General features: G+C 42.4%; 1 protein-coding gene across 1 annotated transcript; it reads right to left on the bottom strand.

Moving 5' to 3' along the window:
- Positions 1–8279: 8279 nt before the first annotated feature.
- On the bottom strand, positions 8280–41425 carry SLC36A2 (solute carrier family 36 member 2). The gene is made up of 10 exons (XM_008015049.3): positions 41165–41425; positions 38033–38123; positions 37366–37454; positions 36744–36839; positions 32626–32710; positions 28842–29060; positions 26703–26801; positions 18372–18538; positions 15136–15305; positions 8280–10358 (listed from the first exon to the last, which is right to left on the bottom strand). The coding sequence occupies exons 1-10, from the start codon at positions 41317–41319 to the stop codon at positions 10087–10089; spliced, it is 1443 nt and encodes a 480-aa protein (XP_008013240.3). The 5' UTR covers positions 41320–41425; the 3' UTR covers positions 8280–10086.
- Between the last annotated feature and the right edge of the window lie 24035 nt (positions 41426–65460).

The following is a 65460-nucleotide window of genomic DNA, read 5'->3' as shown; positions in this document are numbered from 1 at the left end:
CAGGAGGCTATTACAATAATCCAGGAGGGTGTCGCAATGACCCAGGTGTTAGTCTGTGATGGCTTAAACCAGGGAGGTAGTGAAAGAGATGGTGAGAAGTGACTGAATTCTGGATACTTTTAAAGATAAAGCCAAGAGGATGTGCTGATGAACTTGAGGTGGGATGTAAAAGAGAGAGGAATCAAGGAAGACTCCAATATTTTTGACGTGAGTAACAGAATGGGACTGGCATTAAAAAAATTGTGTCCGGAAGCTGCTTTTGCAGAGCACGCACCAGCACTGAACTTTGATTGCGTGTGTGTTTGGGATGACTGCACAGGTTGCTTATGAAGCTCATGGGGGCCAAGGTACTCCCCACACCACCACTTAGTGCTGCTGCAAAATCAGCACTGGGAGCTTCTCTCTTCCTCTGAATATCAAATGAAATACCTCTCTCCTCTGATGTCCAAATACTTTTTCTCAAGTTGAAAATAACTTCCCCTCCCCTGTTGCACTTATTCATTTATTATTTTATTTTATTTTATTTTTTGAGACAGAGTCTCACTGTCGCCCAGGCTGAAGTGTAGTGGCACAATCACAGCTCACTGTAAACTCCTCCTCCCAGGCTCAAGCGATCCTCCCACCTCAGCCTCCTGAGTAAGCAACTATATGCCAATAAATTGGAAAATCTACAAGAAATGGACAAATTCCTAGACATATACAATCTACCAAGAGAGAACCAGGAAGACATCCAAAACCTGAAGAGACCAATAACAAGCAATGAGATCAAAGCCATAATAAAAAGTGTCCAGGTAAAGGAAAGCCTTGGACCCTCTGGCTTAACTGCTGACTTCTACTAAACATTTAAAGAAGAACTAATATCAATCCTACTCAAACTATTTCAAAAAATAGAAGAAGAGGGAATACTTCCAAACTCATTGAATATTACAGAAGTTCAGTATTACTCCGATACCAAAACAAGACAAAGATACATTTAAAAAAAAAAAGAAAAAGAAAAGAAAAGGAAACCACAGGCCAACATCCTTTTGTATGCTTGCTCTGGGTGGTGGTGATTTCCACAGTCTCTGTTTTGTAGTTGTGAGTTTTGCTTTGCCTTGTTTTAAAACAAGCATAGCATTTATTATAATTGATCACTCTCGTGTTTACTTGTTTACTGTCTGTCTTCCTACTAAAGTGCAGACTCCTTGAAAATGGAACCACGTTCCATCCTATTCATTGTTAAATCTGCAGCACCTTATACAGAATAGGCATGCTTTAGGTAAATATTAAAACAATGAATAAATGACATGGCAAAACCTCATCTCTCTTTATTTTTATTTTTTTCTCCAGACGGAGTCTTGCTCTGTTGCCCAGGCTGGAGTGCAATGGCGTGACCTTGGCTCACTACAACCTTGGCCTCCTGCGTTCAAGCAATTCTCCTGCCTCAACCTCCTGAGTAGCTGGGATTAGAGGCACATGCCACCAAGCCTGGCTAATTTTTTGTATTTTTAGTAGAGATGGAGTTTCACCATGTTGACCAGGCTGGTCTTTAACTCCTGACCTCAGATGATCCTCCTGCCTTGGCCTCCCAAAGTGCCGGGATTACAGGTGTGAGTCACTGCGCCTGGCCACAAAACCCCATCTCTACAGAAAGTACAAAAATTAGCTGGGCATGGTGGCATATGCCTGTAGTCATTAATGATCTTTTGTATTTCTGCAGTATCGGTTGTAATGTCTCTTTTTTCATTTCTTGTTTTATTTACTTGGATCTTCTCTCTTTTTTTCTTAGTCTGGCTAATGGTTTGTCAATTTTGTTTAACTTTTCAAAAAAACCAACATTTTATTATTGATCTTTTATATTGTTTTCTACATTTCAATTTCATTTATTTCTGCTCTGATCTTTATTATTTCTTTTCTTCTACTAATTTTGGGTTTGATTTGCTCTTGCTTTTCTAGTTATTTAATATGCATTTTGTTTGTTTGTTTTTTGAAATGGAGCGTTGCTCTGTTGCCCCAGCTGGAGTGCAGTGGCATGATCTTGGCTCACTGAAACTTTGCCTCCTGAGTTTAAGTGATCTCGTGCCTCAGCCTCCCGAGTAGCTGGCATTATAGGCACCCACCACCACACTCGGCTAATTTTTTTTTTGTACTTTTACTAGAGACGGGGTTTCACCATGTTGGCCAGGCTGATTTTGAACTCCTGACCTCAAGTGATCCACCCACCTTGGCCTCCCAAAGTTCTAGAATTATAGGCATGAGCCACGATTCATGACTGGATGCATCATTAGATTGTTTATTTGAAGTTTCCCTATTTTTGATGTAGGCACTTATAGCTATAAACCTCCCTTTTAGTACTGCTTTTGCTGTATCCCATAGGTTGTGGTATGTTGTGTTTCCATTATCATTTGTCTCAAGGATTTTCAAATTTTCTTCTTAATTTCTTCACCGACCCACTGGTCATTAAGGAGCATACTGTTTAATTTCCATGTGTTTGTATAGTTTCCAAACTTCCTCTTCTTGCTGATTTCAAGTTTTATTCCATTGTGGTCAGAGAAGATGCTTGGTATTATTTCAGTTTTTTGGAAGTTTTAAGACTTGTTTTGTGACCTAACATATGGTCTATCCTTGAAAATGATCCATGTGCTGAGAAAAATGATGTGTATTATTAAGCCATTGGATGAAATATTCCATAAATATCAGTTAGATCTACTTGGTCTATAGTGCAGGTTAAGTCCTATGTTTCTTTATTAATTTTCTGTCTGGAAGATCTGTCCAATGCAGAAAGTTGGGTATTGAAGTCTTTAACTATTGGTGTCTATCTCTCTCTTTAGCTCTAATAATATTGGCTTTATTCATCTGGGTGCTCCAGTGTTTGCTGCATATATAATTACAATTGTTATATCCTCTTATATCCTGAATTGACCTTTTGATCATTATATAGTGACCTTCTTTGTCTCTTCTTATAGTTTTTGTCTTAAAATCTATTTTGTCTGATATAAGTATAGCCACTCCTGCTCTTTTTTGATTTTTGTTGGCATGGAATATATTTTTTCACGCCTTTGTTTTCAGCCTATGTATACCTTTATAGGTGAAGTGGGTTTCTTGTAGGCAACAGATCAATGGATCTTTTTTTTATTCATTCAGCCAGTTTATGTCTTTTGATTGAAGAGTTTAGACCATTTACATTCAATGTTATTATTGATAAGTAAGGATTTACTCTTGCCATTTTGTTACTTGTTTTCTGGTTGTTGTGGTTTTCTCTTCCTTCTTTTTTTTCTTGTCTTCCTTTAGTGAAAGTGATTTTTATCTCTTGATATGCTTTAGTTTCTTGCTTTTGTGTGTGTTTGTATCCATTATATGGTTTTTGGTTTGAGGTTACCATAAGGCTTGTAAATACTACCTTATAACCCATTATTTTAACCTGATAACACATTAACATTGCATAAACAAACAAACAAACAAACAAAAAGAAAGAAAACTAATAAAAAATCTATGCCTTAACTTCATCCCCCTGCTTTTTAATTTTTTGTTGTTTCTGTTTATATTTTATTGTACTAAGTCTTGAAAAGTTGTTGTTATTATTTTTGATTGGTTCATTGTTTAGTCTTTCTACTTATGATAAAAGTAGGTCACACACCACAGTTACAGAGTTATAATTGTCTGTGTTTTTCTGTGTATTTACTATTACCAGTCAGTTTTGTACCTTCTGGTGATTATGTATTGCTCATTAATGTTCTTTTCTTTCTGATTGAAGTACTCCCTTTAGCATTTCTGGTAGGACAGAAATGCTGGTGTTGATAAAATCCTTCAACTTTTGTTTGTCTGGGAAAGTCTTTATTGCTCATTCATGTTTGAAGTATATTTTCACCAGATATACTATTCTAGGGTAAAAGTTTTTTTTTTTTTTTCCTTCAGCACTTTAAATATGTCATGCCACTCTCTCCTTGCCTATAAGGTTTCCACTGAAAAGTCTGCTGCCTGACATGTTGGAGCTCCATCGTGCTTTTTTTTTTTTTTTTTCTCTCTCTCTTGTTGCTTTTAGGATCCTTTATCCTAGATCTTTGGGAGTTTGATTATTAAATGCCTTAAGGTAGTCTTGTTTAGGTTAAATCTGCTTGGTGTCCTATAAACTTCTTGTACTTGAATACTGATAACTTTCTCTAGGTTTAGGAAGTTCTCTATTATCCTTTTGAATAAACTTTCTACCCCTATCTCTTTGTCTACTTCCTCTTTAAGGTCAATAACTTAGATTTGCCTTTTTGAGGCTATTTTCTAGATCCTGTAGGTGTGCTTCATTATTTTTTATTCTTTTTTTTTGGTCTCCTCTGACTGTATATTTTCAAACAGCCTGTCTTTAAGCTCACTAATTCTTTCTTCAGGTTGATCAATTTTATTATTAAAAGACTCTGATGCATTCTTCAGTATGGCAATTGCATTTTTCAGCTCCAGAATTTCTGACTGATTCTTTTTCATGATTTCAATATCTTTGTTAAATTTATCTGATGAATTCCTTCTCTCTGTTATCTTGAATTTCTATGAGTTTCCTCAAAACAACTATTTTCAATTCTCTGACTGAAAGATCACATATCTCTGTATCTCCAGGATTGGTCCCTGGTGCCTTATTTAGTTCATTTGGTGAGGCCATGTTTTCACGGATGGTGTTGATGCTAGTAAATGCTCTTCAGTTTCTGGGCATTGAAGAGTTAGGTATTTATTGTAGTCTTCACTGTCTGGGCTTGTTTGTATCCATCCTTCTTGGGAAGGCTTTCCAGATATTTGAAAGGGCTTGGGTTATGATCTAAGCTGTATCTGCTTTAGGGCACAACCCAAGCCCAGCAACACTGTGGTTGGTGCAGACTGACAGAGGTACCACCTTGATTGTCTTGGAGACAATTGATCTGGGAGAATTCTCTCTGGATTACCAGATAGAGACTCTTGTTCTCTTCCCTTACTTTCTCCCAAACAGAGTCTCTCTCTTTGTCTGTTCTGAGCCACATGAAACTGGGGCTGGAGTGATACAAGCACCCTTGTGGCCACCATCACTATGACTGCACTGGGTCAGACTTGAAGCCAGCATAGCACTGGGTCTTGCTCGAGGCCTCCTGTAACCACTCCCTGGCTACTGCCTGTGTTCGCTCAAGGCCCTGGGGCTCTGTAACCAGCAGGTGGCAAAGCCATTCAGGTCTGTATTTTTCCCTTTAATGTGGAGAGATCCCCCAGGCGCTGTGCGGGTCCAGAGGTGCCATCTGTCTGAGAGCCAGGGACTAGAGTAAAAAACTTAAGAAGTCTACCTAGTGTTCTATTGTACTATAGCTGAGCTGGCACTCGAACCACAAGACATAGTCCTTTTCACTCTTCCTTTCCCTTTCCAAAGGCAGAGGAGCCTCACCCTATGGCCACTGCCACCTCAGGCCCGCACTGAGTAATGCCAGATTACTGCCGATGTTCCCTTAAGTCCTGAGGGCTCTTCAGTCAGCTTGTGGTGCATGCTGCCTGGCTTGGGACTCACCCGTCAGGGCAGTGGGCTACCCTTTGGCCCAGGACAGGTCCAGAAATGCCATCCAAGAGCCAAGTCCTGGAATCAGGGACCCCAAGAGTGCTCTTGGTGCTCTACCCTTGTGGCTGAGCTGGTAACTAAAGTCAGCAGGTCTCAGAGTCTCACCTAAGGCCCTTGATGTAGCATCTGGGTATCACTGGTGTTTATTCAGGGCCCAAGGGCTCTTCAGTGAGCAGGTGATGAATGCTGCCAGGACTGGGTCCTTTCCTTCAAGGCAGTGGTTTCCCTTCTGGCCCAGGGTATGTCTAGAAATGCCCAGGAGCTAGGGCCTAGAAAGGCAGCATCATAATTCTGACCCATGCCCTGTTCTTCTGTGGCTGAGTTGGTATCTAAGATGTTAGACAAAGTCCTCCCCACTATTCCCTCTTCTCACCTCAAGCAAAAGGAAGGGATCTCTTCTGGAGCCACAAGCTGTGTATCTTGGGGTTAGGAGAGGGATGATGCCAAGTACTCCCTTAGCCACCCCACCTGGTGTCTCAGTATGTCTCCTGCTCCCCCAGTCCACTGTCTCTGGGTCCAATTCAGTACTAGGAGTCTCCTAGGAGTTGTAGTCCTTGTGGCCTAGACTGCCTTTCAAGTTTATTTAAAGCCCCAGAGCACTTTAGCCCATGGTGGCAAGGCTTGTGGGAACTAGAGTTCTGACCTCTGGGATTGGTGATTCACCTCTGGCTAGGGCTGGTTTAAATCCTCCCTCTGTGGTCGGGTGCCAACTTAGTTTGATCTGGTTTTCCTTTCTGCTATAACAAAAGCAGCACTTAGTCAATGCCTCACAATTACTTGGTTCTCCCTTCCCCAGAGCCCAGAGATACTCTGGGCACCATGGGCCCCTGCTGGGGGTGGGGGAGGGGTGGCGTGGGTTTCAAGACTGTTTTTTCTTTTACCTCTTTGGTGCCTCTTTCAGCCATACGAAGTTAAAATCAGGTACTGTGAGTGCCCACGTTTTTTGGTTCTTAGGAAGGTGCTTTTTTTCCTGTACATAATTGTTAATTTGGTGTCCTTGGAGTGGGGGTTGGGGGACAGGACAGATCAGTGGAGCTTTCTACCATCTTGCTCTACCTTCTCCCTATTTTACATTTTGATAACCACCATTCGATAGCCTCTCTTGGGCCCTACAATGCAGTGAGGAGCTTTGATGCGCAAATGTTTGCATCCTGGATCCATCCTTTACTACGTGTTTGATCTTTAACAAGTTATTTAATGTCTCTGAGCCTGTTTCCTTATCTGAAAATGGAGACAATGACAGTGTAAACATCACAGGGTCATTGTAAGGATTAAATGAGATAATCTCATGTAAAATCCTTAGTAAGCACTCAAAGAAGGAAAGGAGGAAGGATTTTCTATGTTCCTTGACTCATTAGCAAGCCCCAGAAGTTAAATAAACAGTCAGTTAAATGGGGGGAAGAAAGTTGTGTGTGTGTGCATATGTGTGTATTAAATAATCAGTTCCAAACCACTTAAAAAATTTTTAATATCACCACCACTCAGACTTAAAACTAACATGTAGTAGTCTTTAGTGTTGTCAATAATTACTAATGAGTCTCCCTAACTTGGTTTTGTTGGTTACATCAATGTTGCTAAATTTAGTTTTTCCTTCCAAGATTTAACTTTAGCCAGATTGGTCTAAGTAATAAAATTAACCCTATCATCTTACACAGTAGGGACATATCTTTAGAGAATGAGTGTAAACTTTTCTTAATAACAGAGAAGATAACCTTAAACTTCAAGGATGGGTGGAGTGATTGATAGCAGAGCAGGGTGGGAGAGAAGTGTTTCCAGAGAGGATGCTCACATTGCCAACACTCGAACGGATCAGTGGAAGTCCTTTGGCTTGCTGATGAAACAGAGAGCTCAGGGTGGAAATGACAACCCATCCTCTGGCAAAGTAGACTGTGGACCCCTGCACAGGCTATGAGTGTCCTATTGCCCAACAGGGACTCTGTAGGCTATGGGATCTGGGTGTGGACCACCAGCCTTTCCTCCATCTGAGTGGACTTGTGTTCATGAAGTATCTTCTGGAAGTCCAGCAGATAGAAAGGAACATACAGAAAGAGCAGACCAGGACTTGAGAATTGGGGGGCACAGGGAAGATGAAGGATGAAAATAAGCAGGACAGGGCTTTTTCAAATATTCTCTTAACACCGAGGCTGAAACAGGCATAGATCATTCCCATAAACCACAGAGAGTTTCATGAGAAACTCTCCTCTCCCCACCTTTTGGGACTATATATCTTCAACATCTATTTAGTTATCTAGGTGCATTTTCTCAATGTTAGTAATTCTGCGGGGAGGGGAGAGAGCAGTCACCACCAGAAAGATAGAGGCGATGTCTCAGGTTGGCTTGCCCCTGGCTGCCGGCCAAGGTCAGACACGAGCATAAGTGCTATCATGTCCAGGCAGCAGGACAGAATGGAAGGAGGTTCAGACTCAGTCTTTCAAGTTCTACTCAAAGCCCAACTCAAGTGATACCACCTGTGGAAAGTCTTCCTTTGTGCTCCAGAGCAGGTAGTGTCCTTTGCCCTTAGATGGACGTATGATGGTATTTACTTAGTTGATTACCTGTTACTCTTCCCCAATGGACAGTAGACTGGCTGCTTGACAGCGGGAATTCTTTTCTCATTAATCAGTGTATCCTTTTTAGAATGATGTATCAGGTATCTTTTGCTGCATAAAACTTCCCACTCTTTATGTATTAAAATTACAAACATCTTTATTATTTATCACAGTTCTGTGGATTATCTGCACAATTCTTATGGTCTGTGTCAGCCTGACTGGGGTTGGATATAGTCTAGGATGGCTTTACTCATGTGTCTGGAAGTTGGCAGGCTAGTTGATCTGCGAACAGGGCTCAACTGGGATGATTCATTTATGTTCCACGTGGTCTCTGATCTTCCGGTAGGCTAGCCCAGGATGCTTTACTTGGTGGTCTCAACTCTACAGAGCATGCATGTAAGTTCTGATGCATAGGTTATTAACAAACCTCTGACTGCATCACATTTACTAATGTTCCATTGGTCAAAGCAAGTTACAAGGCCAAGATCAAATTTAAAGGGGAGAGGCCAGGCACGGTGGCTCACACTTGTTATCTCAGCACTTTGGGAGGCTGAGGCGGGTGGATCACCTGAGGTCAGGAGTTCGAGACCAGCCTGCCCAACATGGTAAAACCCCACCTCTGTGAAAAATACAAACATTAGCCGGGTATAGTGGCAGGTGCCTGTAATCCCAGCTACTCGGGAGGCTGAGGCAGAAGAATTGCTTGAACCCGGGAGGTGGAGATTGCAGTGAGCCGAGATTGTGCCACTGCACTCCAGCCTGGGCAACAGAGCGAGACTCCATCTCAGAAAAACAAACAAACAAAAACAAAACAAAACAAAACAAACCCACAGATAAACAAACAAAAAAATTTAAGGGATACAGATATAGACTTCATCTTTTCATAGGAGCAGCTGCAAAGTCACATTGTCAACAGGAATTTATGGTCATTTTTACAATATTCTACAAAATCTTGTTTGGTACACAGTAGGTAATCAAGAATGCATGTTGCAAGAATTAGGAGGTAAAGTCTATTCAAATAATTTTCATGTTCACCCCTCATCCCTCCCCATTGGCACATCTACTTCCATGCCTCCTATTCATTGTTGGGATCTTTGAGTTGGGAGGAAATGTTATCTAATGGTTTGAAATGTTTGTTGCCCCTGATTTAATACGCATGGCTCCTTTCTATCTGAGAGTTTCACACTGGTCATCTTGGCCCTACCCATCTCAACACTGGAGCCGTGCACAACTTTCTGACTTGTGGATTATGTACCCACCCTTAGTGTTTGCTTTTTGAATAGACCCAGAAAAGGGAAAACTGGTTGTCTGCCAAAGCGTGGACAGTATCAGCTGGTTGCACCTCCTTCGGCCAGTTGCTGCCACTTGGGGCCCTCTGGTGGCTTCTTCTTGCATAGCTCCAGGTTAGGTATGAAATTCACTGTCTGAATTGTCATAAGCTTGGCTAGAGTCCAGAGCCTTCCAAGGTAAAGCTCACAATGTGGTGGAATGCCAGAGATATGAAAAGAAGAAGTAATAAACAAAACAAAATTTAAAAAACCAACACCATTTAGAGCTTGTAGCTTTCTTGTTTCACCATGACTTTGCCCAGAGAAAAGGCAAAGCAGTGACATAAAGATAATGCATATAAAAGAGATCCGGCTGGGCGAGGAGGCTCACGCTTGTAATTCCAGCATTTTTGGAGGCCAAGGCGGGTGGATCACCTGAGGTCGAGAGTTCGAGACCAGCCTGACCAATATGGAGAAACCCCATCTCTACTAAAAATACAAAATTAGCCAGGCGTGCTGGCCCATGCCTGTAATCCCAGCTACTCGGGAGGCTGAGGCAGGAGAATTGCTTGAACCCAGGAGGTGGAAGTTGCGGTGAGCTGAGATTGCGCCATTGCACTCCAGCCTGGGAAACAAGAGTGAAACTCCGTCTCAAAAAAACAAAACAAAACAAAAAAACAGAGATCCATATCACTAAAAATTGGGTGCTGGTGGGCAAGGAGCAGTGCCAGGCTCACCGAAGAAAAGTGGTGGAGTTGGAAAATAGGGGAGAGTCTCCTGACTTGAGCAGCTCATCCAGGGCCTGGTAGGTCCCCACCACAAAGCCCACGAAGCCCAGGATGCTGATCAGGGCATCCTTGAAGATGGTGAGGGGGCTCATGCCCTCTGAGTAGAAGGTGCTGACCTCCAGGAGCGGTGGGATGATGAGGGCCAGGGCGCTGCTGCTCACGGAGCCCACCAGGGAGATGACCAGGTCCAGGCGGGGGATGAGGACAGCCAGGAGGCCTGCAGGGAGGGAATAGGGGACAGACAGAGAATTCCAGGCTTAGCCAAGCTCTGAAGGTTTGTTCTTAAAGTCCTCTTCTTGGCCGGGCACAGTGGCTCGCACCTGTAATCCCAGCACTTTGGGAGGCCGAGATGGGTCGATCACTGAAGGCTGGGAGTTCAAGACCAGTCTGTCGCACATAGTGAAATCCTGTCTCTACTAAAAATATAAAAATTAGTCGGGTGTGGTAGTAGGAGCCTATAATCTTAGCTACTCAGGAGGCTGAGGCAGGAGAATCGCTTGAACCTGGGAGGTAGAGGTTGCAGTGAGCCAAGATTGCACCACTGCACTCTAGCCTGGGTGACAAAGTGAGGTCCTGTCTCATTGAAGAAAAAAAAAAGAAAAAAAAAATCCTCTTCTTAAAAAATAAACCAGTTGTTTCGCAGAAATTCAATTACAGAAAGAAAAGTTGAAAGTCCTCCAATATCCCTAATTATATTCCCTAGAAGTTACGCATTAAAAATTCAGCCAGGCAGAGTGGCACATTCCTATAGCCCCAGCTATTTGAGAGGCTGAGGCAAGAGGATCCAAAAGTTCAAGGACAGTCCTGGTAACATAGTGAGACCCCATCTCAAAACAACAACAACCACCACAACAAAATTTGGAGTGTCTCTAATTGTATTCATTCATATTCTTCATTCATATTGTTGGGAGGAAATGTACTCATTCAAAAACTTTTCCCCTACCAACTTAGAGTCAGTGGTTGGGGGCCTGTGAATGTAACTGACAGTAGGTAAGATTAACGAGAGAAAAGACAAAGTGTGTTTATAAGCTCCAGAGCCTTGAGATGAATTGGCTTCCAGAACAGCCAAAGATACTCCCTTAATACGGGGAAAAGGAGGGAGGAGGAGGGGCTTTTATGGAAGAACAAATGGAAGATATGACGGTTTCAGATAAAATGTGTTAAACAGTTAGTAATTCCAATGATAATGCTAAGTTTCTTTTCTGGCTCTAAACTTCCCAAAGAAGGGATTTATGGCAGCTGTATTTTTCAGGAGGTCCTGCTTACATCAGTAAAAGAAGATTAGATAAAGTTTCTTTCTGCAGCTTCTTTTTGTTCAGATGTTTTTAGCTTAAAATAATCTTTATGCTACCGAGGTGCATTTTGGATCTTACATATCCAATAAAACTTAAGCTCTTATTTAATAAATAACACTAAATAACAGTGCTGGGAACCATTCAAGCTGTTTGGAATATATCAATGTACAAACTATCAAGGTTTGTACTATGAAAATTTATATCAATGTACAAATTTTTTTAGAAGTCTTGTCTTTTTTTAAATGCCTAGCATTTTAGTGAATAAAAAATAATATAAATAAATAAAATAAATAAATAATTTTTTAAATGCCGAGTATTTTAATAAATAATTAACATGAGTATGAAAACCCCTTACTTGCAAACAATTAGAATATGAAATCATTTATATACAAAGAGATCTTCAGTTGGAAGAAAATCCACAAGGTGTCTTTAAAGAAGTGTCTTCTCCAGGTTTTACACACATGTCAGATAACACCTAACAAAGAAACATGAAGAGCTAAAAATTTTGAAACTGTGTTTTTTTAGCAGGATGTTTTACAGACATGGGTTTTTACATTTTTTATTATATATGATGAAAAATGTTCCTGGTCATCAAGAAGTCCCAGGAGCCGTGAGCAGGCCTCCTTTGGAGGAGGACTGTGGTAGAACAGAACAGGTCTGGAAGGCAGGAGTCGGATTCTTTCTTGTATGGCCTAGCCCAAGTCCCACCCCTTCCTCAGCTTGTTTCCTCAGCTGCAAAATGGAGATGAAGGCTACTATCCTTTTAGGTATTGTGATTCATTCTGCATAGGACATAAAAGTCTTCAATGAGATTTTTCATGTAAAGCATTCAGAAAAGTTATCTTTGCTATTACTTCAAGTTATTTACTCATACATGCTAATTGATAATGCATGAAGTGTAGCGTAGGCTTAAGGGATTGTTATCTTTATACTGTGGGGCAAATTCTTTGATCTATCTGGAATCTCTAAGATACTGAATGGTTCCTGCCTTCAAGGTCAAACTGAGAATGAATCACTTCAAAAGAAGAAAATCAGTGTCGAATAAATGCTGTGGGCTGGCCTAGAAAAGCAAGAATCAAGAGCCACCTCAGCCAGGCAGTCTCAGGGGATCCAGCAGCTGCTGCAGGCCAAGACACAGCCACTGAGAAGGTGTCCAAGTCTGAGCAAAGGACATAGAGGCTGAAGCAGGCCAAGGGGGCAGCTGAGGCTGAAACTGAACAGCACCGCCTGAAGAGGGAGAAAGAGTTCAAGACCAAGGAAGCCGCAGCCCTGGAATCTCACAGTGGCTGTGGCACTCAAGTGGCACAAGAGGCTCAGAAGAAGAGGACCAGCCTCCAGAACTACTTCCAGCAGAACGGGGGTGAAGGCTTGGCTAGCCTCTTGGCTTTTGTCTGTGACACTTGGACAGAAATCCATGAAAACTACTGCATAAATGAAGAAGAGTGGGAGAAAGAAGCGCCTGTACCATGGATTGGCATTTTAGATGCCCTTGAAGAATATGAAGCTCGAGTTATATTCTTATGAAAAGGTATTACATGATTTCTGTATATTATGTAGCAAGTCCCTTCACTTCTCAGAGAATATAAAATCTAGCTTCTTTGTACAGACTTAGAACTTATCTATAGATTTTCTTTTTACATCGTATTTCCTAGAAATTTAATGGATATATGTCATCTGTTTTCCCATGCTTTTTAGCTCACATAACAAATATATCAATGTATCAATGTTGACTTTTTCTTTCTTTTATCTAATAAAAAAAAGTTATTTGAAGAAAGAAAGAGATTAATCATTTTTTTCCCTGTAGCGTTTTCTTGAATGTCAGGATTCTATGAAAAAGTAGTAAATAGTTATTTGTAATCTGTGTGAAGCAGCAGCTACCCTTAAATTAGTCCATTCCTGCTAATGGTTAGAATAATGAATACTAGTATAACTGTTTGGGCTGCTTTTAGTTTCTCTTAATTAAAATTACTAGATGGTAGAATTCAAGAACTTGTTACATGTTATTACTCGGTGTACTGATAATCATCTAAAAGTAACACTTTGTCATGCAAAAAAAAAAAAAGAAAGAAAGAATTTCCTAAATGTCCATGGACAGATGAATGGATACAGAAAATGTGGTTTGTACATACAGTGGAATACAATTCGGCTTTAAAAAAGAAGACACTTTTGCAATTACAATCAAAAGGCATCTTAGGGACAGCTGGGCCACCTCTACTCTGTACAGGAATCTCTAGCCATCTCCTTTGGCCTCTGGTGGAATACTTGCAGATTGGGGTACTCCGGGTCATGGGGGCTGCTGTGAGCCGGGGAGTGGGAATGACCTCAGCCAACAGGCAAGCACAGGACCGTCCAGGGGCCAAGGAGCCCCAGCTGATTGTTGCCGATGGGGAATGTGATCCCAGGCTTGCCCAATCATTTTATAGTAGCCCCACCAAAAACTTTTAAAAATCTGCATTTGTATGGAAGATTGCCCACATTTTAAATGTTGGCCCACATTTATACAACATTGCGAGGTTCAAACAACACCTGTTGCCAAATTAGAGTCCCATTTTCAATGTCTGCCCTGGAGGTAAAGGGCACTGGTTCTAGACTTATATGACTTGAATTCAAATCCTACTTCTGACACTTTCCGGCCAATTATTAATCACTCACTGCCTCAGTTTTCTCTTTCATAAGGTAGGGTTTATCATAGTTCTACCTCATGAGAATTGTTGTGGGACTGAATAAAATATTATGAAATTTAGACTAGAAAGAGCTGAACACAGTGCCTGGCACACAGTAAGTGTTCAATACATGTCAGTTCTTACGATTTACTTATTAATGTATTTATTTGAGACAGGCTCTGACTCTGTTGTCCAGGCTGGAGTGCAGTAGTTCAATCTCAGTTCACTGCAGCCTTGACCTCCTGGGCTCAAGCAATCCTCCCACCCCAGCCTCCCAAGTAGCTGGGACTATAGACATGGGCCACCATGCCTGGCTTCTTTTTTTCTTTTTTTTTTTTGTAGAGATGGGGTTTCACCATGTTGCCCAGGCTGGTCTCAAAACTCCTGAACTCAAGCAATCTGCCTGCCTTGGCCTCTCGAAGTGCTGGGATCACAGGCATGTGCCAGAGTGCTCAGCAAGTTCTTACAATTATTGTTTGATAAGCTGTGTCAATCCCTTCAGCTGAACACCAGCAAATCTGTCTAATTAGGTACATGTAAGAATGGGGTTGTCCTTGAGGCTTAGATGAGTGAATACTTGTAAAGCTTTAGAATGGTCCCTGGAATACAGTAAGTGTTCAGTAAATGCTGATTGTCATGACTGCCCTCAACCATCTGGCTAATTCTTTTTTTTTTTTTTTTTTTTTTTTTTAAGATGAATCTTGCTCGTCGCCCAGGCTGGAGTGGCACGATCTCGGCTCACTGCAACCTCTGCCCCCCCATGTTCAAGTGAATCTCCTGTCTTGGTCTCCCGAATAGCTGGGATTACAGGCACATGCCATCACGTCTGGCTAATTGTTGTATTTTTAGTAGAGACAGGGTTTCCCCATTTTGGCCAGGCTGGTCTGGAACTCCTGACCTCAGGTGATCCACCCGCCTCGGCCTCCCAAAGTGCCAGGATTACAGGTGTGAGCCAGTGCCTCCGGCCCATTCTGGCTGATTCTTGATAGCCCTCAGAAAAGATTAGCAGGAACACTGAACTCTCCTTTCTACTCACATGTCAGGCAGACCATGGCGAGGCGAATGGACAGATCCAGAGGCAGTGCCCAGCGTGTTGACACCCGGGAGATGGCAAAGGGGATGATGATTTCCGCAGGGACGTAGAACTGCAGGGCATAGGTGCACAGGATGCCGGCAATGTAGAGAAGCTTGACAGACTGGTACAGCCTGCAAGACAAACCACAGCGCTGCTCTCCACGGCCACTGTGTTCTGACACTGGCCTCCTTGGAACATTAACCTCTGACCTTGGGACAATGACTTGGGCTTTTGTTTTCCTTTCTGAAAATGACTGAGAGGGACTTTCTAAGAGTCAGGAGGGAGTCACAGCAGGGCATGCAGTGAAAATAGAGGGAAGCTTTCCTGATTCCATGGAAACAATTGAAAGGGTCATTTCTAAATGAAATAAAAATCATCTTGAGCTTGGGTATATATTGCATCTTCGCAAATCACTACCATCTGATGCTCAATCTTACGTTTTAGAAAAGAGAGGCTCAGGCCAGATACTTTGCCCAGGGAGACACAGATGATAAGTGGCTAAGACAAAAGCCCTGGATCTAAAAGACTCTAGTCTTTTGTGATCTGTCAGTCCTTAGGAATTCTCTGGATTCCCCAAAGCTCTTGGCACATAACAGTTGTCTCTAGTTGGTTGAAAGAACTGCAGAATCCCAAATTCTTGGAGGAGGAGACAGTTTATAAATAGGGCTATGTAGAAGTTAGGGGGAGTCAGGGTGGAATACAAGGAGAAACAGGGTTACTTGCTGGCCTCAAGCTAGGGGCAGAGAGTGTGTGAGGCTTCAGGGGATACTGAGTTCTATCTCAGTTTTTTTCTTTTTGATCTATTGAGATGTGACTATTTTCCTTCAGTCCACTAATGTAGATACATTTCCATGTTTAATAAATGTGTGTGTGACACTGGGCATAGTGGATCACGCCTGTAATCCCAGCACTTTGGGGGGCCGAGAGGGGTGGATCACCTGAGGTCAGGAGTTTGAGACCAGTCTGACCAACATGGCAAAACCCTGCCACTACCAAAAATACAAAAATTACCCAGGTGTGGTGGTGCACAACTGTGATCCCAGCTACTCGGGAGGCTGAGGCAGGAGAATCTCTTGAACCTGGGAGGTAGTGGTTGCAGTGAGGCGAGATTGCGCCACTGCACTCCAGCCTGGGTGACAGAGTGAGACTCTGTCTCAAAAATAAATAAATAAATAAATAAATAAATAAATAAATAAATAAATAAGTGTGCTTGTGTGTTTAGCCCATTCCTTAAAAAGGCTAACTTCCACATTGCTGTGTTTCTTGCTCACACTAGTCCTGCTGCCTGGGCACCCCCTTTACTTCATTTCCATCTGTTCAAACCCCTCCAAGTTTTTGAAATTCCCCTCTTCTGAGCAGGTACCACAGCCAGATGCTTTTAGACACAGCCCAACTTAATCCTCATGACAACTCCGGTTTATAAATGAGGCAACTGAGGTTCAGAGAGGTGAAGTAAATCATCCACTACCACAAGCTAGTAGGTGGTGCAACTGGAACTTGGACTCAGGTGTACCAGAATGGTCCATGTTTGGAGAGAGTTGACCTGCTGGACAATGAGTTTCCCTGTTGTCTCCTTCCAATGTACTTTCTTTCCTTGGAAATCCCCAAGGCCTGTTTGCTACTCTGGAGAGCTTCTTTTTCTATGTTATAGTTTATGTCCATACACTATTATCTGTCCCTCCACCATTACCACCGAATCAGGAGCCGATGAAGACAGGGAAGCTCCAAGGTCATAGTCTACTCACATCAGTGCCGCTTGGCATCTACTTATAATTGGCATGCAATAAATGCTTGATGAGTGACTTTATCATCTTGGGAAAGGAGCCCCATTTAGGCAAATTAGGGCTCCAAGTGACTGTGACTCTCTGCTTGAGAAGACCTAAATGTCCTTTAATTAATGACATTACCTGGTGTGGGAGAAAATCTTGCACAGTGGGATGTGGGTTCACGTGTCTGTTCAATATGGCACTGTTGAAGTCTGTGGGGCTGCTAGCTATTGCATGAATTGGGTATGTTAGAACACAAAACTTTTACAGATTCCAGTGGTCTTCTCAAATTGTTTTGCTTGTTTTTTTTTTTTGAGACAGAGTCTCTGCCACCCAGGCTGGAGTGCTGTGGTGCCATCTTGGCTCACTGCAACCTCCACCTCCCAGGTTCAAGCGATTCTCCTGCCTCCGCCTCTTGAGTAGCTGGGACTGTAGGTGTGTGCCACCATGTCTAGCTAATTTATTTATTCATTTCTTTTTTTGAGATGGAGTTTTGCTCTTGTTGCCCAGGCTGGAATTCAATGCACCATCTCGGTTCACTGCAACCTCTGCCTCCCAGGTTTAAGTGATTCTCCTGCTCAGCCTCCTGAGTAGCTGGGATTACAGGTGCCCACCACCATGCCTGGCTACTTTTGTATTTTTAGTAGAGATGAGGTTTTGCCATGTTGACCAGGCTGGTCTTGAACTCCTGACCTCAGTTGTTGAACTCCTGACCTCAGGTGATCCACCCACCCTGCCTCCCAAAATGCTGGGATTACAGGCGTGAGCTACCACGCCTGGCCTGTTTGTTTTTAAGAGATAGGGTCTCACTGTGTCACTCAGGCTGGAGTGGAGTGCAGTGGTGCGATGACAGCCTTCTGTAATCTCAAACTCCTGGGCTCAAGTGATCTTCCTACCTCAGCATCCCAAATAGCTGCGACTACAGGTATGAGATATCATGCTCAGCTAAGTTATGGTAATTTTTTTTGTAGAAGTGGGGTCTTACCATGTTGCCCAGGCTGGCCCAGTTGGTTTTTGTTTTCCATTTTTTTATCTGGTTACTCTGACTTGGGGAATGTGAACCATTGGCTGTGGCAAACAAGACTATGGGAAGTGTGGCCACCCCCGACTCCTCTCTCTGTCTCTTTCCATCTCCCAGTGCCCCTCCCTTCTCTCCTTAGGAGACCAAGGCCTCTCACTTTTATCCTCTCTTCTTAAGTCACGTCCTCCTTCAGACTAAGATGTAAAGGCTTAACTCAATTTGGGAGGCTGTTATTGAAGGAGGAACTCCCAGGACAGAGAATCTGGAGACCATGGTTCCAATGACAATTCTGCCTCTTCTGTGGGAGGCTCTCTAGACCTTGGTTTCCCAGCTGTGGAAGGGAGGAGGAAGTGACCTACAAGTTTCCACTCATCCCTGAGTCCCCGCCACCTGACAGCCCATGAAGATACCAGCAGTTAGGCAGGTTAAGGCTTATGCTGGCCTTAATGTCATCTCCAAACCGCAGGTAGCCCAGAGTCGCGATGCTGATGTACAGGGAAGTGACGATGGACATTCCCAAAGACAGGATGGCTGGGAAGTGGCGGGCATTTTTCATCTTGTTTTCCAGAGGCAGAACCTACAGAAACATCACAATGTAAGAAGGAGAAAGAAGGAAAAAGAGAAATAAGAATGTAAAGAAAAATGGCATCCTACTTCTGGATGTCTACCCCAAAGAACTGAAAGCAGGGCCTCAAAGAGATATTTGTATACTTATGTGCATAGTAGCATTATTCACAATAGCCAAAAGGTGGAAGCAACTCCAAGGGTCTAGCAACAGAAAATGGATACACAAAACGTGGTGTATCAATGCAATGGAATGTTATGTAGCCCTGAAAAAGAAGGAAGTTTTGTCTCATGCTACCCCACGGATGGATCTTGAGGACATTATGCTGAGTGAAATAAGCCAGTCACAAAAAGACAAGGACTGCCTGATTCCACTTATATGAGGTACCTGGAGTAGGTAGGTCCAAAGAGGCAGAATGCTAGCTGGGAAGGACTGGCGTGAGGAGGGTATGGGGAGTTATTGTTTAATGGGTACAGAGTTTCAGTTTTGCAAGCTGAAGAGTTCTGCAGATGAAAGGCAGTGATGGTTGTGCAATAATCTGAATTTACTTAACATATACGTATACTCGAAAATGGTTAAGATGAGTAAATGTTATGTTAGGTATGTTTGACCACAGTTAAAGAAAAAAAGGAAATAAAAGTGGAGGAAAAAAGGTAGGAAGATGAGGGTGAGGAGGAGGAAGGCGATAAAAAGAAAGGCCTGGAGTCACGTGATGAGCCCCGGACCCTTAAGAGCTGGAAGGGCCCTGAGATTTTATCCAGACCAAAGATCTCAACACTGGGTCAGCTAGATCTGGCCAGCAGATGCATTTTGTTTTGACAGCACAGTCTTTGATAATTGAATATGAATGCCTTTAGGCACAATGTTCTTTTCCCATTAACCGGGCTCTCCTCCCCTCACCCTCACCCACCAGTGAACTATACCTGCTTTCCAAAGGCATTTGTGTTGGAAACTCCTAATTCCAGTGCAGACTCCCCCCACCCAACCCCATCACTGTACAGTGGGGAGTCTGAGACTCCAGGAACAAAGGGCGCTGGTGGCAGCTGGGACCAGACAGTGCTTCCTGGTTCTGCCAGCAATGCATTTCCCCGCACCCCAGGTTCTCACTTTTCTGTTCTCAGAATCCTTCTTCCCCTAAATGCATACCTGGTTCTAAGAGAATTCAAGTTGAGGCCAGTCTGTCTCTTGCTGGTTGGGCATTTGAAGATCTATTCTGTCTTTGAAACCAATCTTCCTGTCTCTCATCCCACAATTTCCTCCTCAGACTCTTACTGTCCAAGAGACCACCCCTACTTTCTCCTACTCCTTGTTCAGGCTGTGTGCTAAGCACTCTCTACATGCACTATTTAGCTAATCTGTTTTCTTATCCGAAAACGGGCTCAAATGAATTTTGTTTTGTTTTTTTTTGTTTTTCTTTTTTGGAGAGTCTCACTCTGTTGCCCAGGCTGGAGTGCAGTAGTACAATCACAGTTCACTGCAACCTCTGCGTCCCGAGCTCCAGAGATCCCTCTTATCTCAGCCTCCTGAGTAGCTGGAACTACAGGCACATGCTGCCACGCCTGGCTAATTTTTGTATTTTTTTGTAGAGACGGGCTTTTGCATGTTGCCCACACTGGTCTTGAACTCTTGGGCTCAAGCGATCCTCCCACATCGGCCTCTCAAAGTGCTGGGATTACAGGCGAGAGACATCACACCTGGCCGAATTTTGCAAATTTTGTGGAGAATTACACAAGCACCATAATGGCATGTCAAAGGCTTAGTAAATATTGGCGGTTGTTATTTTTTAATACTGTAAAGACCGTAACTCTATGAAGTTGGTACCTCCATAATTCTTGTTTTACAGATGAGGAAAACAAGGCTCTGAAAGTGAGATAACTTATCCCAAGTTGCAGAACCAGAAAGTGTCAGATTCAGGTTGTAGACCAGCACAGTTATCCAAAGTCCAAGTACCTGCTTCTACTCCTACAGCAATGGGTATATTTGTTACTAAGGAATTTAGCATCTTTTCCCTTATACGGTTGAATTCTTTTCTGTCGTACATGCAGACTTCCAGCCCTGACACTCCCTAACCTTCCCTCTATTCCAGGCATTTGGAAGATGTTTGAGGGCAGTGTCAAGCTGGGTCATCCCTGTGCCTTTCCACCTTCTTCTGGATTAGGTCTAGTTGCAGCAGGTGCTCAGGAGGATGTTTGACGATTGTACAATAATTGTATGGAGAGCAGACAATCCAACCTGAGCTCTTGCACCCTGCAATACAATTTCGTTGCATATATTCTCAAGGCCAAAAATGATCTTTCCACAAGGCCTGCTCAGACTGGGTAGCTGGCTTCCTTTCTCTCTCTCTCTCTCTCTCTCTCTCTCTCTCTCTCTCTCTCCCCACAATCAATCAATCAAAGAGATAAATGGCTGTTGACATCGAGTGGGAAGGTCCCTGGACTGAGAGTCAGATATACTAGGCTTTAATCACATCTGCACAGTTCCTAGCTGGTGACCTAACTGAAGTCCCTTTCTCTCTCTGGGGCTGTCCCTCTTCTGTAAAATTGGAGACTGGGCTAGAAGAGTTCTTCTTAAGATAATTTCAACTAATACTAAGAATCATCAGCACATAGTAGGGATTCAAGAAATACTTACTGAACAAACATTGTCATCATTTTATAGTTGGAGTGTTAGAGTTCAGAGAGTAGCCCCGGCCAAAGCAAGATTCCAGCACATTCTGCCTCCAAAGTCACTTGCTCAACCACTGCACTCTGCTTCTGTCCATGACTACTCCAAATTCTAAAAACAAAGTGCTTCCAGTTCCATCTAGATGAAGTAAGCACACTTCACAATATCTCTTTCACTAATTGTGGCTAAAAATCCTGGACGAAATTCATAAAACAATTGTGCACAGGTTCTGAAGAGTAAATAGTAGCAGGCAGAATGGGGAGGGAAATCAAAAAGAAAAAACGACTGTCATGGTGGTGAGTTTCCTGATTTTATTTCTTCCCATATGCCCCAGTTTAACCTCAAGGGACACCCAAATCTTAGAACTATGTGGTGCATACAGACAGAAAATAACGCCAAGAGAAACTTCTTTTTGGCCAGATGATTTAGAATAGGGTCCCCTGTGGGATGAAGAGCATGGAGAGAAACTCTATTTTTCTGTTTCTTTGTTTTATCTCCAGGCCGAGACCTTAAGGCAAGTCCCAGTCACTAAGCAGCATTCTGGTATATCAGTGGCTGTAGTGGTCACATAGGCACCCAAAAATCTGAGATAAAAGTCCTCTCTACACAGTAGTACTAGGAAAATGGGCTTTAAAAGTCTGAAGAGTGTGGGAAATCAGGACTGGCTACATAATTTATGGGCCCCAGTACAAAATGAAAATGCAGGGTTCCTTGGTGAAAGATGGTTCCAGCAGAGCGTTAAACTAAGTGCGAGATCCTTCTGAAGGTTGGACCTTATGTGGCTGCATGATTCGCCTGCTCATGAAACTGACTCTGGAAAGAATCACTATTATGCTTTTTCTTTCTCTTTTCACTCATTGCTCATCCCCAGAGGCAGACCTGGTCACAGGAAGTACATGACAGTGTAGGAGGCTAAAATCCTGGCTTTCTAGCCAGAGGATGGGAAAAAGAAGCCACTGCGAGCTGGCAAGTGTTCAGGAGAACACAGAGGAGAGAAAACTGGAAAAAGCAATCTCCTAAAATCTGTGAATAATATCCTGGGCCCAGCCCTGAGCTGTACATGTGTGGAACTGATGGGAGGCATCAAAGCAAAGGCTTTGAGAACTGAACTACTGTGTAGATTCCTGTCTGCCGACTGGCACTAGGTGGCACATGAGCAGAGTAGAGCCAAATATCACTTTACCGGCTTTGAAAACTAATTGGATGTTGGAACCATGGCCCACAGGAGGTGAGCAAGGACTTATGATCTGAATAAAATCAACATTCTGAAGAGGATTTTAACAGGATCCTGAGTCTCCTAAAATAATATTCACAATGCATAGGATACAGTTTCAAATTATTCAACCTACAAAGAACAAGAAAAATCTCACCAACTTTCAAGAGAAAAGACAACAGATGCCAACCTTAAGATGACTTAAATGTTGGGAATATTAGGCAAAGACTTTAAAGCAGGTAATATAACCATACTTCAAAAAGTAAGGGAGAATGCTATTAAAATAAATGCACAGATACAAGTTCTTAGCAAAGTAGAAGCAATGTAAAAGAAACAAATGGAGATATAACTGGTAAATAAAATAATAAAAATTTAAATACCTTACCGTAGGGGCCTGATAGCAGAATGTAGATAACAGAAAACAGAGTTGGTAAATTTGAGGATAAACAGGAATGACAGAATCTGAACAACAAAGAGCAGAAAGATTTTTTTAAAAAATGAACAGAGCCTCAGAAACCTGTGGGATATACAGTTGACTCTTGAACAACATGAGTTTGAACTGTGCAGGTCCTCAAATAAGTGGATATTTTCAACCAGATGCATATTAAAACTACAGTATTCATGGGCTGCAAAACCTGTATGTATGGAGGGCTGACTTTTCATATACTCAGGCTCTGCAGGGCCACCTGCAGGACTTGAGTAGGTGCAGATTGGTTATACACTGGGTGTGTGTGTTTAGGGGAGGGGGGAGCAGAGTCCTGTAACCAATCTCCTGTATATACTAAGGGATGACTATATATCAAAAAGTCTAACATTCAGGTTATTGGGATCTCCGATGGAGAAGAAAAAGAGATCGGTGAAGAAAAAAAAATTCTGAAAAAAATAATGACTGAAATTAGGTAAATTAGGTAAAAGACAAACTTTTACAGATTCAAGAAATCCTGTACAGGGCAAACTCAAAGAAACTACATTAAATATAATACAGTATAACAGCTGATTAAAAAATATTTTTAAAAATTATAAAAGCAAGAGAAAAACACATAGGAGAACAATGATTCAAACAATTGCAGATTTCTCATCAGAAACCACTGAGGGCAAAAAGAAAGGAAATCATATTTTCAAAATGATGGAAAAAAATTGTCCACCTAGAATTCCATATCGTGAAAAAATATCCTCTAGGAATAAAAGCAAAATAAAGACAATCTCAGATCAAGAAAATGAAGATAATTTGTCACTAGCAGACCTGCTTTAAAAGAAATGTTAATGAAGGTTCTTCATGCTGAAGGCAAATGATGCCAGAAGGAAATACGATTTCAAGAAGAAAGAAAGAGCAATAGAAACGGTAAATATCTGAGTAGATATAATAGCCTTTTTTTTTTTTTTTTTTTTTTTTTGAGGCGGAGTCTCGCTCTGTCGCCCAGGCTGGAGTTCAGTGGCCGGATCTCAGCTCACTGCAAGCTCCGCCTCCCGGGTTCCCGCCATTCTCCTGCCTCAGCCTCCCGAGTAGCTGGGACTACAGGCGCCTGCCACCTCGCCCAGCTAGATTTTTGTATTTTTTAGTAGAGACGGGGTTTCACCGTGTTAGCCAGGATGGTCTTGATCTCCTGACCTCGTGATCCACCTGTCTCGGCCTCCCAAAGTGCTGGGATTACAGGCTTGAGCCACCGCGCCCGGCCATAATAGCCTATTTTTTCCTAGTAAGTTTATTACAAGGACTATGTATGATTATTGAAAGCAAAAATGATAACATTGTTGGTGTTTCAGTGTGTTTAGATACATATGGCAATACAACATAAAGGGGAAAGTGCCCTATACGATTGTAAATGTTGACAGTTTACTAGCAGTGATAAAATATTAAGTATCTCAAAGTAAACTGTGAAAACATATATTATAGTACCTAGATAAACTACTAAAAGTACTATAGAAAAAGATATAGTCAAAAAGTCAATAGGCCAATTAAAGTGGAGTACTATAGAACTATAGTAATCAAAACTGTGTGGTTCTGGCATAATGGTAGACTTATGATCTTATAGACCAATGGAATAGAATTGAGAGTATAGAAATAAACCTAGACATCGACGGTCAATTGATTTTTGACAAGGGTGTCAAAACTATACAACACGGAAAGAATAAATAGTCTTTTCAACAAATTGTGCTGGGACAACCGGATAACTTCATATGAAAACATGAAGTTTGACCCTTACCTCATACCACATACCAAAATTAACTCAAAATGGATCAAAGACCTACATGTAAGAGCTAAAACCATAAAACTCTTAGAATCATAAAATAAAAAATCATATGATTTTAGTAAGAGCTAAAATCATAAAACTCTGAGGTAAATCTCCATGACCTATGATTTCGTTCTTTCCTTCTTTCTTTTTTAAAGATAGGGTCTTGCTCTGTCACCCCAGCTAGAATGCGGTGGTGCAATCATAGCTCACGGCAGCCTTGAACTCTTGGGCTCAAGTGATTCTCCCACTCGGTTTCCTGAGTAGCTGGGACTACAGGTGTGTGCCATTACACCCAGCTAATTCTTAAATTGTTTGTGCAGAGACAGGGTCTCTGTATGTTGCCCAGGCTGGTCTCAAACTCCTGCCCTCAAGTGATCCTTCTGCCTCGGCCTCCCAAAGTACTGGATTAAAGGTGTGAGCCACTACATCTAGCCATGAACCTAGATTTTGCAATAGATTCTTAGACATAACACACAAAGTACAACCAGAAAGAAAGAGGATGAATTGGACTTTATAAAAATTAAAAACTTTTGTGCATCACAGTTCACTATCAAGAAAGTGAGAAGCCAGGTGTGATGGACTATGGTCATGCAACTATAATCCCCACTACCTGGGAGGCTGAGGCAGGTGGATCACTTGAGCCCAGGGATTAAAAACCAGCTTGAGCAACATAGCAAGATCCCATCTCTCTCTCTCTCTCTTTTTTTTTTTTTTTTTTTTTTTTTTTAATGGGACAGAGTCTTGCTCTGTCACCCAGGCTGGAGTGCAGTGGCACGATCTTAGCTCACTGCAACTTCCACCTGCTGGGTTCAAGCGATTCTCCTGCCTTAGCCTCCTGAGTGGCTGGGATTACAGGTGCATGCTACCATGCCCAGCTAATTTTTGTATTTTTAGTAGAGACGGGATTTTACTATGTTAGCCAGACTGGTCTCGACCTCCTGACCTCAAGTGATCCGTCCACCTCGGCCTCCCAAAGTGCTGGGATTACAGACATGAACCACTGCACCTGGCCCCATCTCATTTTTAAGAGGAAAAAATTTAAAAGGAAAAAAGAAGGGAGAAGACAAGAATAAGAAAAAATATTTGCAAATCATTTTTCCGATAAGGATTTAGTATCTAGAATAAACAAAGAACTCTTAAAATTCAACAACAAAAAGACAAACAACCTAATTAAAAATAAGCAAAGGACTTGACGTTTCTCCAGAGAAGATGTACAAATTGCCAACAAGCAAATGAAAAGATGTTCAATGTCAAAAACTTGTACACAAATGCTTACAGCAGTATCATTCATGATTGTCAAAAACTAGAAACAACCCAAATGTTCTTTGACAGGTGCGTTGATAAGCTGTGGTACTGCCCAGACAGTGGACGCTCTGCAATAGAAAGCAAGGTGTTATTGATGTGTGCAACAGCATGGATGAATTTAAAATGCATTAGGCTAAGTGAAAGAAGCCAGTCTCAATCTCATACATACTGTATGATCTCATATATGTGACACTTTGGAAAAGAGAAGACAGTACAGGCAGAGAACAGAAGGATAATTGTTCTGTATCCTGATTTTGGTGCATTTATTCCTCTACGTGCTTCTCTAAACTTACAGGAATGTACACCAAAAAAGTGAATGTTACTGTATGTACACTAAAAGTAATTTTTTAAAATATATAAACAACACTAACTTTCCACAAGTGTGGAAGTCGAAACTATAGACTGTAAATACACAGAACTTTGCAGGTTAAAACTCCATTATGTTTAATCAAATCTTTTAAATTGGACACCATGGTTCATCTTGATTTTAAAAGATTAGGAAACTCATGTCGATAGATGTTTAATAGGCATGTGGGGACAAAAATAAAACTGTCTCCTGACTGCCTCTCTGTTGTAATCAACTTTTCTCTTGCTGGTGACAACTGTCCCAAGTGAGGTCAGATGTTACTTTCTCCCATGGGCATTTTCTAGCAGGCCCAAAACAATGGCCAGTGGGACACAGAAACCCAGAACTCCCAGCTCCTTTCCAGAAGGTCACTCACAAGCACTAGGGATAAGGCCACCTCAATTCAAACCTTACCACACCAATGCTTTCAAAAGAAAAAATGGCTGTTCCGAAGAAGAGAGGGTAGGTCTTCCAGCTTGCTACCAGTGGCAACCGGCTGGGGTCTGGGATTTCCTAAAGGAGAGAGAAACGCTATGAGGTAGTCACTCTTAAAGCACATTTGAGCTCCTTTAAGTGAAGGGTAATCTGAAATGAGACCTGATTTTTTTAAATTGAATGTCAAGAAGTTTAGAGAACTTCAAACGGATGTAGGCCACGATCAAAATTGATTTCAACACTGCACAATACCAAAGAGCCAGAGGACGGTATTGTCAAAGCACTGAAGGAATAGTATCTCATAGAGGGAAGTTTGGTTTATCAAAAACCTCCAAAAAGGCTGGGTGCGGTGGCTCACACCTGTAATCCCAGCACTTTGGGAGGCTGAGGCAGGCAGATCACTAGGTCAGGAGTTCAAGACCAGCCTGGCCAACATGGTGAAACCCCATCTCTACTAAAAATACAAAAATTAGCTGGGCATGGTGGTGGGCGCCTGTAGTCCCAGCTATTCAGCAGGCTGAGGCAGGAGAATGGTGTGAACCTGGGAGGCGGAGCTTGCAGTGAGCTGAGATTGCACCATTGCACTCTAGCCTGGGCGAAAGAGCGAAACTCCATCTCAAAAACAAAACAACAAAACAAAAAAATCCTCCAAAAGAAAACCTTACACACCACAGATTAGCACCGAACGCACCCACGAACACCTTTGAATGGACAGTGGCCATGGGTGCTGGAAATTCCTGTGACTGCAGTCATAGCAATAATCTGAGGAGCCCAAAGTATGAAATATGAAAGATCCATTTTCTTCTTTAATGAGCTGTAAATTGAAGGGGAGAAGACTGTGTAAAATAAATATTCTATGTATTGTGTGACCCAGAATGTGAAAATGATGACAGAGCCATTTTTCTAACTGGGCAACCTTTGGAATTGTCCAAAAATGTATTAAAGGTAGCTATCTTTTTAGGAAATTCAATTTTATAGAATTCATCAGTATCTTCTAAGGAATATAAGACTGATCTGCAGTTATTCTAAAAAGGTTGACTTATTTTTACTGAATTTCACGGACAATATAGCTTTTTTTCTCTTGTGGTTTCTTGGAAGAACAACTGGAATTTATTAAATATGCCAAGGGGCTTCTGAGACTTAACTTTCTATGTAGTGTTGTCCATTACAAAAGAAGAATTAGGCAGGGCATGGTGGCTCATGCCTGTAATGCCAGCACTTTTGGGGGCCAAGGCAGGGAGATCACTTGAGGTCAGGAGTTCGAGACCAGCCTGGCCAACATCGTGAAACCCCATCTGTACTAAAAATACAAAAATTAGCCGGGAGTGGTGGCTCGTGCCTGTAGTCCCAGCTATTCGGGAGGCTGAGGCAGGAGAATCACTTGAACCCGGGAGGCAGAGGCTGCAATAAGCCGAGATTGTACCACCGCACTCCAGCCTGGGTGAAAGATCGAGACTCTGTCTCAAATAAATAAAATAAATAAGTAAATGAATAAAAGAAAAACTAGAAAGAATAGTGAATTAGGAAACTGAGAGAAAATCAATGTCCATAATTCAACATCAAAGACATCATAACTAACATTATAATAGATTTGCTTATAGGTTTTTTTTTTTAAATTAGTAACAAGACACTTATTGAAAACTTACGGTTTTTGAGACTCTCTATGCATACCTCTGTGACTAAATATTAGATATTTTTTCTCTTGCCTTCCTTAGGGGTAATATTGGGTACCTGAAATTGTACCCTATGGGTAACTCAATAACTTTTAGCTGTAGTACAAGAACCTGTTTTCACCTGCCTTTTGCTGTCAGCCAACCGTTATAGGAATGGTCTACAGTTCACCAACCAAGATATTTTCCTTGCAAGCACATTTTTTTTTAAAAAAGCCAGAATTTGACATAAAAATAGGTATTTGGAGAAAGAACATGAAGAAGGAGACAATCAGAAGAATGGGATTGCACGGAGACATCCTTGTAGAAGAAATGCTACAGGGAGGTGCGTGTCTCTCAGAACACTCTTACCCACCTACCAGGTTGCCTCCAGGTATCTAAAGCTCAGTCTATCCTTGACACAAAAACCCTGCCCAGTGGAGTGGGTAGGTGCATGGTGTGCACTCACCTGGGTAATGTACTGGGTGATGATGACCAAGCTGACCAGCATGCTGATGTTGGCCAGCATGGAGAAAATGGTCAAGATCCTGAGGTTCCGGATGAGGACCAGCAGCACCAGGAAGGGCAGGAAGGAGAGCATGTAGAGTCGCGAGTCCATGGTGGGGGTCAGAATCACCGTCTCATTGGAATGGCAGTTGTTGGTTGTGCTGTTAACAGCTTCTACTACCTGAGGAAGGAATGGGAGAAGCAAAAAGGGGAGATGATGACTCTTCTAACCTCATGGTTGACTCAGTGCCTTGCCCCTAATCAAATTCCCTCACAATGAATGGGAGTGTCCCACAGTGCCAAATCTCACAGTGAGTTAGGGTGAATTTAGAACTTCTTCTGAACCCTCTGCACCATACTACCTCAGAAGAGGCTGAACAGTTTGGTTACAATGGCTCACGCCTGTAATCCCAGCTTTGGGAGGCCGAGGCAGGCGGATCACTTGAGGTCAGAAGTTTGAGACCAGCCTGGCCAATATGGTAAAACCCCATCTCTACTAAAATACAAAAATTAGCCATGTGTGGTGGCACACGCCTGTAATCTCAGCTACTTGGGAGGCTGAGGCACAAGAATCGCTTGAACCTGGGAGGCAGAGGTTGCAGTGAGCCAAGATCACACCACCACACTTCAGCCTAGGCAACAGAGTAAGGCCCTGTATCAAAAAAAAAAAAAAAAAGGGCTTGTACAAATAGTTAAAAAATAAGTGTAATACCAAATAAATAACTGGATTCACAGTGGCTATTTGTTAGCTTTTAGCAACTAGTGTCCATTTCTCCTGATACCAATTTGATTTTGGTGAGTTCTCTCTTGTCACTGAATGCAGTGTTGGAGGACTGTAAATCACAGTCATGTGGCAGAGCTAGGGGATTGATTAGCCTTTGGCTCAAGCTGGGGCATTCAGACCCTCTTCCAGGAGTCTGAATGTAAACCTAAAGCATAGGGACCTAAGGACAGACTAGAAAAGGGTAAAGATGAATTCCGATAGTGGATTCCTGAGGAGGCTGCTCATTAGTTCTACCATCTACATCCTCCTCGCTACCCTGGCTCCTGTTCTTCCCTCAGACCTGCTTTTTAATTTAGTGGAAGGTAATATCCTTCCATGGAACTTATTTTCTGCTTAAATTCCCTCAGAATCGGTTTTTTTTTTTTTTGCGTATAACCCAAAAGCTCCATCATTTACTGTTTCCTAATTAACACATACACTTACTGATTCCTAATTGGTACAATACTGGCATTTTAAATAAAAAACTCTTTCTTGTGTGGATTGGACCATTCGTTGCAGAACATTTAGTAGCCCTGGACCCCACCCAATGAAAGCCATGAGCATCCCCAATTACTGTGATAAACAAGAAGCCATCCCCCACTCTCCCACACAATATAAACACCCCCTTGTAAAGTCAGGGGTAGGTGGATGCTACCACCCTCCATTTAAAGTCAGCATGACCTAACTGATACCGTCTTATTGGACAAGCAATACAAATCACTGCAGAACAATTAGGAACTAGAGTTTAGCAGGAGGAAAATGTAAATGCATTGATAATCTCAGTACCAAGATGCTAACATCTTGGAAGATACTCATCTATATATTTTCTACACAATATCACAAATTACATATATTATACACATTCTTTTTATTTTACAAGACTTCAATCATAGCATTCACTTTTTTTTTTGAAATGTCCCTTGCACTTAACAATACACCGTGGATACATAAATGAATCATTTAGGTATTGATTTTTTCTGATTCCTCACTACAATCAGAAAAATAACTGGAACATTAGCTAGGTACTCAAGGCCCTCCATAAATGGTCCCTATCAAACCTTCAAAGTTTCTTCCTTTCCCATGACCTACTCTTCCTCCTGTAACCAATTGTATTGCTTCTCCTGGGCAATCCCATAAGTTCTGCCTCCTGGTTTTCACTGATTCCTTCTCCCACCTTGGCTGCCACCACTTTTTTTCTCCAACCTGTCAGTATGCAGCTCAGATGCACCACCCCCCTGGAGGAGGCTTTCCCTGCTCCAGTGATCTCTGCAATGTAGTCTGCACCCTGACCTCATGTTGTTGTTGTTAGTGGCATCCTGGCCTGGCACCAAAATATCATATTGATATTTAACTTATTAGGTTTTAGAACACACTCAACTTGGCCTGTAAACTCCTTGATACAGTGTTTGCCTTGATAATAAATGCAGATGATAAATAAATGCAGATAATAATAATTGCAGGTGGTGAGTATAGGTCTGTACATGTCAGATTGCTTTCTAAAGAGCAATCTGGCAGTGTTTTAAGAGCCTTCAAAACAATCAAACTCTTTGACTCAGTAATTTTACTTTAAGAAACATTAAGGAAATAAAGAAGTGCACAAAGACCTTTGTGCCAGCCAACAGATTATAGTAGAGAAACAAAGGGAAATAAGGGAAATGTCCAGCAACACAAGATTGATTAGGTTATGATCAATCTGTGTGATGGAATATTATGAAACTATTAAAAATTACATGACAAAATGTAAGGATATTGCAAAATGCTGACCAGTTAAGGTTACATTAAATTATAACCATGAATAATTGGATTAAGAGTAATTTTATTTTATTTTGTTTTCTGTGCAGAAGAAATACAGCATAGGTTTAAGAACTTGAGCACTGTTGTCAGAAGGCCTGGGTTTTTAACTTTGGCTCTGTTACCTTACATTGTAGAGTTTATAATCTCAGTCTTCTCATCGGCAAAATGGGAATAACCGCAGTACCTGCTCTAATAAGGTCATGGAGATAATTAAATGAAGGAAAGCATGTAAAATGCTCAATACTGTACCTGACATAATAGAAGCTAACTCTGAAAGCTTACTATATTTTTCTTCTAGCTAGTTTACATTTTTGAATTTCTGGTATTACTACTATAAGCAGATAAAGAGCCCTAAAGAATAGTTTTCTTTTTAAACTTACTGATTAAGGATGGCCTCTGCTATTACCCATATTATTTGCTCAGATTGGTGTAAGATAACTTGTAGGTTAAATCAGAAACAATTCCTAGGGAAAACAACTATTAAGCCATAGATTAAGTACCAAGGCTGGATGTGGTGGCTCACACCTATAGTCCCAGCACTTTGGGAGATGGTGGGAGAATCACTTGAGCCCTGGGGTTTGAGGCCAGCCTGGGCAACATTGCAAGGCCTCGGCTTTACAAACAATAATAAAAAAAATTAGCCAGACATGGTAGCACACACTCGTGGTCCCATCATCTACTTGGGTAGCTGAGGTAGGAGAATCACTTGAGCCTGGGAGTTTGAGGCTGCAGTGAGCTGTGATCTCACCACTGCCCTCCAGCCTGGGTGACAGAGCAATATCCTGTCTCAAAAAAAAAAAAAAAAAAAAAAAAAAAGAAAGAAAGAAAGAAAAATGACCCAAAGAAGATTAGGAATCATCAAAAGAAGACCCATATAGATTTTAGAAGCATTAAGTATAATTAAGCTTCAAGGCAGGAAGATTGACAAAATCCAAGGGTATCTTTCCAGTTCAGTAGAGATCAACTTTGAGGACAGGTCTAAGATACTGGACAAATGGTACTGTGGCAAAAGTAACCACACAGAAATCTGCAGATATGTGAACTAGGGGAGGCAAGTTTGACAACACCTAGTTTAACTTCCTTTGTTGTATTGATGAGGACCTAAAGAGAAGAAGCAGTTTGTTAAGCAATTAGCAGTGGTGTGTCCTTGTCCATCTTTTCCCCTCCCGTTTTTTCTAGAAGCCTCTACCTGTTTTAAATTATCAGCCAAAAACACAATGTACACACAGCAGAAGCCAAGTTGGGTGACAATAAGGAAGAAGCTCACGATATGCCTAGAAGGGAGAAGAGAGGGAAAAAGAAAACTTGTTATAAAATAAGTCAACTTGTCAGTTCCATTTCTTGCCATTCTGCCCTCTGTCCCCAGGGATTGGTGGCCCTGCACCAGCACACTTGGTCCTTCCACCACAATCAATAATGGGGCAAAGAAGTGAGGTAACAATAGTTCTTTTTTTTTTTTTTTTGAGACGGAGTTTTGCTCTTGTTGCCCAGGTTGGAGTGCAATGGCGCGATCTCGGCTCACCGCAACCTCCACCTTCCAGGTTCAAGCAATTCTCCTGCCTCAGCCTCCCTAGTAGCTGGGATTACAGGCATGTGCCGCCACACCTGGCTAATTTTGTATTTTTAGTAGAGACGGGGTTTCTCCATGTTGGTCAGGCTAGTCTCGAACTCCCGACCTCAGGTGATCCGCCCACCTTGGCCTCCCAAAGTGCTGGGATTACAAGCATGAGCCACCATGCCTGGCCAACAATAGTTCTTTTTAAAAGATGATTTTTAACCACCCTCACACTCTCAGCTCAGCAAGTGGTAAAACTCTTCTGGTCATGAGCCTCCCCCCATACCTGGCTTGGTGGCATTCCTCATCATTGATACTAATTAATGTAGGGCAGCAGGCACAATGTTTTTATTAGCTACCATTCACATTTGAAACTTGTTCTGCCGTGTGCCAGAACTATGTTGGGCACTGAGAATACACAGACAAATAACATACAGTCCCTTCCTCTTGTGGTTTATAGACTAATGGGTTAGGTGGACAAAAATTCTTATGACATATCATTAAGGGCCATGGTGAAAAGGGCATTTTATCAAATTATGGGCAGACAGAAAGCCTTGTTAGCCTTGTTAGAAAACCCAATACCTAAGAGACAGCCCCTTGGGAAAGGGAAGAAAGAGAGTTGAGGGGAGGAAGAGAGAGGGAGAAAGAAGAAGAAGGAGAGAAAGAAGAGGAGGAGATGGAGGAGGAAGAAGAGGAGGAGGAAGAGGAAGAGGAAGAAGAAGAAGAAGGAGAAGAAGAAGAAGAAGGAGGAGGAGGAGGAGAAGGGGGAGGAGGAGAAGTGGGAGGAGGAGAAGGGGGAGGTGGAGAGGAGGAGAGGAGACGGAGGAAAGGATGAGGAGAGGATAAATAGAGGAGGAGGAGAGGAGGACAGGAGGAGGAGGAGAGGAAGAGAAGAGGAGGAGAGGAGGAGGAGGAGAGGAGGAGAGGAGGAGGAGGGGAGGAGCAGGAGAGAAGAGAGGAGGAGGAGAAGGGGAGGAGGAGGGGAGGAGGAGGGGAGGAGGAGGGGAGGAGGAGGGGAGGAGGAGGGGGGAGGAGGAGAGGAGGAGGGGGAGGAAGAAGAACTAAGAAAGAAGAGGAAGAGGAAGAAGAAGAGGAAGAAGAAGAGGAAGAAGAAGAAGGAGAAAGAGAAGGAGAAGAAGAGGACAAGAAGGGGGAGGAGGAGGACGAGAACCATTTTAGGAGAAGGGGAAGAAATGACACATTCAGAATCTGAATCTTTGAGCTTGAGGGGCCTATAGGAGACATTCAGGACAACTAGATATTAGGGTCTGGAACTGTTGAGTTGTAGTAGTGGATAAAGCCTTGCAAAGGCAGAGCAGTGTTAGAAAGCGTGCAGAATGAGAAGAGTAGAAGGCAGTGTTCAACCTTGGAGAACATCAACATTTAATAGAAACAAAAAAGCCTACAACAAATGCAAAGGAGTGGCTAGAAAGGTAGGAAAACTAGGGGGAAAGAGGTTTAGTAGTAGCCAAGTGGGGAGAGAATGTTGAAAGAAGAGAATGGTCAATTATACCCATTACTGCTAAAAGGTTCTCTAGGGCAAGGAAGATGCAACAAGAAGGTCTTTTAGGACATTGCTTGAAAGACCTTCAGCAGAATTATAAGGACAGCAAAGCCAGGTGGCCTGTGAAAGAGGTGTGGATGGGATGTAAGGCAGTAAAGTCAGAGGGTGGTCCAGTGTTGATGGTGCCCATTTGCTCATTACTGTAGACCCATTGTCTAAAGCACTTTATGACACATTGTAGGTACTGACACACAGTAGACATTTGTTGAGTAACATATATTGAATGTAAGATAGGATGGTGGCTATGATGGTAAGGTCCAGGAAGTTTTATTTACTTGGTTTATTATTATTATTATTATTATTATTATTATTACATCTTAAATTCTGGGGTACATGTGCAGAACGTGCACTTTTGTTAGATAGCTATACATGTGCCATGGTGGTTTGCTGGAGACACAGGAACACATTAAATGCTGAGAGGAAGAGCCCATGCTAAAGGAATTCCAGTTATAGGAGAGGCAGTAATTCATGAAAGAAGATCCCTAAATGGAGCAGGGAAATCTTCTTTATATGCCCAACGACAAGTAGAAGGCTTTGAGGGTCTGTGACAGGCAAGTCTCCTCCTGGGTCACACAATTGGGAAAATTCTGGTCATTATCCAGTAGTCTTCCTTGTCTGTCCCACAGACTGAATTTGTGGATTACTCTTGTGAGTATGGGCTTTGAGCAAAGGGTGGTGCCAGGCCCATGATACCATACAGACTACCTGCCACAGGCAGGGGCACACCGTGAGTACTGCAGCAGTTTAGGGAAGCACAGTTCAAAAGAGACTTTGACAGTCTAGATGGTGCTCAACAAGAGGAGACAAGCAGTTGGGGACAGGTCTGAAACAAGAACAAAGGAGTAGATTTAGTCCCAAGTACCAAAGGACAAAGGGTGTTGACCTGTTCTCTGTCACCCCTGAGAGCTAAAAGGTGGGATTTTTCGGGGAGGAAGACTTTGTTCAGCTCAACAAATGGTTCTTAAAGTCTTGGTCTTTTCCTCTCTTTTCTTCTCACTATATAACCTCTCCCTAAGAGACCTCTCTGTCCCTGGCTTCATGGCTGATGACTTCAATTCTGGATTGGTGCATGAAGATAGGCTTAAATCCATACATTCCTACTAGACATCTCCACTTGAATGTTTCTCAGGCACCCCAAACTCAACTTGTCCAAAATAGAAGTCATCAGAAATGTGAGTCAACTTCGACTCTTCCTTGTCTCCCAATCCCAGGATCCAGTTCATGATCAAGTCAACTTTTCTTCATCCCACTGCCACCAGCTTGGTCCAAGCCACCACTGTGACCTGGCTTGACACTTGTCAATGGCCCCCTCATCGATCTGCCTAAATCTGCTCTTGCTCCCTTACAATCTATTCTCCTCACAGAAGCCAGACAGATCTTTAAACAATACAAATATGATGATACCCCTGATTAAAACCCTCCAATGGCTTCCTGGTTGCTTTTAAGAAAAGAACAAATAGAGTCTTTGTTTCAGAGGGTCTAAAATGTACCACTTGATTGGACGCCTGGCTCCTTCTTCAGTTCCACCTCCCTGACTCTCTGCCCTCAAGCTACCTGGTCTTGTACCTTGAATCTGTCACCTATACCTTCTTGCTTCAGGGACCTTCACACCCTCTCTTCCTTCTTCCAGCCCCACCCTCCAGGCCCCTGTCCACCTTCCTTGAGGTGATTCCTCATTCTTCAGGACTCCTTCCTGCAGAACTCATCTCACCTGTTCCACCCTAGAAAGCCCTCCTCTCCCCCAAGCCAACACACATCTCTTAACCTGCCTGGTGGCAACCAGTCCTTCTTTCCTTCATCGTACATATCCAGGAGGTTATTAAATAACTCTGTTCTAGGCTGTTTAATATCTGCCTTTCTCACTGGACTATGGGTTCGATAAGGGCAAAGCCTTGGTTTTCTTGGTCCCCATGGCATTTTCAGGGCCATAGGAGTAACTGGATAAATGTGGTTTAATAAAAGAGTAAATAATATTAAAGCTGCATAGCAAAGAAATGAGCACCCTGTCACTGGAGATATACAAGAAGTGGGGGTGGATCAGGGATGTTGCCAATGAATCCCTTCTATGGACAACATCTAACACAGAAGTGCCAAACAAACCACCTTTCCAGGGAAGAAGTCATCCCTGATAGCAGCATTTTCTCCTCCTGCGTCCTACCCCACTGCAGGCACAGCAAGAACAGGTTACCTTCCCCAGTGAGCGTGGTTCTGGAGCCAGGCGCTGGGGCTGGCTTCTAGTCCATGCATCACCGTGTCTCCATAGTCCATAAAGGGCTTGTTAAGCCTGCAGAAGAGAGTGCATAGACAATTTCCAAGAGATAGTTTAGCCTAAAATCACATGGTCAAAAGTCAGGAGACACAGAACAAGGAAAGACACAGCTAAAGAGCAGAAAGAACACGGGCGCAGAGACCTCAGGCTTTGACACTCAGCAGTAATTCCTCGGCGGCTTGTTTTCCTTACCTGTTAAATGAGGCGGAGACTACACAGCAAGAATCTAATGCACACCTTGCATGGGGATGGTAGTTTTCATATCCATGATCCCATTGACTCCTCATGACCATTCTCTGCACAGTTTGTGCCCAGTTTCCAGAGGAGCCAACCAGATAAGCACAATGGCCTGACTGAGATCTCCTAAGGAGCCATGCAGAAGAGCCTCACCTGAGCTCCCTGCTCCTGAATGCTCTTCTCTCATTCTTGGCCTTATTGGAGAAAACTAAGAAGTAAACTTCTATTACGCATAGGATGTTTCTGGGCTGTCCCTGAGAACCATGTACCAAAGGAATTGACACAAGGAGGCTGTTTTCCTCACCTCTTACAGAAGCGCTGGGCACACCTGACCAGGATGTGCATACAGTGGCAGGCGATTAAGCCCATCACCAGCAGACTGAGTGGGCCCATCTGGAGGAAGGGGAGGCAAGGGGTGAGGGAGGAGAGAAGAGAATTCATTTATGAAGAATACTGCAAGCTGGGATTGGTAGCGTAGATATCATGCAGGACTCAAAGAACTCTCTAGCAAACTGGGTTTAAAGCCCTTTTGTAGCAGCAACAGCTATTCTTTCAAACATGACCTCAAGTAATATTCCAATAAAGCACATAAAGCAATTACAATGGGGTATACTGATGGGAGTAGGCGGACACAGAATCCTGACCATGTGTGCACTTTGTGGCCCCTGAAACATCCCCAAGGAGACCTGGTCCTCTATAGAGCATACTTGGAAAACTGGGCATAGTCCAATCCTTGCATTCTGCAGGGGAGGAAACTAAGGCCCGCAGAGCAGGCAAATGACTTACCAAGGGTACTAAAGTCTGTGGCAGAGCCAGAACTCAAACCCAGGCTAGATGTCTAGACCCTAACCCTGCACCAAGCTGCCTCCCAGAAAGACTGCTCACCACAGGTTGCTGAACCGCTAGAGCCTCTCCTGTTACTTCCCTTCCGCAACTGACTATAAAGCCCCCATGTGTGATGCCTCTCTTACCAGGATGCCTGCATTCTTCACAGCGAGGGATAGTCCCAGGATCCCTGTGCCCATGTTGCCTTTCACCAGGTGAATCAAGGCCTGGATCACTCTAAAGGAGAGGAAGGAGATGTGAAGAATGGGTGTGTGGAGGTGAGAAGATCCAGCAGTCATTCCCTCGCAGCATGCCAGCACCTGATAGGCGGGCTCCTAGCCATCTCTCAGTCCGTGTGTCCTTGCCTGGCACATCTGGGTCTCCTGTAAGGTTACCAACCCTCCCAGTTTGCCCAGAACTGTCCTGGTTTTAGCAGCTAACACTCAATATATGCTGCAACACTTGCTATATGAGACACTGTGCTAGGTGCTTTGAATGGGTATTATCTCATTGAATCTTCTTGCCCAGGCTCTGACAAAGATACGATTATCATCTTGCAGGTGAAGAAACGGAGGCACAGAGATTTGTTAATGACTTATCCACGATAGATTGGGGAGCCAAGATTTAATGCAGGCCTGCTTCAGAGTCCCTGTTCTTCACCCGTACTTCTGCTGAGCTGCCTCCCAGAGATAAACTCAGACAGCGTAAGTAAAGAAACAACCCCATTTCATAACTGAGGAAATGGAGTTTCAGAGCGGAGCAGAAACTAGCTCAATGTCATAAAACTAGTAGTAGAGACAGGCTTGAACTCAAAGAAAAGGGGAAAGGGCAGGCAGAAGAAGAAATCATTACGACTTCTGAATAAACAGGTCAAATGACTGGGTCCCCAGGTGGGATCTGGTGGGACATAATCATTCAGGGATTGAGCTCCAGAGGGGTTTCTTTTCTCAGCCCAGGGTATCAGGGCTGGAGAATGCACGCCTCCCCTCCCCCAAACAAAAACTCAGACCCTTCCTTTAAGACAGATATGAAGGTTTGCCCAGAGGACAAGGTCTAAACCATCAGGAGAAAAAAATGTTTCAGGGAGGTACCCTCTCTATTAGTGGAATTACAAAACAACCTATTTCTACACATTTTTGTACCTGGACCAGGTTAAGTCAAGGTGAGCATGGGACTTACACGTGCAACTTTAGAAACTTTGGAAATTCCCCATGAGAGCCTTCTGGTTAGGAGACTTATTCTTTGTAAAACCACAGAGGTACTTTGGAAGGAGCCCGATCTCTGGGATTTGGCAAACCAGAGATTAAACCTCAAGGCCACGACTTAACTAGCTGTGTCATCTTGGGCAACATGTTCAACTTTGTTGACCCTCTGTAAATGTCAGGAGTGATGCTATTTTTAAAAGATGCTATTTTAAAAGAATCTATGGGCAGAGGCTCAGGAAGCTTCATATTGAAGCTCTAAACCCTCTAGCCTCCTGAGTCTCTGTACATAGATTAATCAAGGGTTAAAGAGAACAATCGAGGGAGAAAGGGGGTGGAGAGTTCCTGCATGCCTTTCTCCCTGTGGGTGTCCACATCGCTGACTGAGCACTACACCCTACTCGCCAGGCCAGCAATGGGCTTGTTTTGCAAGTAGGAAAGGGTCAGCGGGTTACTTGGGAAATTTCTAACTAAGGGACTTAGGGAAATCAGAATTTAACTATGGGCCACTCAACCAACTTGAAAATATAGCACGGTAAGTCATGCAAAGCACCAAACTGGGAGTTGGGAGACGTGGGTTCCAACTCTAACTCCTTTCTTCGGTCACCTTGGACTGTCATCTTATTCACAGCAGCCAGCACTTACAGACACTGAGTCTGGGGAATTTATGCTCAAATCTCCCAGGAGGAGAGAACTGTCATTGACAGAGGAGAAACTGGGCACAGAGAAGTTCCAGCATTTGCTCTAGCTGGTAAGCAGCTAAGTGGGAATTTGAGCCGGGGTGAGCCAACCCCATCGTTGCCATGCTTACCCAGCCCGTATTTGGCTTCTCCCCAAGCCACAAGTCTCCCTTTAGCTCTCACTTGCTTTATTCCTTTGATCCTTAAGTTGCTGAAATTGCCACCAAACCTTGTATCAGTTCAGGACACAAGAGATAGGTGGTTCCCTCAAGGCCTCTGACTGAGAAATGCCTTTACTTAGCAGTGGCTGGCCCCAACTTATAGACAGCTCACTCTAAGGGTCACTAATACTTAGCAACTCGCAGGACTAGCCCTGGGGCAACAGCACTGGGAGCAGGGCCAGTCATTGTGTCCATCCCTAAATTGTCCTGCTGGATGGTTGTGGGGAGGGGCTTTGCTTGCCCCTTACAGTCCCTCCCTGCAGTGCACCCCCAAAAAACACATCCTTCAATTTTGTTTCCATGCACCCTCCTTTAGTTCACACTGCCACCTGTTTTGCATATCAAAAAACTGGGGCTTAGAGAAGGAGCAGAGCCATCACTTGAACTCAGGCCTTCTGATTCTCTGTCCAGTGCTCTTTCTACTATGCTAGTGGCGCAAAATCTTTCTTCTTAAAGCAGCAGAACCTCTTCATTACCACACCCCACACCTTTTTTTCCTAAGTAAACTAGCAAGTGTGCTTGGGTGGTGGGGTCAGGTGTGGGGAAGCGAGCTGCAGCCCTGTAACTCAGCTTCCCTCTTTTTTTGTGTTTTGAAAGTCTAGTGAAAAACCCCCACTCCCCTCCCCCGGAAAGTGGAAAAAACTAGAACCTTCCACAAAGTGTGTTTTTGAGTGTCATCTGTGCTTCTCAGTGGAAGTAGAGGCCAGGCTTACTGCAGGAAGGAGGCAGGGAGGAGGCAACACTTAGTGGTCAGTGAGGCCACTGTGGTTTTAAGCTCAGGACTCACCTTCTCCTCCAAGAAGTTAGGGATTCTACCTCTATCCCCAACATTAACATCGCTGGCCAGGAACAAAAATATGGCTTTAGGGCCAGCACTGAATTCTAGCCCCTATCCTAACAATGACTCAGTGTATGGTCCAGGGTAACTGAGCCTCAGTTTTCCCACCTGTACCTGTTGGGGGCTGGATCACTATGTCCCTAAGGGCTTTTCTGACAGCCTTTACTTCTGCCCCTTTAATCTCTCAGCTTGACTCAGCCCATGACTGCACCTTTTGCAACCTTGGTCTTTCATCTGCACAGGGGATTGAGGGTCAGACACACCCACCTCAGGGTTTTTGCTAGTGCAAGCTTCAGGCTAGAAAGCGGAAATAGAGATGGCAGAAAACAGCACTCACGTTATGCCCTTGGTCTTCTTCAAGCCTGGTGACTCTGAAGGACTTTCATCCAAGAATGTAGAGTCCTTGTTCTCCAACTTCTTGGCACTTTCAGGAGGCGACATAAGGTCCAGTTTGACAGCAACGGCTCCCTCGGTACTTTTTGTCACAGACATGACTGCTGAAGAAATGAGGAGCTCAGGGTGACTAAGAGGTCTGCTCTGGAAGGAGAGAAGCAGGAAGGTGTCTAGTATAGATGTACACCCTAGCACAGTGATGTGTGCCCGGCCTGGCTCTGGCCAAGCTGGAATGAGGCCCCGCCTACCTCCCTGGAGGGCACCTCTTCCTGCCTGGAGAAGCCAGTGGAAGAGGACTCCTGGGAGGAGGAGGAGAGGAAGGAGGGATTTGGAAAAGGCATCACCCATTCTTATTGGTATTACATAATAATAATCATAATGATAACTATTATACTGATAATTTTAATAACGAATATCTATTAAGACCTTTACTAAGGAATAAGCAATCCTCTAAGTGTTTTATCTACAATTTCTCATTTAACCCTATCAATTAAATAAGGAGAAAACTGAGGTTTCTTGAAGTAAAGGAAACTGCCCGAGGTCAGACATCCAGAAAGTGACAGAGTTGGAACCTAGCCCAATAACCAGTAGGTTACTGGTTGAAAATAGGTTTTCAACCAGTAACCTATTTCTGCCTCCAAGAAAATACCTACAAATCCCTCTCCTTTTATTCATCTCAGGGTAGAGGTTTCCATATCTCACTGGCTCCACAATCTGCTGTAAGACATGCCTTCTGGGAGCACCCCATTCTTAAATTGGAACAAAAAAGGGACAGTCACTCACTTACCTCTAATTAATTCTTAGCTTTTGGGAGGCTCCATGGAGTGAGTAAAGAGTGTTCTTTTGGAAACGAGGAAGAGGCTGAGATTGTATGACTCCTGGCCACATTTTGCTGGGAAAGACACTGGCGCCAGGAGGTGGTGAGATTTGTCCAAGGTCACACATGACATCCAGGATAGAACTCTGCAGCTAAAGACGGTCTTGGGCGTTTCTCTAGTATCCCACTCTCTGTCATTATCTCTGCTTCAGTGCAGATGAATGGGCCAAAATTTCCTCCTCCCTCAAAATTACAACTTTTGACTCAAGCCATACCACTCTCTCCTCCATCATCTCATCCCCAAAACTAACATTTCTTAAGGGCTTATTACATGCCATGAGCTTTGCTTAGCTAATGTCACTGCTAACTGGAAGCATCCAAGACAGATTTGTCAGGCCCCTCCCTTACATGGGGCTCTTTCCAAGGTCCTGTATGCAATTTCGAATGGACAATTTTGTATTGCTGTTTTCTTAAAGAGGTCTTCCTTACCACTACTTTCCCCTTCTCCATGGGATACGCTTCAAGCTCCACAAAGCCTGACTACTTCTCTGCGGAGCTTTGTTAGTTTGTTTTTACAGATGTGGAAATTGAGGCTCAGAGAGGTAAAGAATTACTTGCTGGAGGTCACAGCTGGAATTTGGTAAATCTGAACTCCCCACTAGCCAGATTTTTTTTTCGTTGTTGTTGTTATTGCTTGTTGTTTGTTTTGTTTTTGTTTGCTTTTTGTCTGAAGCCTGCAGCTTTGACCACAGCACTGTCTCCTTTGTTTTAATGCTGGCCCCACCCTGCAAGTTTCTTGTCCTGAATCAACTGAAACACTTGCTGTGATTTGAGAAGCGCTATTCCCTTGTCTGGCACCATTACATGGGAGTATGGCTGGTCTTTAAAGTAGCAGGCTGCATCCTGTGACCCACTCATTTACAGCCTGAGATTCCACTATTTAAATTTGTAATCTCAGATTTAAGGTTGCAGGTGCAGCTCTGTGGTCCTGCTCGAGCAAGGTCAGTAAATAAGATTGTTGAGGAGCTTGCTATGTTTAGATCTAGCCTTCCTCTCCAGGTGGTGAGAAGAACTCTGAGTTATCTTCAGGCCTTTTGGAAAGGGGTGGCTGGAATATCAGTGTTTGGCCAGAGCTCTTCCCAGGCATCATCACTGAAAAAAAAGCTTGTAGGGTGGGGCTCTAGACCCCAACTCATTGCACCACCTGTTAGCAGGTCTTCTCCCAGGGTGGAGATGTCCAAAATAAGCCCTTCTAACACGGGTGGCCCAGGCATTCGAAGCCCTGGGTTCCACTATGGCTCTAACCATGAAGCTGTGGCAACCCTTGGAAAGATATTATTCCCCTTCAAACTCCAGCTTCCCCTTTGGAAGATGGATACTAGATTGTAGATGACTTCCAAAGGCATGAGAACCCCAAGGGCTTGGATGGGGTGTTCAGTAATGCTGAGATGCAGGCCAGCTTTTCTTGGGTGGGGCAGGCAACTGGTGAAAAGACAGCCTGCCCACTAGACATCTTCAAAAAGGGTGGAGCAAATGGGATGTAAATAATGATAATAATCTCTTATGATCCTTTAGAGTAAACACAGAGCCTTGTTCCTTTCATGGCTTATGGCAGTTTTGAAACATGGTGTGTATGAAAGCATCTGAAGAGATAATAAAGAACAGAGACTCAGATTTGTTGAAGTAGGATAGAATCCGTGCCGTGATATTTTTGCCAAGTTCATCAGGTGATTCTGATACTGGCTAAAGTTTGACTCCACTGTTCTGTGGAGTGGGAATAATTGCTTCCTTTTTAATAGATTAGAGAACCAAGGCAGAGAGCTGGGAAATGATTTGCCTGAGGTCGTATAATCTAGTAGAAATGATCACTAGTACTAGAAGTTGGAGACTTCAGAGACAAAATGAAACCCCTACCCAGATGAAAATTCATCACCCTATCCTCGCCCCACTGGGTACCTCCTCATAGTACCTCCTCATGGCTGATGACTGTGACTCCTCTTACCGCCATCTAAATAATAATGATAATAGAGACTCACATGTATTGAGTCTATTCTATGTGCCAAGCTCTAGATGCAGTGTGTTACATGAGGTAGGCACTATGATTACTCCCATTTTACAGATGAGGAAACTGAGGCTCAGAGGGGTTACCTCATTTGCCTAAGGTGACCCAGTTAGTACTAGAGGCAGAGCTTTGATTCCAGGCCTCTTGGCATGTGCCTCTGAAGCTGCGGTTGAGTTATCTCTGTGTTCCTCTGCTATGACTAGGGTGTAGTAGGAACTCTGAAATAGTTGAAAACCCGTTCCTGTGCATACTTTATGTCATTCAAGACTGGATCTTCATGCATCAATCCAATTTCTAAATAAATGTTAGGGATTGATATAGATGGACAAATTCTCATTTCTCTGTATTAAAAACCTTTAAAATATCACCATTAAAAAAGAGAATATTTCAACCACCTAAAGCTGGAAGAACATAACATCAGGATAAAGGATAATGGGTTTTTCTTGTGTGTGTGTGGTTTTTTTGAAACAGAGTCTCACTCCATTGCCCAGGCTAGAGTGCAATGTTGTGATCTTGGCTCACTGCAACCTCCACCTCCCAAGCTCAAGTGATCCTCCCACCTCAGCTGTAGAGGACTACATGCTCACAAACAGGGTGTTCCCGATAAGTCCTGCTCTTGCAAATGAAGCAGGGCGTTCCCCGTAAGTCCTGCTCTGCAAACGAAGCAGGGCGTTCCCCATAAATCCTGCTCTCGCAAACGAAGCAAGGCGTTCCCCATAAGTTGTGCTCTTCCAAACGAAGCAGGGCGTTCCTTCCCTGTTTACAGGGAGGACAAAGGAGCCAGCTGCTCACAGCAGACCCTGGGGGCTTGTTTATGTGTAAACATCTTGAAAATCCAGAAAGTCAGGGAAAGGTCAGAAAAACAACAATGTGTCTTGTGACTTGGCAACATTCCACAAACGACTGTATAAAATAAAGCAGAGTGCGCCATTCGAGGCGGCCGCCATGTTTGTCTTGTCTTGTGTTGTCTTGTGTGTTCATTCCTTTGTTTAGGAAACACGCGGACCCCAATATCTGGCACAGTGAGCAGGGTCCGTGGCTCCACGAGAGCAAGGAACCGGAGGGGGAACACCCCGGGCAGGTAAATAAAGAAAGGGGGACCCACGGGAAAATTATGGGGAATTCCACCTCTCTGGCCTCTGAATATTTGCGGTTACTCCAGGGACTGTTGATGTCTATAGGAGTAGAAGTTAGTTAAGGAACATAAGACTTTGAAGCGATTGTTTGCCCATGTTGAACAACATTGTTATTGGTTTCAATATCAAACCAAAGTGCAGTTAAATCAAAAGGAATGGTTACAAGTGGTTAAAGCCCTGTGTCGAGCTCATCAGCGGGGGCAAACAATGCCTCTGACTTTGTGGACTTTGTGTAGTTCCATTACTCAGGCATTAGAGTTACTTGAAACTGACTCAGAGCATGGCGATACTGCCACAGGAGGTGAGGCATCTGAAGCTTTAGAGAGGAATGATCCTAGAGAGGAACATATTTATGCCCCAGTTGTTGAGGACAAGGAATTGGAAAAAGAGCTAATACCTCCTTCATCTGAAGGAAATTCTGATTTGCAGCACATTTTAGAGATGTTACAACAGTTGTTAAAATTGCAAGGTACCGCTGCTCCTGTTTCTCCTATCTCTCTGCCACCAGCCTTCCCTTTGCCTCCATCTCCAACCTCTTTACCTGTGTCAGGTCAGGTTTTCTCTGTGCCTCTTCCTCCTGTAGGAGAAAAGAAGGAATCGAAGGAAAAGGATGATTTCGAGGAATTAGATTTATTCCCAATAAGACGGGCTGCTTTTGGCCCCAATGCTCAGTTCCCAAACGGTGGCCAGAATGTGACTTTTACAGCCCTACAATTTAAATTTTTGAAAGAAATGCTAATTATGGACCTCAGTCACCATTTGTTCTTGGCCTTCTCGATTCCTTCTCTTTAGAACATATGATGATTCCTATTGACTGGGAAACGTTGGGACAGGCTGTCCTTGATCGTTCGCAATGGCTTCAATTAAAAAGTTGGTGGTGGGAGGAAGCAAGAGTACAAGCTAGAAATGCTACCTGAAATCCCCCAGGACCTACTGAAGAACAGCTTACGGGTTCAGGACAATACGCCACTCTTAATGCTCAGGCAGGCCTAGATGATATTGATCTCACTCAGATTAAAGCCTTGTTTATAAAAGCGTGGACTAAGGTTGAAATAGCGGGTAAGGCTTCTTTATCTTTTGTAAAGATCCTACAAGGAGCCACTGAGCCGTATCCAGATTTTGTAGCCCATCTTCAAGATGCTGTATTAAAGACTGTAGGTTCAGGCCTTGCTGCTAAAATTCTTTTGGATACTCTGGCTTTTGAGAGTGCTAATCCTGAGTGCCAAAAATTGCTGCGTCCTCTAAAAGCTAGTGGAACTGATTTAGTTGAATACATTCAGGCTTGTGCAGATGTTGGAGGAGCTATTTACAATGCTCTATTGTTTGCTGGGGTACTTTCTAAGGCTTTAAAAGGCAATTCTAAACAAGGTATATGCTATCAATGTGGGAAACCTGGTCATTTTAAAAAGGAATGCCAAAAAAATTAGGCTCTTCTGCTCTAAAAGAAAAAAAGGTTACCACCTGATATGTGTAAACGATGAGGCAAGGGTCGACATTGGACCAATGAATGCTGTTCAAAAACTGATAAAAGTGGGAATGTATTGTCACCCCTCTCGGGAAACGGGAGCCGGGGCCCGTAGGCTTGGGGCCCCAAAAACTACAATGCAGGCCTACCCCAGTACCCAGTGAGCAGTGACTTACAACAGCAAGGAATGACCTTGAGTCCTCCTTAAAGACATCTTACCCTACCCCAGTTTCTCAGCTTTATGCTGCCACTAAGCAGAGTGCCGCTGCTGACCTAGCTATTGTCCAACCTGATACTTTATACATGTAGGACTTTTACTAGGTTGAAGCAGCAGCGCTATGTGGGGGTTAATGGTGGTCCCAGGAATTATTGATCCTGATTTTGCTGATGAAATCCTTATTATGCTACAAGTTTCACAATTTATGCACCTAGAGGCAGGGGAACATATTGCACAATTGCTTTTATTGCCTTTTTTTTCCCTTTCTTTTCTAGAGATGTGTCTCATCAAGGAGATTTCGGTAGTACTGGGAAAACTGTTTTCTGGGAAACTTTAGTTTCTGATCAAAAATGTTTATGTTCATTGCAAATTAATGGGATTCTTTTTGAGGGATTAGTCGACACAGGAGCGGATGTATATAATAATGTTTGGCTCAATGGCCTATCATTAGAAAAAGAAACAAGTATCGGTTACTCTATCTGGCCTAGGTACTGCTTCTATAGTCTACCAAAGTGTCGAGCCCCTGAGCTGTGTAGGACCTGAAAGACAACAAGGAAAAGTGTTCTTTTATATTGTTCCCATTAATATTAACCTTTGGGGCCTTGATCTTTTACAACAATTTGGTGCCTTTTTAAGCATTCCTCATATTTCTTCTGCTGCCAAAAATATGATGGTCAAAATGGGCTACAATCCTTTAAACTCTTAGCCACTATCCACAAGCCTCAAGCTTTACAATTAAAGTGGAAAACTACAACTCCTGTTTGGGTGGAACAGTGGCCATTATCTAAAGAAAAACTTAAGGCTTTAAAGAATTTAGTTAAGGAACAATTGGCCAAGGGGCATATTGAACCAAGTACTTCTGCATGGAATTCCCCTGTGTTTGTCTTGTCAAAAAAAAAAAAAAAAAAAAAAAAAGGGAAATGGCACTTATTAACTGATCTTAGAGCTGTAAATACTTGTATTCAACCTATGGGGACTTTATCCCCTGTAGCAGAAGAAGAATTGTCATTTGTAGAAAATAGAATTAGTGAAGCTCACCTTGATTATATTGCACCCAATCTTCCACTTTCGTTGTGTCTTTTTCATACTCCCCATTCACCAACGGCCGTTTTACACCAAGATAATAATATTCTGGAGTGGCTGTTTTTGGCTAATAAAGCCATTAAAAAAATTCACCCATATATTGATAAATTGGCTGAATTAATTATTAAAGGACGACATCGAGCTCATCAGTTGCTTGGTGCTGACCCTATACAAATTATTACCCGATTATCTAATCAATCCATTGAATCTCTTTTGGAAATTCATAAGGGTTGACAAATTCATAAGGGTTGCGCTGAGTATACTGGTTCTTTTTCTCAGCATTATCCTAATAATAAATTATTTGCTTTTCTGCAACAATATTCTTTACTGCCATATAATCCTATCTCTTACACTCCAGTTAAAGGTCCCACCTTTTGTACTGTTGCTTCAAGCAATGGAAAGGCTGGATACTGGACTTCAGACAATTCAAAAATTTCTCACTATCCATTTGAATCAGTACAACAAGGGGAACTTTTTGCCATACTTATGGTTCTACAAGACTGGCCTCAAACCCCTTGTAATATAGGTAGTGATTCTTTACTTATTGGCAGTGTCCAACGGGCTCAGGATGAGCACCAACTACATCATACTTATAGTTTAGGATTACAACGGCGATTTTCTATAACACGCCGTCAAGCCCGAGCTATTGTCGGTGCCTGCCCACCTTGTGCTCCTATTATTGCACCTTTTTTAACTCCAGGTATTAATCCTCAAGGCATTCAACAAAATCACATTTGGCAAATAGATGCAACTATGTTCCTTCCTTTGGTCATTTAAAATATGTTCATCATACTATTGATATGTGGTCACATTTCCAGTGGGCTACGCCATTACCCTCTGAAAAGGCTGACTCTGTTATTACTCATTTACTTACTTGCTTTGCAGTTACGGGAGTCCCTGCTGAATTAAAAACTGATAATGTCCCTGCTTACTGCTCTCGCAAATTGGCTGCCTTCCTCTCTTTATACCATATTCATCATTCCACTGGTATTCCATTTAACAGTCAAGGTCAAGCAATTATTGAAAGAGCCAATGCTACCCTAAAATTACAACTTTTAAAACTAAAAGGGGGAGATGGGCGAGATTCCCCAAAACATCAAATTCTGAAAGCCCTTTTTACTTTAAATTTTCTCAACCATTGGCGCCAATCACAGCAGTCTGCAGCAGTGAAACATTTTCAACAGCCTTTAGAAAAGCTGCAAAACAGTAATCTGTGGGTGTATTATCCTTCATTACAAGGGAAATATTTAAAAGGAAAAGTTTTACAATGGGGCAGAGGCTATGCTCTTGTCCGTACAGGTGCCAGAGACGAGTGGTTTCCATCTCGACGGTTGAAACAGTGCCATGGCGAAGAGGAGCTGATCCAAAGAGTTCCTGAAGGAACTCCAGGAGCTAAATCTGAGTGCTTAGAGAACATTCACCTTCAGAACTCGACGTGCGGAGCCCCCGACATGGGGACAACTGAAACAGTTAAGAAGCTGAAGGGGTTGTTCAACAAGCTGGGCAGCCCAAAACCCCACTGACCTTATTCCTGGCTATGCTGGCCATAGTAAATTGTCAGGTAACAGCTGGAGAATTTACATACTGGGCTTATATTCCTTTTCCACCCTTATATGAAGGTGTGGCCTGGGGAGACAGAGAAGTCCCAGTATTTACTAATGATACTGCTTGGATGCTATCGCCTTTTCAAAACCAGGATCCTGAATTAAACACTGGCACAGTAAATAGTTCATATCAATTTGGGGTTGAAGGGTTACCAATATGTCTTGGGGGTAGTCCACATTGTCTGCATCTTTCTCATGAGGCTTGGGCTGTTCGCTATAACCATAGTCATATCTCTGCCTTTACTATGATTATTGTGGCTCAAAGTTTTAAGGATAATCATACTGCAGTACTTAATGAAACTCTGCCAAGTACATTATCTTTATGCCCTATCCTTGATGTGTCCGGAGGTGTTTCCCAACTAGAGTGGACTAGATGTAGAAGTAGTGGGCCACGATTGTTGTTAGAAGTAACAGGGAAGAGTTGTAAATACCTTGTTACAGATTGGAGTGTACATGGAGATTTTCAGACTAAATTCAGCCATGTCAACCTGCGTTGGCATAAAGGTAATCACAGCATTTCTGCAGATGACAATGAAACTATTATTTGGCATGATGGTGGTCTATCAACCCCTATGCCACATTTGGCTAATACCTCACAAATACAAGGTCATATTTGGAAGTTGCTAGCTGCTGGTAAACCAATGTTCACTTTCATGGGAAACATGTCCTTAAATCTTACTAATATTGCTAACCCTTTCCATATATCCTTGCATCAAAATAGTTCTAGATATGTTATTGCATGTGTAAGAAAGCCTTACTTGTTGTTGACAGGAATTTTTAAATGGGATAATAATACAGGGGTAGTTAACTGTACAAACAATTGTACATTCTTAAGTTGTATAAATACTACTTGGTGGAATAATAATTGGAATGAGTCTCATTCTGATTTATATATACTAAGAGCCAGAAAAGAAACCTGGCTACCTGTAAACTTAACACGTACTTGGAGTGAATCTGCTGGGGTTACTCAAATTTACAAGGTTATGCAAGATCTTGTCCACTGCAGTCGGAGGATGGTTGGAATCGTCGTGACCGCGGTGATAGGACTTGTAGCAATTGCTTCCACCGCCGCTGTTGCTGGATTAGCTCTACACCAGAGTATACAAAATGCAGAATTTGTGCAACAATGGCATGAACAATCACATTTGTTGTGGCAGCAGCAACGAGACATAGATGCTCATTTGACTGAATGAGTGGATAATCTGGAGCAAGTAGTTTCTTGGTTGGGAGATCAGCTAACAGTGTTGAATACCCAAGCTTTGTTGAAATGTGATTGGAACACTACCCAATTTTGTATTACTCCTGTTTCTTTTAACAGCACTGTACATAACTGGACTGAGATAAAGAGGCTTTTAATTGGTCATAATAATCTTTCCCTAGAAATACAAGAATTAACACAGAACATTTCTGAAACATTTCGCAATCAGTTACCATTGCTGACTGGTGCAGATTTGATGACTGGTATTGCACAAAGTTTGACGTCTTTGAACCCTATGAGTCCTGTAAAAACTTTGCTGACCTCTGTTTCTAGTAATGTATTGATTGTTGTTCTTGCCTTTGTCATTTTCACAGTCTGCTGGAGACGGTGCCAAAGGGCAAACACCGAATCCCAGCGAGCCCAAAATGTAATGATGGTTTTAAAAGAAATTCAAACTTGTAAATAAGGAAAGGGGAAATGTAGAGGACTATGTGCTCACAAACAGGGTGTTCCTGATAAGTCCTGCTCTCGTAAACAAAGCAGGGTGTTCCCCATAAGTCCTGCTCTTGCAAACGAAGCAGGGTGTTCCCCATAAGTCCTGCTCTTGCAAATGAAGCAGGGCGTTCCTTCCCTGTTTACAGGGAGGACAAAGGAGCCAGCTGCTAACAGCAGACCCTGGGGGCTTGTTTATGTGTAAACATCTTGAAAATCCAGAAAGTCAGGGAAAGGTCAGAAAAACAACCATGTGTCTTGTGACTTGGCAACATTCCACAAACAACTGTATAAAATAAAGCAGAGCATGCCATTCGAGGTGGCCGCCATGTTTGTCTTGTTTTGTGTTGTCTTGTGTGTTCATTCCTTTGTTTAGGAAACACGTGGACCCCAACACTCAGCCTCCCAAGTAGCCGGGACTACAGGTGCATGACACCATGCCTAATTTTTGTGTTTTTGTAGTGATGGGGTTTTGCAGGCTAGTCTTGAATTCCTGAGCCTGCCTCGGCCTCCCAAAGTGCTGGGATTAAAGGACAATGTTTTTAATGCTAACAGTGTTGCTCCCTTTCTGATGGCCACCATGCTGTGCTTTGGTGTTTCTCAACTGTAAAATGCTAATGAGGGTGTCTTTAGGTAGGTGTGACATGAGAAAATAAAAAAGTACAGTGCCTGAGTCACAGTCAGTGCCCAGACAGGAGAGCCATTTTTATTATATCATTTTATTGCTGGAGGGAACTTGAAAGGTCATTTTGTTGACTCATACTGTCTCACCAATTGGGGAACTGAGGCCCAGATAGGAGAAGGAATACAGTGAGTGAATAGGGATTCAGTGGTGAGATAGGTACTTTAACCCAGCCCAGATCTTTTGATTTCCAAGCTCTGTTACAGTGAGCCAAGATCATGCCACTGCACTCCAGCCTGGGCAAAAAGTGAAACTCTGTCTTAAAAAAAAAAAAAGAAAAGCTATTCCTCAGAACCCCTCAGTGGCCTAATCACATATTCATGTGTGTAGGTATAGACTCTGACACATTTCTAAGTTTCTGAACTTGTTGCAGAGAGTGAATTGGGGATGAGGAGTGGTAAGTGGCATCAGCAAGTGGCTTCTTCTGGTGAATGGGAATGGGGTCTCTCACTTGTCACAGGTGTTAACTCTGCTCTTATGACCCAACTGAGTTTCATTTATCTGCTTTTTTTTTTTTTCAGCAAAAGCTAATAATGATAATGACAGTTATCATCATCATCATCATACCATAATGAGAGTTGCCATTTATTAAGCATTTTATGTTAAACAATATTCACAGCAATCTTTCATCCTCACCACCTCCATTCTTATCCAATCCAACATCATCCCTCACTTGGAAAACTGGCTTCCTAACTAGTTTCCTGGCCTCTCCACTTCCCTGTTTAAAACCTATTTCCTCACAATAGCAAATGATGATGCAACTCCCCTTACTGAAGCCTCCTCCCACTCCAAATTGACCTGAGAACATATCAGGATTCTTCAGCACAACCCACACGGTTCTGCAGGATCCAGCTGCTATCCGTCTTTCAACTCACCTTGTTCATGTCTCTCCCTAAAACAGTATGCTCCAGTCACATGGACCTTTTTTCCTGCAATAGACTTTGTCCTTTCCCTCCTTGGATACTGCATTTGCTGCTCTCTGTGCCTGCACTTTTTATCCTCTGCTTTTTGTTATGCTGGTCTTAGGTCAAGACTTTTCTGTTCCAACGACCTCCCTTGACAACCCTATCTAAAGGAGGCCGCTCTGTTTGACTAGTTACTCTCAGTCTTACCCCTGCTTTTTTTCATGTTACTTCTCACAATTTGTAATTATCTTGATTACGTGTGTGTATCCCCATTGTTGTTTATCTCCTCCCACTAGAATTTAAGCTCCATGAAAGTGGGAAGTACTTGGTCACCTTCCCAGTTCTTAGGCTTGGCTCATGGTAGGCTCTCAAAAAATATTCAATGAATGAATGTGTTATTGCTTCCATTTGACAGATGTGGAGTAAGTCTCAGAGGTCCTTTCCTTTGCCTGTATTGGTTTCCTATGGCTGCTCTAACAAATTGCCACAAACTTAGTGCCATAAAACAACACACAAAGTTTGTTCTCATAGTTCTGAAGACCAGAAGCCCTAAATCAGTTTCAATGAGCCAAAGTGAAGATGCCAGCAGGGTTATGCTTCCTCCAAAGGCTGTGAAGGAGAATCTGTTTTCTTTGTTGTTATTGTTCTTCCTAGGTTCTAGAGCATTCCGTACATCCCTTGGCTCGTGTCTCCTTCCCTGATATTCCCATAGTGTCTTCTCTCTCTGACTCTGCTTCTATCCCATGGTCTTCTTATCTCTTGTCTGTAGTTAAATCTCCCTTTGTTTTCCTCCTATAAGGCTACTTGAGATTAAACATAAGGATAATCCAGGATAAAGCTCCTGTCTCAGGATCCCTAACTCAATCACATCTGCAAAGTTCCATATAAGGTAATATTTGCAGTTTCTGGGGATTAAGATGTGGATGTCTTTGGGAATCATTATTCATCTTTAATAGTCTTCTCTCTGACCCCCAGTGATTCTCATCCATCCCACATGTGAAATATATTGACCTCATGCTATAATAACATCTCCAAAAGCCTCAATCCATTATATCATCAATTCAAGTCCCAAATCTTATCTAAATACTATCAGCTAAAAAGTCCCAGATCACATCATCTAAATTACCTAAATCAGGTAGGGATGAAACCAGAAATACAATTCATTTGAGAAAAAATTCTACTTCATCTGTTGATCTGTAAACTTGAAAACAAGTCATCTGTTTCTAAAATACAATAGAGGCATAGGCATAGGATAACAGTTACAGATGTTCTCATTCCAAAAGGGAGAAAAATAGAAGAAAGGATTCTTCAGCCTCAAGCAATTTAAAAACCCAGCCAGGCAACCTCATTATGGGCCAACCCATTTCCTTCTCCCAAAGAGCATACTGCTCTGTCCCAAACAGGACACCTTTGATGGCTTTGGCTCAGTCTGACTTCTTCTCTAATTCCCTTAGCTACCACTTAATGGTTTTGTGATTTTCTTTTCCTTCCTTCCCTCCCTTCCTTCCCTCCCTCCCTCCCTCCCTCCCTCCCTTCCTTCCTTCCTTCCTTCCTTCCTTCCTGGAAAAAAACACAAATTCAAACTATGCTTTTTTCTCTTCTCTCACTCAACAACAACCAACACTTTGGTGACCAAATGTGTGGGTTTCTCCCCACACGTCAAGAAGCAATGAATTCTGCAGTGGACACCAGCTGGATGTCCTCCAATTCAACTTAATTCTGACTCTGTCTACCTGGAGACGGCCTCAGAAACCACAGGTTGAGGGTTCAGTCCCACAAGACCACCCCCTCTTTCCCACCAGTTGCAAATTCAGGCCTCCATGAGCTTCAAGGTAGAGTTCCCACAACACCCTCTTCGGGTTTGATTAATTTGCTAGAGTGGCCCACAGAACTCAGGAAAACACTCATGCTTCCTGGTTTATTACAAAGACCATTTTAAAGGATACAAATAAACAGCCAGATGAAGGGATACATAGGGTGAGGTCTGGAAGGGTCCTGAGCACAAGAGATTCTGTTCCTGGGGAATTGGGATGTGCCATCCTCTTGGTACATAGATAAATTTTTGTTCATCTTTCTATCAGCCCATTTGTGTTCGGTTATCCAGAAGCTCCTTCAACCTCATCCCTTTAGGTTTTTTATGGAGACTTCTTTGGATAGGCATGACTGAAGCATGGATAGCCATGCTGGAATGTGATTGGACAAAAAGGGCATGATTTAAACCCAGCAAGTCCTGTCCAGATTCTTCTTGGTCTCTCTATGCAGCATTCCTTACTCGAGGGGATGGAGCTAGACCCCCTCTGGAATAAAGGTCTTATGACCTACAATCAAATTAGAGTCCTGCCGTGGGCAGGTGAAAGGAGGGCAGGAGAAAGCTAGAGATAAACAGATTCTCTTTACTCTTACAAGGGCTATGGGAATTATGAGCCAGGAACTATGGATGAAAACATATGTGTTGAAAACCATGGATGAAAACATATGTATGTACGTGTGTGTGCCTATGTATATATATAATAGATATAGATATCATAGACTCATAGTACTTAGTTAGAGGCATAACAGTCCCTTCATTCTATGCATTGTGAAACTGAGGCCCAGAGAGGAGAAGTGAGCACATACAAAGACACTATGTTTAGGACAGAACCAGGCATAGCATCTAAAATATGGTTCCCATTTTAGAGACTGTCTAAAAAACCTAATGTTGTCTTTAAAAATAAATGATAGATTATTCTTTTAGAGTAGTCTTAGGTTCACAGCAAAATTGAGCCAAAGGAGCAGAGAGTTCCCATATACCCCCCGCCCCATGCATTCACAGTATCCCCTACTATTGACATCCAGCAACGGAGTGGGACATTTTTTACATCGGTGAACCTACACTGACACATCATTATCACCCAGAGCTTACTTTGGAGTTCATTCTTGATCATGTGCATTCTGTGGGTTTCATGCATGCACACTCATATGAGCTAAATTGGTTTTAGAGGTCACAGAGTCCAACCTCCTCTTTTTACAGATGCAGAAAGTGAAGGACACAGAGATTTGACCCTGCCCTGTCCCTGGGGCCCTGTCCCTCAGTGGGGTTAGGGGTCATTTGGATTGGATTCTGCTTTGGTAGGGGGACAGAAAGGACAGACTGTTTCATGCCCACTCTCCCTTTTGCCTGGTAGCTCCAGGAATAGTCTTGGCACTAACTCCTGTTGCCTAGATTGGGACCCATGCACATGCACATACCTGAACCAATCATTGTGACCCTAGTGGTCAGGATTAGGTCACTGGCTCACCCCTCGATTGGAGACAGAGTCAGCCTCACCGGAACTATATATATGGGGAGTGGCAGAAGTGGTTTTCCAAAGGAAAATCAGAGAGTAATCACCAGAAAAAAAGGAGGCTAGATGCTGGGTAGCAGAGCAGATGTTCACCATAAAGGGGAAGTACAACTTGAACATTAGCAGCTATAACGCAAGGAAGACCATGGTACATCCTCCCTGCTGACCGAGGAAAAACACAATAAAATGACAACAATATACTGTAACCAGCAAAAGGTCTGGCTGCTCGCTGCTTGTAGAAAGAAACATGATAAAAAGAAAGTGAGATTTTATTATCCATGAGAGCAAGGGGCAAGTGGGTGGAATTCATTCCAAAATTGTTTATTCTTCAATTTGTGGAGGGAACACAGGAGTTTTTAAAGAGAGGGGTTGGAATGGCAAAGGCATGGGGAGCATAGAATGGGAAAAGAAAAAGAATGGATGAAAGAAAGCATTCTGAGGCTGCTTGAAACTGCAGGCGAAAAGAGGAAAGGGGGAAGAAAAAATACCTTTAAATGGAGGGTTGACGCCAGGCTATTCGGTTACAATACCACAATACAACATACTACTGGAAGTGAATTTAGTAATATCTATAAAAATTTGAAAAAGTACATTCCTTTTATAATTCTGCAATTTCATTTCTAATAATCTCTCCTAGAAATGCTCACACACATATACCCCAGGGTGTTTACTGCAGCACTATCTGTAATAGCAAAAAATGGAGACAACCTGCATGTACCACAAGAGGATAATTGTTTATAAATTATTCTAATTCTATTGCGTGAAATATTGCCATGGCTGTTAAAAAGACTCAAGCACATCTGTATATACTGACGTGGAAGGAGATTTAGGATATATTACTGTGAAATATGAAATGTTCATCACACTAAGTACAATATGAACCCATTTTTCAAAAAACAAATGGATTCAATTTATTTTTGAGAAAAGCATAAAACTGCATACATCTCCAACTGCAAGAACCCAAACATACAAAATACGCATGTGTATACATCTTTGTTTTTTTTTTTTTTTTCCCCCAAAATGGAGTCTCGCTCTGTCACCCAGGCTGGAGTGTAGTGGTGCCATCTCGGCTTACTGCAAGCTCCGCCTCCCGGGTTCACGCCATTCTCCTGCCTCAGCCTCCTGAGTAGCTGGGACTACAGGCACTCGCCACCACGCCCAACTAATTTGTATTTTTAGTAGAGACGGGGTTTCACCGTGTTAGCCAGGACGGTCTTGATCTCCTGACCTCTTGATCCGCCCGCCTTAGCTTCCCAAAGTGCTGGGATTACAGGTGTGAGCCACTGTGCCCGGCCCATACACATCTTTTATACACATGGTTGTATATGCTTGAGAAAGATCTGGAAGGATTCACAGTAATTCCTTCTGCAGTGTGAGAATATAAGTGGACACTTAGGGGTGAAGCAGACGTGGGAATTTCATATTTTAATTCCAATGTTTTTTTTTTAATTTTAAAGGCATATTTAAAAATTAATATGAATGTGCTATTTTGTAACAAAATTAAAATTTTACAAGGGATATGTTAAGAATACTGGAGGATCCCAGAACTTTGGGAGGCTGAGGTGGGTGGATCACTTGAGGTCAGGTGTTCAAGACAAGTCTGGCCAACATGGAGAAACCCCATCTCCACTAAAAATACAAAAACTAGCTGGGCGTGGTAGCTTACACCTGTAATCCCAGCTACTTGGGAGGCTGAGGCAGGAGAATCGCTTGAACCTGGGAGGTAGAGGTTGTAGTGAGCTGAGATCACGCCACTGCACTCCAGCCTGGGCAACAGAGCAAGGCTCTATCTCAAAAAAAAAAAAAAAAAAAAAAAAAAAAGGATACATGAAGACCTGATAGAGTGCTAGAAGAGAAGAGATAGAAGAGAGAGATGAGGCTGTTACTCACACCTCCCCCGAGCTGGAGCCAATAAACTCTAGGAGGAGAGGGGCTGTCATCTTTGTGTTCCCTTTCATTCTTAGGAACTATGTGTGTTGGGCATATAGTAGGTGTCTTTGGTGTGCTGACTTTTCTCCCTGAAATTCCCCTCAGGCACTGGCTTTCCTCCTGAATTTTTGCAAGAAGAAATTCGACATTGAAGTCCAGTTTCAAGTAACCCCTTCTCATCCACTTACTCAAAGACAAAGAAAGAAGCAGTTCAAAAAAAATCCCTCCACATTAAAGTTTACCGCTGGGCATTCGGTTGTGGTCAGCCCCTCTCCTAGGCCATAGTTCTCTGTCATAAATTCAGTGAAGAACATGCTACACAACTGGGGGCATTTTTCTCTCTCAAATTTAAATTCAGATCTAAGATTTCCCATCAACCTGCTCATGATTCCCTGTTCAAAAGTGTGGATCAATAAGGAAGAAAAAAATAGGAAGCTACGTGGGGGCGAGGGAATGAAGCCAGGCAGCTGATGATAATATTCACACAGGCAGGGTACTCCCATGGGTAGTGGACTATGCAGGTCCCCAAGCACTTGACCCATCCAGAATCTCACTGATGTTGGCAAATCTAGGAGAAATAAGGGTAGGAATTATAGTCTCCAAGTTACAGATGAGGAACTTGAGGAACTCGAAGTTCATAGGTTTAGTGATGCCCATGTGTAGTGGTAGACAACTGGAAAATCTTCATTTCCTAGATTTCTGACCCCCATTCACAAAGCCACAAAAGCCCTTTCCCTGGATCACAGCCTGAACCTCACTTGAGCCACAGGCCCACATAGCTAAGGACGTCAGCGGTGGTTGTGTGATAATAGGAGGTAGGTAGTGAGAGAAAGGTGGTTGGCTGCCAGTATCAGCATGACAAAACTCATCATTGTTCCTGGCACTAAAAGGAGCACTAGCCAGTTTGGGTGGCTCTTCTGTCAAGGGAGAGATGGAGCTTTCATTGCTGGTTTTGGAGAGTAGGAGATTTTGTGGACTTGTACTTCCTTACAAGATGAATGATAGGCCTTTTGGGCCAAATATTAATACTAATCTTATCTGATTTATCTCTTCTTTTGAAATAACCTAAAGCAGGGGTTAGTAAACTATGGCCTATTGGCCACATCTATCCTGACACCTGTTTTTAGGAGAAAGGTTTTATTGGAACTCAGGATGTCCATTCATTTACGTATTAAGTCTGCCTTCATGCTACATTGGCAAAGTTGAGTAGTTGTGACAGAAACCATACTGACCACAAAGGTTAAAATATTTGCTATCTGGCTCTGTATAGAAAAAGCTTGCCAACCTCTGACTTAAGTTAACATATCTTTTCTGAGCATGAACTCTGTGCCTTCTTGCTCTTTTACTTCCAGAAATCCACTGGTATTCTATAAGATTAAAACCTAAATCTTGTGGTATCTGTTAAAAGAAAACCTACAGACAGATAAGATTTAACAGTGTTTAATTGAGCAAAGAATGATTCATGAATTAGGCAGCCCCAAGACCAGAATAGGTTCAGAGAGCTCCAGGCTGCACTGTGGTCAGATAACTTTTATGGACACAAAACGGAAGTGAAGGACAGAGAGAACTTGATTTGTTAAGGCTCAACATTTGCCCTATCTGAGCATGGTTTGCTCAGTTGCTGCCTGTGATTGACTGACTAGGCAACTGTGATTGGCTGAGACTCAGCTATTTGTTACAAAAAAGTATACACTTAAATTAGGTTTTCAGTTAGTTTGCATACTAAGTTAGGTTGCAGTGTCTTATGCAAAGACCCAAGTAGGGAGACATCCTCAGGCCAGATTTTAACTTTTTTTCTTTTCTTTTCTTTTTTTTTTTTTTTTGTTTTGAGACAGGGTCCTATTCTGTCACCCAGGTTGTAGTGCAATGGTGATCCTCACTCACTGTAGCCTTGAACTCCTGGGCTCAAGAAATCCCCCTCCTTCAGTATCCCAAGTATCTGAAACTACAGGTATGCACTACTGTGGTCAGCTAATTTTTGTAGAGATGGGATCTTGCCATGTTGCTCAGGCTGGTCTTGAACTCCTGGCCTCCTCCTACCTCAGCCTTCCAAATGCTAGAATTACAAGTTTAATTTAATTTAACACTTCTCATCTGGTGCTTGTTGTACATGTTTCCTGATAAATTTTTCTACCAATTACTCAACATTACTGACTGGAGAAGTGGTTCTCAAACTTCAGTGGGCACGGCAACCACCTGAGAAGTTGGTTAAAGTGTTGATTCTCAAGCCCCACTCCGGAGTGTTGATTTAGGAACCTGCATTTTTATAAGTGCCTCAGTGATTCGAATGATGTCATGTAAGAGATCATGTATGGTGATTACTGAGTCCTAAAGCTATAAAACAGACGTATTGGCCCAGTGATCTTTCTACACAGAGAAATAGCAAACTGTTTCAACCATCATTTCTTTGGCTCCCAATACATCCATGTCTTCCAGAGTCAGCTAACTTTCAAACAACATCCACAAATGTTTTAGAAATCTCCTGGCTACCCCCACTCAACCCCCATTTATCTCTAATGAATCTCTCCTGATAGAATATAAAATTGCAAGAAAAACATAAGCTTATAGTTAGAAACTTTTCAGAACAATTTCTGGAGGAGGCATATTTTTTCTTCTCTCTTTCTCTTCTAGTCTAATTCTCCTAAAAGGCTTTCAGCTAGCAAATAAGAGGCTAAGAGGAGACATTCCATTATTTAAATAGCCTCATTATTATAATTTACATGCCATAAAATTCACCCATTGCAAGTGTGCAATTAAATGACTTAAGTAAATTTATAATTGCGCAATCACCACCACAAGCCAGTTTTGAACATTTCAATCACACCTAATAGTCTCTTTCTGCCCATTTGCTACCCCCAGTCATGCCACCCTACCAGCCCTAGGGAGCAACTGATGTGCTCTTTGTATCTACAAATTTGCCTTTTTTAGACATGTCATCTAAATGGATTCACACAACATGTGGTTGTTTGCTTTGGCTTCTTTCACTTAGCATAACGTCATCCATGCTGTAGAATGTTTTGAGGTTCATCCATGCTGTAGAAAGAAACCAATAGTTTGTTTCTTTTAATTGCTGATTGATATTCCATTGTATGGGTATGCTACATTTTGTTTATCCATTTACCAGTTGATGGATCTCTGGACTGTTTTTAGTTTTGGCCTATTATGAGCCATGTTGTCATAAATATTTGCATACATTTTTTTTGTGGATGTATGTTTTATGCTTTCATTTGCCTTGTATAAATACCTATAAGTAGAATTGTTCAGTTGTATGTCAAATACTTGATTCTTTTTAAAATTTATTTTATTTTTATTAAAGATTTTTTAAAATTTTTTGCTTAAAGTGGTGGATCCTCAACAGTTGATTCTTAGATAACACAGGGATTAGGAGCACAGACTTCTTGGATAGTTGAAAATCCATGTATAGCTTTTCACTTCTCCAAAACTTAATTACTAATGGTTTACTATTAACTGGAAACCTTACCAATGACATGCACAGTTGATTAACACATACTTTGTAAGTTATATGTATTACATATGCTGTATTCTTATAATAAAGTAAGCTAGAAAAAAGAAAATGACACTAAGAAAATCACAAGGAAGAGAAAATACATTTACTATTCAGTAAATGGAATTGGATCATCATGTAATCTTCATCTTCATTGTCTTCATATTGAGTAGGCTGAGGAGGACGAGGAAAAGGAGGGTTAACTGTGCTGTCTCAGGGGTGACAAGGGCGGAAAAAGGTGGAAGGGGAGGCAGGACAGGCAGACACACTTGGTGTAACTTTAGAGAAATACACTGTAACATCTGTCTGACTTTTTCTGCTTTTCCATTTCTCTAGAATGTTTCTATATAGTGGTGCTCCTCCTGTCTTTTGCTTTAGTTTCAGTGCCTGCATCATAGAAAGGTCCATTTCATTAGAGAAGTCAAAAGCAGTCTTCAATCATCAAAACCCTTCTGTCAGATTGTTTAATGCCAATTAGTTTTCCGGCACTGCTTCTTCTTCTTCCTCCTCAGTTGACATGGTTCAGAAGTACTCATCTCCATCCAGTCATCTTTTGTTAATTTCTCTGGCGTGGTGTCTATTTGCTCTTGAATTTCTCCAAGATCCATATCTTGAAACCTTCACTCCTCATCTTTTTTGTCACATCCACAATCTCTTTTTTATTTCCTTGATTGGCTCTGTTGTATTAGGTTGGTGCAAAAGTAATCACGGTTTTGGCCATTAAAGTAATGTCATGTACAACATCTAGGCACAGTTTTCTTCTGCAGAAATTTATTGTTTCAGGCTTTTATGGGTTTTTCTATAACCACAATGGCATCTTCAATGGTGTAACCTTTTCACACTTTGATGATATTCTCTTAGGACTCTCTTCCATAGTGCTGACAATACTTTCCATAGAGTACTATGTGTAGTGAGCCTTAAAGTTCCTTGAGACCCCTGGCCTAGAGGCTGAATTCATTTTCACAATGATATAATTGGACAATATGATGAAAGTTTCTAACTGTAATTAGCATTTAACTTATTAGCAACATTCTATTCTTTATTGAGCTGAACAAACAACTCGAAACATTTTATGTTGTTTTAAAAATAATGTATTTCTTATACCAATATTTACTAAAGAAGAATATTTTAGTGCACAGATATAAGATATTTTAGAGTCAAAAATAGTGAGAGAAATTGAAGTAATCATGTTCTGCAACTGCCCAAATAGTTAACATAAGTACTCGATAAACACAAAACCTTCTGCTTTCAGATGGCGTCTTTAAAATTTCATACTAGAGTTACGAGTGGATTGCATACCACAATTACAGTATTTAAATATTTTGGGTTTGTCCGGGTACTTACTTTTATCAGTAGGTTTTATAGCTTCAAATGTTTTCTTTTTGCATGTTAGTGTTTTTTTTCTTTCATGCTGAAGAACTCTCTTTAGTATTTCTTATAAGATGGGTCTGGCAGTAGTAAATTCTATCATCTTCTGCTTATCTGGGAAAGACCTCTCTCCTTCATATTTGAAAAATAGCATTGCTGGAAGTAGTATTCTTGGATGACAGTTTTTTTCTTTCAGCACTTTGAAAATGTCATCCCATTCCCTCCTGGCCTATATGGTTTCCATTGAGAAGTCTGTTGCCAGATGAACTGAAGCTCCTTTATACATTGTTTGCTTTTCTCTTGCTGCTTTTAGAATCCTCTGTCCTTGACTTTTGAGAGTTTGATTATTACAAGTCTGGGTAGCCTTATTTAGGTTGAATCTGTTTGTGTTCTCTGACCTTCTTATACCTGAATATTTGTCTTTTTCAACTTTGGAAAAGTTTTCTGTTATTTTTTTAAAATAAACTTTCTACCCCTTGCTCTTGCTCAACTACTTCTTGAACACCATTACTTCTTAGATTTGGTCTTTTGAGATAATTTTTTAATATCTTGTAGACATTCTGTTTTCTTTTTTTCCCCTCTGTGTGTTTTCAAATAGCCTGTCTGCAAGCTCACTGTTTCTATATAGTATCGATACTTCTATCATTTGCTTTAGTTTGTCTTCAAGCTTACTGATTCTTCCTTTGCTTGACTGACTTTTTTTTTTTTTTTTAAGATGGAGTCTCACTCTGTCTCCCAGGCTGGAAATCTCAGCTCACTGCAACCTCCACCTCCCAAGTTCAAGCAATTCTCCTGCCTCAGCCTCCCGAGTAGCTGGGACTATAGGCACATCTCACCATGCCCAGCTAATTTTTGTATTTTTAGTAGAGATGAGGTTTCACCATGTTGGCCATGCTGGTCTCAAATTCCTGACCTCAGGTGATCTCCCTACCTCAGCCTCCCAAAGTGCTGGGATTACAGGCATGAGCCACAGAGCCCAGCTCCTGCTTGATTGATTCTGCTGTTGAGACTCTCTGATGAGTTTTTCAGTTCCACAAATGTATTTCTCAGTTAAAAGATTTGTTGTTTTCTTTTTTTCTAAATATCTCAATCTCTTTGTTAAATTTCTCTGATAAATTCCTGAATTGCTTTTCTGCATTATTTTGGAGATCACTGAGTTTCCTTAAAAGTCTTCTTTTGAATGTTTTATCAGAGAGTTCGCATATCACTGTCTTGCTAGGATCAGTCACTGGTTCCTTGCTTTGTCTGTTTGGGGAAGTCATGGTTCCCTGTGTACTGTTTATTTCGTGTGGATGTACACCTATGTCTTTGTATGGAAGGATTATTTATTTCAGTCTTCTCTGTCTTTGATTTGGTTTTTATTGGTTATGTTTGCTTAGAGATTCTTTGTTATTTACCTTTGAATTTTTTTCCTACTAGGTCACTACCTGTGTTTTGGCACTGGATGACAAATGAAGCCCAGGTTTGCCTTGGCTGCCTGTCCCAGATGGTAGAGGTCCCAAAGGGGATAGCCAAGCAGTGTGGGAAGGTTGACTAGTAGTTCATGCCCAGGGGAATTGTGGAATGTATGTACTACAGCGTGGTGCTGCTGAATAACCACTCTGATTTGATATCTTTGTCTGAGTTTTCAAACACTTGGTTCTGGGCAGATTGGAAGGAGGGTTTCCATGAATGTGGAAGTCTGATTCTCTTACTCTCTGCTTGGTGGTTTTTCACTTCTCTGTGGCCCTGGGAGTTGTTAAATCCTCATATTTGAGTTCTGGGATATTGCTGGTGATACTCTTGGTGCTCTATATTTGTTTTTGGTTTTCTGTAGGGGAAACTGAAGCCAGCTTGCTTCAACACCACCATTTTGGAATCAGATCATCCCCAGGGCTTATCGTTTTCTTTTTTTACAATAGTCCTTACACTGGATTGATTTATCTTGAAATAACAGGCAAGCAGAGCTGCAGACCTTAATCTATAGTATATATTGAACAATATAACTTTTTCTTAGAATGAATTTTAGAGTTTCAACACTCTCATTTCAGATTAGGCAACTAATCCTAAAGGAGTAAAGGAACTTGCTCAAGGTCACCGAGAGATTTAGTCAGAGTTCTTTCAGTTGCAAATGTTGGAAATCCAGCTGAATGTGGCTTAAGCAAAAAGAAACTGACCCACGTAACTGGAAAGCACAAGGTGAAACCTGCATCAGGCACCAGTGGAAGCAGGAGCTCCAAGGACACCAACAGGCTTGTCTTCCATATCTTTGTATAATTTTCTTCTGCTTGATATATGCTTCTGCTGTGCAGTCTGGGAACATGTTTACTTCAGTTCCAGGTTAGTTCATCTGGGTTTACCAAACTAGCATTAAGATTGCCCTCTTCCAGGACGGGGCATGCCCAAGATGGCCAAATAGGAACAGCTCCAACCTCCAGCTCCCACCGTGAGCGACACAGAAGACAGGTGATTTCT

Source organism: Chlorocebus sabaeus, chromosome 23 (genome assembly GCF_047675955.1).
Source record: "Chlorocebus sabaeus isolate Y175 chromosome 23, mChlSab1.0.hap1, whole genome shotgun sequence".
Taxonomy (NCBI): domain Eukaryota; kingdom Metazoa; phylum Chordata; class Mammalia; order Primates; family Cercopithecidae; genus Chlorocebus; species Chlorocebus sabaeus.
This window is presented reverse-complemented; position numbering and strand designations above follow the sequence as displayed.

Excerpts from the sequence above, each read along its gene's own strand:
- SLC36A2 (XM_008015049.3), bottom strand. The coding sequence starts at position 41,319 with ATGTCTGTGACAAAAAGTACCGAGGGAGCCGTTGCTGTCAAACTGGAC. Across the intron at positions 37,455-38,032 it reads TGAAGAATGCAGGCATCCTG|ATGGGCCCACTCAGTCTGCT; the intron begins GTAAGAGAGGCA and ends CCCTTCCTCCAG. Across the intron at positions 15,306-18,371 it reads CTTAACCTGCCTAACTGCTG|GCTGTACCAGTCTGTCAAGC; the intron begins GTATCTTCATGG and ends TTTGTCTTGCAG.